General features: G+C 36.3%; 6 protein-coding genes and 1 pseudogene across 6 annotated transcripts in view; 4 read left to right on the forward strand and 3 right to left on the reverse strand.

The window, feature by feature from the left end:
- Positions 1 to 830, forward strand: part of LOC143549346 (4-coumarate--CoA ligase 2-like) — a 6238-nt gene extending 5408 nt beyond the window's left edge. The window contains exon 6 of the mRNA XM_077040254.1: positions 1 to 830. This exon is cut by the window's left edge and continues 1442 nt beyond it. The gene's annotated coding sequence lies outside the window, so the exon portion shown is untranslated.
- A 24976-nt stretch (positions 831 to 25806) lies between these two features.
- Positions 25807 to 27736, forward strand: LOC143549340 (uncharacterized). The gene is made up of 3 exons (XM_077040250.1): positions 25807 to 26037; positions 26420 to 26443; positions 27156 to 27736. Exons 1-3 carry the CDS (start codon positions 25824 to 25826, stop codon positions 27500 to 27502), a joined length of 585 nt encoding a protein of 194 aa, XP_076896365.1. The 5' UTR covers positions 25807 to 25823; the 3' UTR covers positions 27503 to 27736.
- A 264-nt stretch (positions 27737 to 28000) lies between these two features.
- On the reverse strand, positions 28001 to 33166 carry LOC143549348 (chitin elicitor receptor kinase 1-like). Its single transcript, XM_077040256.1, has 11 exons — positions 32830 to 33166; positions 31397 to 31430; positions 31119 to 31282; positions 29548 to 29750; positions 29347 to 29436; positions 29169 to 29262; positions 28922 to 29073; positions 28738 to 28829; positions 28506 to 28644; positions 28313 to 28411; positions 28001 to 28232 (listed from the first exon to the last, which is right to left on the reverse strand). Exons 1-11 carry the CDS (start codon positions 33014 to 33016, stop codon positions 28068 to 28070), a joined length of 1419 nt encoding a protein of 472 aa, XP_076896371.1. The 5' UTR covers positions 33017 to 33166; the 3' UTR covers positions 28001 to 28067.
- Positions 33167 to 36247: 3081 nt separating this feature from the next.
- LOC143549355 (uncharacterized) lies at positions 36248 to 36661 on the forward strand. The gene has a single exon (XM_077040261.1). The coding sequence runs from the start codon at positions 36248 to 36250 to the stop codon at positions 36659 to 36661; it is 414 nt and encodes a 137-aa protein (XP_076896376.1).
- Positions 36662 to 37429: 768 nt separating this feature from the next.
- Positions 37430 to 40575, reverse strand: LOC143549347 (serine/threonine protein phosphatase 2A 59 kDa regulatory subunit B' gamma isoform-like). The gene is made up of 2 exons (XM_077040255.1): positions 38990 to 40575; positions 37430 to 38054 (listed from the first exon to the last, which is right to left on the reverse strand). Exons 1-2 carry the CDS (start codon positions 40193 to 40195, stop codon positions 37704 to 37706), a joined length of 1557 nt encoding a protein of 518 aa, XP_076896370.1. The 5' UTR covers positions 40196 to 40575; the 3' UTR covers positions 37430 to 37703.
- Positions 40576 to 44048: 3473 nt separating this feature from the next.
- On the reverse strand, positions 44049 to 46831 carry LOC143549341 (chromatin remodeling protein EBS-like). Its single transcript, XM_077040251.1, has 5 exons — positions 46677 to 46831; positions 45683 to 46025; positions 45522 to 45590; positions 44461 to 44599; positions 44049 to 44380 (listed from the first exon to the last, which is right to left on the reverse strand). Exons 1-5 carry the CDS (start codon positions 46747 to 46749, stop codon positions 44354 to 44356), a joined length of 651 nt encoding a protein of 216 aa, XP_076896366.1. The 5' UTR covers positions 46750 to 46831; the 3' UTR covers positions 44049 to 44353.
- Positions 46832 to 56954: 10123 nt separating this feature from the next.
- LOC143549356 (uncharacterized) lies at positions 56955 to 57862 on the forward strand (annotated as a pseudogene).
- Positions 57863 to 72089: the final 14227 nt, after the last annotated feature.

A 72089-nucleotide genomic window follows, 5' to 3' on the forward strand; every position in this document is an offset into this window, starting at 1 on the left:
ACTTACCACTTAAGGTAAGTGTATTAACTAATTACATCGAGTATGCACACAACCCCGAAAAAATAATAAGGAAATGGGGCTAGCAACTCACTTGAATCTTGTTCATCTCGGAGCTTATGGTCACACCTTTTTCTAGATGGTCACGACTAACTGTTTAATAATTAACAATCACCACTTAAATACTCCTACACAGATCATATTTCTAGGTTAGTGAAATCCCTAACGAACGGGGGCAGTGCCCCTGGTTGCAGGGTCCTAGGGGCGACAGCCTTAGCAGGTCAGCTTGAAAAATTTTTATTTTCGTTAATAAGGCTTTATTAAAATTCATTAGAAAAATAAATTTCACTAAATCAAATCGAATTTGAGCAACCAATCGAATCGAATATTACAAACGAATCGATTCAAACATTACAAATGAATCGAATCGAGTATTACAAACGAATCGAGACGAATATTACAAACGAATCGAATCGAGCTTCTTAAATGAATTGAGTCGAATATTACAAACGGATCCAATCGTGTCGAATCTTACAAGCTAATCGAATTGAGTATTACAAACGAATCTGATGCAGTTTTAGAAGCGATCAATGGCTCGAGAGACTCATGATTAATCAAAAGACGATAAACAGATCCAAAGGTTCCAAGAACAATGTTCTTTATATTAAACTCAAACAAAAACTAATGAAAACGTTTACAATCAATCATATTTATACTAGACAGGAAAAGATAAACATGGAAACTAGATAAACATAAAATAATAAAGATAATAAAATCAGAATTTAAATTAGGAGATGTCCCTGCATCATACTCCCCATCTTCGAAAAAATTTGTCCTCGAGTTTTGCTTTCAAAACAAAAGCCACCTGGATCAAATGGAAGATCGACCCGATTCTTAGACGGTATCATCGCTATGAGCTCACTAGACAGTTCACCTTCATTGGTCGTTTCGCCGCTCTCTGGACCAACACCACCGGGGTCGAATGAATACCACCTAGGTGATTGAATTTTTGTCAGCGTCACGCTCACAAACCCATTACCCAATTTAGATTCTTTGTCACAATTTAATCTTCTAGAGCTAAATGTATTATCAATGGAAAAAACTATATGCCCAAATATTCTTCCACCATGAACGTGATCACAATAATAACTTAAATAATACTCATCCACATGAATTAATTTGCCTCTCCCCTCGTTCATGAAATCCATGCAATCTCTATTTTCGGCTCTGTAATTATTTAGAATTGACCCTTCAACTGGCATTTTTGAAATAAATGACAAGCCATGTAAAGCAATAACCGAATTATACTCAAGATTATATTTATCATTGACATGATATACCAGCTTTTGAAAGTCATCAATCAATTTCCCCTTGATTGTCGGCAATACTATTGGAACTTCTAAAACTAACTCATAATCTATAGCTAACTCATCATCGTCATAAGTCACCGCCTCACCATACTTATTCACCGCAGGACCACCATTAGCAACACTAGAGACCATTGTATCACTACCCACATCATCCAAACATGCTTCCTCATCCCTGTAGTTATCAAACACGGATGACAAATCGTAGCTAAAATCTCCACCGGAAGGATTAGCAAATAAATAGTCATATTCATTATAATCAATTACGTCTTCATTAAAGATGGGGTTGTCTTCTGACACATTTTCTGGATAAATTGGTTCTAAGAACCAGGGTGGGTGATAGTAAAATGGATGCTCCTCTCCGTCGTCACCTTCGTCCCCGACGACGGTGCTCGACTCGGTTTCCGCCAAGCGAATCTCCCGTTGTAACTCCAGATCATGGACTCGTTTTCGGAGCCGTTGGATCTCTTCAAGATCGCGGACTCGTTGTCGGAGTCGATTGATCTTCTTAAGATCCCGTGGGTCGGAAAAAACTCCACCGCTGCTTCGGTCGGCGACTCTGCGAGTAGGATGTTGATCATCTCCATGAGCACATGAATAGAAACCCCTCCTTTCGTTGATTTTGTCGGCGAATCTACGAGCAAGAAAGTATTCATCTCCTTGTCGAGCCATTTGAGAACCAATGCAGTTTTGGAGGCGATCAATGGCTCGAGAGACTCGTGATTAATCAAAAGATGATAAACATAACCAAAGGTTCCAAGAACAATGTTCTTTATATTAAACTCAAACAAAAACTAATGAAAACTTTTACAATCAATCCTATTTATACTAGACAAGAAAAGATAAACATGGAAACTAGATAAACATAAAATAATAAAAGATAATAAAAATCAGAATTTAAATTAGGAGATGTCCCTGCATCAGAATCGAGTCGAATATTACAAACTAATCGAATCGAGTTTTCTTATGAATACGATTCAAAATTGGTTTTTCATGCCTTTCTGTTTTAATAGTTTTCTTCCATCCCCTTATGCCGTTTTACCGTTAATACGAAATCTGGGTTTTAACAACTTCACATATTTGTTCCATACATGGTCCGAACGCTACCTGTTCGTCCCGAGCCATTCTAAACAACTTGTTTATAATCAAGTTCACGTTTTTCCTACACTCTAGGGTCCGATTCACTAACCTACCAAGTCTCATGGCAAATCAACCTCAAATACATAACTTTTTAAACAAACACTTACCTCTATCGGTCCGGGTTCGAGTCTAGATGTAGATACGGACGTGTTTCTTGCTTCAGGTCTAGTTCAACACGTGAATCTAGATTTTTTCTTGTTTGTTTACGGAAACTGGCTGCACATCGCCCTCATTCTTGCTCGGATCTGGATCCGAGATGAAGGAGAGTGTTTGTGTGTGTGTGTGTTTTGAGTGTGTGGATACAAGATGGTAAAATGAGGGTTTAGAGTTTTAGCGTAGTTTATGATGCTTATATAGGATAAGCCCATGGACCTTAATGCCCATAACCATCCTCTAATCCATCTTTTACAAGTCCACAACCCAACTTATTACTATTTACCCTAATTAAATAATAACACACCATTAAATAAACAAATTTCTTTTATTTATTATTATCAAAAGTAAGATATTACAAAATGTAACAACGTGAAAATTTCGAGTTCAAAGTATCAACTTTCCAAAGTCTAGGGACTAAAATTGCCAAATTCTAAACTTGAGGGTTAAAATGAAAAATCTGATTTCTTGTCCTATCGCGCTACGCGATGGACAAAAGGAGAAGCCCATCGCGTACCGCGATGGAGCTTCTGACACGTTGTGACACGTGTGCCACGCGGCACACGGTGGCACTAGGTGCTGCCACGTGTCACCACGTGGCAACACTGCTGCCACGTGTTGCCACATGGAGCGGCGCCTGCCACGTGTCAACACGTGGCAGGTCTACGCTGTGAGTCAGTAGAACTATATCGCGGTACGCGATAGTTCTGTTGAGGGACCTATCGCGTACCGCGATGGGATCCAATTTGAGGTCTATAAATAGCGACCATGGGCACTTCATTCTACACACCAAACACAGCTCTCAACCCTCTCTCTAACCTCTCACTAGAATTCCAAGTTCGTATAAGCGATTTGCCTCGATAAGCGTGCCACGATCCCTCGTTTGTGTGTAATGTTTCCTCGAAGTACGTGCCACCCTCCACCCACATACCAAGACGGTGTTTGTTGAAATGGCGATGAATCTCGATAAGTGTGTCGTCGAGTGTTGAAGTTTGGCGTTATGGTTTGATGACCAAAGAGATCAAGCGGCGTTGGAGTGCTGCTCAAGTCCCTAGGATTTCTATACGCCACTAAGGTTAGGCGTAGTAATGAATTCAATATAATTCAATATTATATTAAAGGCTTAAGCCTTAAGTCGAGGTTATGCTCGATACCTCGATAAAAGAAAAGAAAACATAACAAAGAAATGAATGAAAGAATGATTATTGAATATTATGATTACATATATATGTGTGTAAGTATATATGTATATATTCTTTGTTATGAAAATATTATTTAATGAATAAAGAGTATTCTTAAATAATAAAAGAAAATGATTACGTTTCTTAGAGAAGAAGAAACGTTGGGTTTTTATTATAAACTAAAGGTTTATAATTTACTTTTAAACTAAAGGTTTTCAAGTAAAAGAGAACTGAACTAAAGGTTCAATCGAGGATTGAGATATAAAATAAGACTAAAGGTCTTAAGCCGTATCGTGTATCCGACTAACAAATATTTATACTCGTACTATAGGTTCGAGATAAAGAAGGGAAAGACCCTTGGACGGTGAGTGAAGCCGATCCTAAAGAGACAAGGTGAATACGCCCCCAAACTTTTAAACTTGTTTTCAAATGAGTCAAACTTATTATATGAAATTGTTTACAAGGAACTATGTGTTCCTAAAACCGTTATAACTATGGGTATAAACCTAGCCCTCAGGCTGTGGTATACGTATATCTGGATCCTTATATAGGTGGTACTATGCGATGAATGGGCATGATCGCACCACCCTTGGTCGTAGGACGCTCTCCTGCAGGGAGTACGACCTTATGAGTATATTTACGGGTACTTAACTAAGTCGAACGCTGCGGTGTTTGCTGAGGTGACCTAGAGTAGAGGCTCTAGTTTATAATGTGTTATTTGACTTTGTTATTCCTAAGCCACGTTGGGCCGAGGCAGGCGTAGTCTCGAGGGGTAATAAAGTAAAAGAAGTTATTTTGCGTCAGCGTGTTCACCAGCATTCGTTGCTGACGTATTTTCTTACATTTTGCAGGTGAACAATTTTAGCGCTTGGAGTGTTGAAGCGCTATTGATATATCCGATGGCTCGGATTCATTTTCTAAACTTAATATGGTGGTTTGTAAATATTAAAACAAATGTTTTGTAACAACTTAAAGGGGTGTTTATTAATCCCGTCTTTTGTATATATAAAAGTTATGTTTTGATCCTTAAAGTTTTATAAGTCTTCCGCAAATTAACTCAACTCTGATTTATTTTACAATATTGGTACCAGCTATTGGGTCATGCTCCTAGGCCTAAGATGGGGATGTGACACAAAACAACTACCGTTTTCGATAATACCGATACTAAAACAGATATTGTTCGGTCAGAATTCGTTGGGTTTGCCACGATGTTGATACAATATTTTCACTCGTGTAGCTTTGTTCTCAACAAAACTTATGCTGAAATGCAGAGAAAAAAATAAAATACAATTGCATATTCATCCTATTTTAAAGAGTTAACGAATGCAGGTTATTAGAGAAAGCTTATGAATAAAACGTCCATCAAAAACCGTGAAATGAACTCTCTTTCATCAAAATACGAAAAAAAAATTATAAATAGGTGGTTTAGAAAATTGTTAAGTGTTTGTAGGTGAGTTTTGAAAAGTGAACACAAATAGGTAGTTCGCTTATTGAGCAAGCAGACTTCAACCAATTTTCATAACCAAGAAAATGAGATGGCACATTGGAACTCGTACATGTACTTGAGATTCCTAGTCCACACACGTGCCAAGTGGACTTGTATAATCCGCTTCTTGAACAAACAAACTTTAGCAAAATGACAAAATATAATGTTAGCAAAATGACTTGTATAATGGCAAAATTATGAAAATACCCATTTTCGTAAATGTGTTTTTACTTTACCCAAAGTTTTGAAAATATTTCCCCAATACTCACCACAAACAACTCGGAACGACTAGATTCTTAGAGTTAATGAGTATTTAACAAAACTAGAGGTGACGACTATTTAGGCTAAGAAAATAGACGGGAGTATTTTAGAACGCTAAACAAGTTCTGACGACTATTTTCGGGATGAGTTTTTTATGATTTTTTTTACCTTTCTGAATATTATTTTATTATATTTAATTTTACTCATAATTAGTTTTTTAATAACTTTTAAAATATAAAGTTTTGAAAAATTGCAAATACACCATTGAGACGTGCGTTTTTTTAATCTACGTGCCGACATAAATTATATTCAAAACCGACCGTGTAAACACAACTTCGATATAAATTTGACTGCTCGGTTTTGAATCAAATTTATTTCTACACGTAGATAAAAAAACACGTCTCAACGGTATATTTGTAATTTTATTATAGTGTAAAGCTTATAACAGGATAACTAATTTGATAAATTAAATATAATAATACAATACTTAGAAATGGGTATAAAAATTTAATAAAAAACATGTCCTGGTAATTTTCTTAGCCTAAAATAGTCATTCCGACCAGTTTTGTAAAATACTCGTTAACTCTAAGAATCTAGTCGTTGTGAAGTTGTTTGTGGTGGGTTTTTGGGGAAAAGTTTGCAAGTGAATGATCGAATGATGGGTAAAACTCGAAACACATTTATGAAAATGGGTATTTTCATAATTTCCCCCTTGTATAATCTGTTCTCAGCTTGAGATTCTCTTACATATTTTGTCATTTTGCTAGAGTTTGCTTGTTCAAGAAGCAGATTATACAAGTCGTCTTGACACGTGCGTAGACTAAGAATCTCAAGTACATGTGCAAGTTCAATGTGCCACCTCATTTTGTCGGTTATGAAAGTTGGTTGGAGTCTACTTGTTCAAGAAGCGAACTACCTATTTGTGTCCACTTTTCAAAAACCCATCTACAAACACTTAACAATTTCCTAACCCGCCTATTTATACAAAAAAAATTGTCAAAATACTTGTATACCATTCTCATTGACTAAATTACAAACACACGAATATGCAGCAAGCTATCCTAATCCTAATCATGCAACACACAATTTTATAATTTATAGATGGGAATTAAAATTTTAAAACCACAACTTAATATTCCTTAAAACCCTGTATACAAACTTTCACCCACAATATGGAACACTCTATACCTAGCTGTTGCGTTAAGCTCCAAAGCATTGGTTAAGTGCACCATTACCAATGAAATTGCATGTTTCGGTTCAAGTTCAAGCATTTGATGAACATGAACAGGCCTATAACCGTTGACCAGATGCCTGAAATGAGCTTGGTGCTTCATGGAACCGAAGTTCGTCACCTTTGACTTTGAGCCATTGGATTAAATAAGCATCTAATCCATTACTTAGCACACTGGCACAATTCATTCAAACTTGAAGACTTTGTTTTGCAGCAAGCTGATCCATATTCTCATCTATTTTAACTGTCTCTAATAACCCACCCTTGTCAATATTACCTGCTAAAGACGAAGCTTTGCGGGACCCCTGGCTCGCCAATGTGGAATCCCGAGTGGCACGTGTAATAAAGGACTCGTGGATACCTCTTTTCGGTTTTTCTACTTGAAAAATGTACAACGGGAATCGACCCATTTTCATTATAACACAATCTATTTCCAACTGTCGTTTTCAAAATCAAACGGATTAACTGATTATGCAATGAAATATTATCTTTTCCGACAGTCGTTAAACACCACTTATTGAACTTGGTCTTACTTAAGTTCAAACTCAAAAACCTCAAGCAATCAAAATACTATTGCGATTTTTTCTATCACTATAGATTGATCCATGAACGCTTACGTGGCGGTTGAATTCTCAAGTTCAAATTTCCATAAAACACTCATATAACACAATCAATTTCTTACTTCAATAACCAAAAACATAAACCCCTAATTTAATTTAATAAATTAGCGTTTCAGTATTGATAATCGAATAACCGAATTACTCAAATGTATTGAATCACATACATACAAACCCTAAACATAACCCCTAGGTTGACTAACTAAATTAAGGTATCAATACGTACCAGCTCTTTCTTTTCATACTGACCTAGCGTGATGATAAATTTGGAAGTCAAACACGTTGATTCTGAAAATACCCGTGTGATTCTTCCCCGAACTTGCAGAAAAGACGTAGATCGTAAACAAGATCAATAATTGAACCTGTTGATTCACACGAATACCAGGATCAATTCTTCCAACTATTGTTGATTCACAAAGAATACCGATAATTAGGTCATTCACACACTAACACACACTGTGATAGAGAGGCAATGATTTTTTTTAATATATTCCAAACCTGATTTCCTTACATTACAAAATCTCAAGTATTTAAAAGAAACAGAAAACCATTTGGCTTCTAATGATTAAACCAAAAGACATAAAATATTAATTATAAACTATTGTAATTCCATAACTCATGTCGTCATTATTTGGTAAACGTTTGATCTCCCCACATCACATACTGATTTGGTGTTATGCTACATTACCATTTTGTTTTTTCTTTGTAGATATTTTATTCTGATTTTACTTTTTCATGTCCATTGTTGCATAAATAGTATGTCTACATCTCGAAAACGTAGTTGTTACCTGGACTTTGCGCTTGAATCTTACTCTACTTCTTCAGTAAACGAACATTATGAATTGTCTTCACTTAGTGATATCTCCTCTTTGTTTTGTAATGTTGCCTTTAACATATCAATTTACTTGATATTGGTGACTAAACATGGCATTGCCATGAGCAACAAGTCCGGAGGCATTAAAAGTTTTAATTGTTGCACATGAAATTGGGTTAAGGTAAGTAATAATGAATCAAAATGTCATTCATTTTGGTTTTAAGGTTTCATAGATTAGAGTTTATTACTTATGTGCTGCTATGATGTGATTATTAAACTTGAGTTATATCTAATTTGTGTGTATGTGAAGTCTCAAAGGTATTCGAATAGAAACATCTGAGTCTTGGAAACCGAGCATCGCATCCTTAAAAGGGTAGCTACTAGGAAACATGAACAGTATGTCATCATTGTCTTGGTCTTCTATAACGGGTTTACTGATTTTAGTTTTAAACATTTTTTTTTGCAATAATTCAGGTGAAAATTGATTTATTAATGACCACTTCGTGACTTTTATAACGTCTAGTAAATCGATACGATGATACTCATTTTCATCATTCTACGTGCATGAATCAAAAACATTTGTTAAGATTCATAAAGGTTGAATAAAGAACCTAACTAATGGCACTACTACAAAATTGTCAATTAATACCGGTCTAAAAAATGATTTACAATGGCGTGAGGTCCAACTGTTATATATAATGCAGAGCACCGTTTTATTTTAAACAATTATACTAGCCCGCTGTAAATTAATAAGAAGGAAACTAGCGTTGTTTTTTAGACAAAACCATTAACAAGTTTTTACTTTTATTTTAAAACAGTTAACATCTTCATGTTAGATTCCGTTAATATATACATTACTTGCAACCGTCTAAAAAATTGATTTTACAATGGTGTAAGGTCCAACCGTTGAATATTGTGACATTCGTAATAAACAAGGTATATCTTATTTATTACGTAGCTAGCAAACAAGTAGTCGGTTGTTTCGTATCGAGTAAACGATTATTGAATGATACTGATTATAACCCGGATATATCGGGGAGCTATAAACAAGTGATTTATATATTATAGTGACTAAAATATTGATATTATAGCCCTAGTTTGTGCCAAACCGCTTAAACAAAAAGATTTTCGTTTAACTATACACTGTGAACTTAAACGGGATCGATAGTACCAAAACAAGTGTTGTATCATCCGTCAAGCCGAAAAAGACTTATGAAACACTTATATACGATGTTTTAAGAAACTTACAAAAATATTTTTGATTTTTAACTTTAAATGGTATGCTTTTCTTAATCTGCAAAATTAGCCGGAAAATGCTCGTTTTTGCATTGTTTACCGCACCTAAACTATTTTTTTTAGCCAAAAATCGAACTCGCGTTTGAAATAGACTCGAATTTGATAGTTTATGCACGAAAAACGAAAAAATAAAGAAAAAAAAGTCCTAGGCCCACCCCCCCCCCTTTATTTTCTTTATATTTATCAAGACACACAATTACCCATGAACCAAAATGTAAGGCCCAGATTCCCGTGCCCTACTTGGACATTAGATTTACTCATAAACACAGTTCTAAATAGTAGAGTTAATTAAAACTTTTGCGGAATAATAATAAAGGTCAAACATTCATTACAAACATTCATAACTTGTCTTTTTAAAACATAACATAAAATATAGTATCAAAACATCATGACAAATCTTCAGATGCCAGCTTCTTCAGATCCTTTAATGTGTCCCCCTCAAGCCAGCTGTCTCAGTCTATTTATCTACGTGCATACTAAAAGTCAGTTATGTTGAGTGAGTTCTAGTTAATCTGGCAGCATACAATACATTCACATACTTACATACATACATATCCGAAGATACATATTATGTACTTACCCCGTGACCTTTCTTTCATTCATACATACATGCTTCCTTTCTTTCTTTCATACTTTCATACTTTTTTGTTTTAGCTTACTTATACATACATAATTATCTCTACGTTTTAAAGAGCATTTCTCGTTATAATCTTCGCAGATATTATTAGGGTCTACAACCTTCGCATATATTATTAGGGTATTTAACCATGTAACCTTCGCAGATATTATTATGGTCTGCAACCCTGTAACCTTCACATATATTATTAGGGTCTGCAACCCAGTAATGGAATCGAATGGGAAAGAAAGTAATCGAATCGAATGGGCCAGAAAAGTAATCGAATCGAATGGGCCAAAAAGTAATCGAATCGAATGGGTAATTCGATTCGATTAGAAATGGTCATTCGATTAGAACTGTCATTCGATTAGAACTGTCATTCGATTAGAACTGAGAATTCGACTAGATTAGTTCATACTTAATTTTTCTGATAAATTTTTAGTAAAGGTTTGTTACTGAAAATAAAATTTTTCCAAGCTGACCTGGCAGCTCGACCCCAATCAGGAGCTCTGCCCCTTAGACCCTGCTAGGAGCTGCTGCCCCTAGACCCCGATGGCAGGGGCGTTGCCCCCGGACCCTCGTAGCTAGGGGTTACAATAACATAGAAGTATGATATAACTAGAGTTAGTTAATTAACACTTAAACTTATTACACAGTTAGTCGTGCACAACTAAGGAAGGGTGTTACCATTACCTCAGAGAAGAACAGGACACAAGTGAGTTTCTAGCCCCATTTCCTTGTTATGTTTTCAGGGTTGTGTGCATACTCGATGTGATTAGTTAATACACTTACCTTAAGTGGTAAGTGTATGATATGTGATTGTTTTATGAATGATGCATGAATAATATAGGAAAGTTATAGAAAAGATTAAGTGTATGTGTGAAAGTACATAAATATAAATATAAAAAAGATAATTTATGGTTGTAACGTGGTATGCCTAAATGGTTGCAGACCCTAATAATATATGCAAAGGTTAAAGGGTTGCAGACCCTAATAATATTTGCGAAGGTTACAGGGTTGCAACCCTAATAATATCTGCGCAGGTTACATGGTTGCAGACCCTAATAATATATGCGAAGCTTATAGGGCGAAATGCTCTTTAAAACGAATAGATAGTTATGTATGTAATGTACAGGCTAAAAGAATGAAAGAAAGAAAGAAAGAAAGTATGTATGCATGTATGAAAGAAAGGTAGACAGGTTTAGTATGTAATATGTATCTTTTGATGCGTATATATGTGGGTATGTGAATGTATTGCATGTTGCCTGATTAACTAGAACTCACTCAGCGTAGCTGACTTTTAGTATGCACGCAGGTGAACAGGCTAAGGCAGCTCGCTTGAATGACGACACATGACATTGGACGAAAGAGGCTAGCATCTTTAGAAGAATGTTATAGTGTTTTGATATGGCATTTTAAATTATGTTTCAAGACAAGAGTTTAGTTGGTGAGACTATTTGAATGATTTGTAATATATGGATGATGTTTTTATATTCCGTGAAAAGATTTTAATTAACTAAGATATATGCCAAAGTATGGCACCGGGACCAGGGTCTTACAGGTAGCTTGTAAATTACTTAATCATAAACATCGTAAACCCCCCCCCCCCTATATTATATATAGCATATAGATAATAGTAATATTCATTGATTGTAAGTTACTCTGCATTTGTAGAATCAATTTATTAGAAAATCTAAAATCTAAAATCACATAAATAAACATGATGATTGAAATCCTAAACATAAGTTAACATATGAAATCGTACGAACGCCAAATTCTAGTAGTATTGCACACATCAGCCCAGCGTAACGTGGCAGGTATGTCTACGGCTACCTAGTTATATTGTTCTTTAGGTTGCAATATTTCGGGATGAGATGTATCTAAGTTTAAGAGACATTTTTGAGAGCTTGGATTTAACAAGGTAGTAAAATAATGCTGAATGAAATGTCAAAGATGGTAAAGTTGAAACTCATATAGCATAGCAACTTCAACTTAGATGGAATCATCACTAGCTTATCTAAATCTATACCAGATATAATCCATCTCCTCTAAGCAAATCAAGGCACTTTCAATTTTAAATAATTACACTCTATAAAGTTTATCGAACAACACCTAATCCAAACAGGAGGGCAAAATTGTCTTTTGCTCCACTTAATCTTATAAGTTACACATTTGCCCCCATAAACTTTACTCAACTTTAAATCATTTAATTGTTACTTACACGCTTGCCCCCTTATCTTTAAGTATTTCATTTTAAACCAATTTCTCCGCACAAGTATTAAATTGCCATACTTTTTTCATACGTAAATATTTTAATAAAATATACAATAGAAACAAACATTTTATTTTCTTTAAGACACAATTATAAAGTTAGTCTCTGACGTTTTTATAAAGTAACAAACTGGGTACTAAGGTTTAAAAGTAGTGGGTATGAGTACTAGGGTTTAAATTTTGTAGCAATACTAGGTACTAACTTTAACTTCCGTTAAAAGTTAAGTGAATTTGTGTGAACTTTATGCCGTAACGCTTGGGGTTAATTGCCATTAAATTCTCACAAGATTATTTGGCATATTTGTGTTTAGTAATAATTTAGAATTGCATCTTCTAATTAGTATGGAAATTAGTGATTCACCGGTGCGTTACGCGACAAATTCGGTAGGTTAAACTCAAGTGTTGCACTTGTGAGTCGACGTGAATTCTGTCTGTATTGACTACGCTCATTACAGTACCGGAACTAAACCTAAAAAGAAATTCGTCATATTCACATACTTAAGAAAATAGCGGCGCTCGTATAGCGTATTATTTTTAAATTTACCATATTTTAAACAAAACTTATTCAGTTGATAAAACCGGACATTGTGTTACAGCAGCGAGTTGACACATATTTGATGGGCATTTGTTACGTTAGTAAATGTAAATTCAAAATATAAATCTGTTGAAGTAACATGTAAAAAGATTAGCGTAAAAAATGTTTAAAATGATTTTTTTAGATAGTTAAAATCGGGCGTTTGTAAATTCGAGCATTGTAGCCTGGGCATTGGTAAACCCGAGCGTTACGACTAGGGCCAGAATTTCGTGTATACCCGTACACGATAAGACACGAACACGAAATGTGTATACCTGTACACGACACGAAAACTTATCGTGTACCTGTAACCAAACACAAACACGAACCTGTTTGTGACACCCGGTAATTTCCCAACCCTATAAACTAAGTAATCAACCTAATAATTAGGTGATTGTGAATATTATGCGCGCTAAATTAGAATCAGCGCGGGCATTTGTTATATGCGCCCTGCGCGAGCGCGCTATGTTAGTCAGCGCGGGCATGTTATGTGCGCCCTGCGCGAGCGCGCCATGTTAAGAACCAGCGTGGGCATATGTTATATGCGCCATGCGCGAGTGTTTTGGTTTTATGTTCCCATAACTTTATATTGTTTAATGGGTTGACCGTCCCGCATGATGCTAAGGCGGGTGCATCCCAAAACGTTTATGCGCATGCGGAAAGGGAACTAACCTCCCCGCATGGCGGGAACATTGAGAGCTAGTTTGTCTGAAGCTCCAAGATGGAATTGACTTCAACATGACTGATCACTATGTTGAAATACCAAGACCACCTGGAGAATCTACAAATGAAACTCAATGTCCCTAACTGCGAGAAGGTTACGCACCTACCCGCAGCAAAGAAATGTCCTTCACGCAGAAAGCTATGCGCACAAAGCTATACGCGCAGAACACTTAGCCTAATCTCCAGATATAAGGGGATTATTCCAGCCCAAAAAGGAAACAGTTGCGTGTTTCAGAGATTTCTACTTTTTAACTGTACACTGACAAAAGCACCTGAAAAAGCATACTGTAACATGAAAAGTCAACTGTCAGCCACCCTACTCTCACCAACCACAGACCTGCATGTCCTGTCCAAATCAAATCAGAATCTTTTATCCACTCCCTAGGACCAACCACCTCCACTTTTAAATAAATCATAATAATTTTCATACTTTATCATCATTACACCTAGATATGAAAAGATTACAATCCCCTAAAGCAAGGGATTGTGTTCCCTAAATCTTGCCTATAAATATGTAACCCAAATTATCACCCAAACACACTTCAAACTTCTCTCTTAAGAACTGCAAACTTGCACTAATCATCTCCCAAGCATCCGTTGTTTTCATTTCCGATTCTGTTACTAGGTAAGCCGAGATTATAACCTTGAGATCTACTTTCCAACCCTTATATTCTCCTATTTCTTGATCTTAATATATATACTTGTTATTTAATCGTATTCTAGACCTTCAATTCCGAGGCCAACACCAAGAAAACCCGAATCTCGATTAATCCCTTAACAAGAACCACAGATGAGTCTCACAGCCCCTATTTTCACTGTTTTCACTATTTTTAAACTGTTTTCGGGGCGAGGGACACGTACTGAAATAATGTTTTATCATGGTATACTTACAAGCTATGCAAGCGATTATGTGTTTAAATTATGTTTCATGATGAGCAATGCAAACGGTTATCTATGGTTTTCGATGTTAGTGCACCAGATTCGAGTAAGTGATCACTTTACCATTGGAACTCTAAGGGTAGGGACTGCTGGTTTGATCCGCCCACTCGTAGGGGTCGCACCTCTTACACAGACGAGTGCCTAGCATGTCACGGGGCAGTACTATGGGATTGAGCCCGCTCGTAGATGTCGCTCCTCTTACGCAGACGAGCGCCTTGTTTTCCGGCATAATGTCCGCGCGTAACCCGCGGGACGGTATTATTCGCTCGTAGTGGCAGCGCCACTTACACAGACGAGCACGGTTCTCAGATTGTCCGCGCGTAACCCGCGGGACGGTATTATTCGCTCGTAGTGGCAGCGCCACTTACACAGACGAGCACGGTTCTCAGAAATGTTCGCGTGTAACCCGCGGGACGGATTTAACAAAGGAAACGTTATCAGAACTATGTTTTACTAAGCCTGTGTTTCAATGATGCTATCAGAATTATGTTTTAGAATGATTTTTATCAAGACTATGATGCAATACGATTTATCAAGTTACTAAAACTTGTGAACTCACTCAGTTTATACTGATTCAAATGTTTTACGTGTCTTTCAGGAGATAACTAGGTAGCGCATGGAGTCACACTTAGAGCACCTCACGCTGAACATCTAAAACTAGCTTTTTGGAAGATTTTAGTTCTATCCCTTCGATGCGCGCGGTTGTTCCCGCCGCGCAAGGGGATATGGCGTGGAAATCTTCAACAGTTTTTTTATACTTGGATGTTTTATGTAATTTTTAGACAATGTAATGTATTTGTATTAAACTTTTCATGCGCAATGAAAATCTTACTTTGAATGTTTGCAATGGCCCGTGCTTAATTATCAATCCCCACTCGCGCGCGCCCGTCTGTTTCCGCCGTTCAGGGCCGGGTGTGACACTGTTACTACCTGGTATACCCGATAGTACATGTAAGGCCCCGGTCCCGGTGCCCTACTTTGGCGTTGGATTTACTCATAAACACAGATCTAAATATCAGATTTAATTAAAACTTTCGCGGAAGAAATAATACTTCAAACATTCATTACAATTATTCGATACTTGTCTTAAAAACAAAACATAAATAGTTTATTTGAATCATTATGACCAGTGTTTTGAAATCGGGCCCGGCCCAGCCGGTCCGACCGGACCCGGTACCTATGCCGGTCCGGGAAAAGGCGTTTACCCGTTTTCTAAAAACCCGGGTTTTACGGGTGGCGGTTGAACCGGACCCGGTGACCCGGCGGGTGAACCGGTAAAAAGCTTTAAAAAAATCAAAAACTAATCGAAATCAACCAAAATTCTATCGATTGACCATTCGTTATCATTACCGCTCTCTACCTTTGCCCTAAGATTCCAGCCGACCAAGGGTTTTGTGTTGATAATGAGACTGTTAAAGTAGATATATTGAAGAAAAGAAGTTTTAAAAGAAGATAAACTGAAAGGAGGCAGATGGTGGTGGCTGACTGTCGTTGCTTTGTTATATGTGGTTGTGTAAAGTGTAAACAAGTGTTAATAATAAACACAGTAGGGTTGGTTAACTATAAAGAAGAACTATGGTGGTTGGCACATATTTATTCAACTTGGGCAGTTGGGCTTGAAAAGCCCAAATAATTTGTGTAGTGTAGAGCCTGATTTATATATTGATTTTTAAAATTTAAAACTCAAGTAAGTCACATATTAAAAAGTAATAAATACTATTAAATAGACAATTAACTGATGCAGTTTAAGAAAAATTATCAAAGATAAATTCTTAAATTTTATATTATTTTCAATCCATCTAAAACAATAAATAATTTTATAATTATATATATACTATATTATTTATGACGTCATCCGGGTCGATGTCCGGTCTGCCCTCCCGGGTCGGTCCGACCTTTGACCCGATAGAGCGTCCAGGTCTACGTCCGGGTCGGGTCTGAGAACATTGATTATGACAAAACTTCTTTGGATGTCAGTCCTTTCAATCATGTCATGTGTCATTCTCTCAAGCCAACTGCTTCATCCTACTCACCTGCATGCATACTAAAAGTCAGCTACGCTAAGTGAGTTCTAGTTAATACAGGTAACATACAATACATTCACATAGTTACATACATATGCATCCGAAGATACATATACGTATTTTGCTTTTTACCTTTCTTTATACTTTCATTCTTTCATATTTTCATACTTTCATTCTTTCTTTCATATATACATATATACATACATATCGTCTTATACCCTTCGCAGATATTATTAGGGTCTGTTCCATAGATTCGCTGATTTTATTAGGGTATGTTCCCTACATTCGCAGATATTATTAGCTTATGTTCCCTCCATTCGCAGATATTATTAGGGTCTGTTCCCTACATTCGCAAATATTATTAGGGCTTGTTCCATACCTTCGTTCTACCATACTTTCATACTAACATCCATACAATTTCGTACATACCTTGCTTTATCATTCATTCATACACAATTATATATATTCTAACACTTACCTCCCTTGGCGATACGTGCTATATCCGAAGATCGTTAACGTACTGACAAGCTTTCATTCATATTCACAATATAATATCTATCACATATATCATCCATGCATACACTTACCACTCAAGGTAAGTGTATTAACTAATCACAATGAGTATGCACACAGCCCCTAAAACATAACAAGGAAATGGGGCTAGTAACTCACCTGAACTCGATTGTGTTCATCGTTAATAGTTATTCATTTCTTTAGCTGTGCGCGACTAACTGTATAACAATTACACGCATCAATTAGCTATCATTACCCATATCGTATTTCTAGGTTAATTATAACCCTCAACGAACGGGGGTTCGGGGGCAGCGCCCCTGGCAGCGGGTTCTAGGGGAGGCAACCCCTAGCGGGGTCCAAGGGGCAGAGCCCCTGGCTTGGGTCGATTAACTGTATTAACACAATTTTCATTAGAATTCTTAATTTATTATTTTATTAAAATTTTTATTTTTATTAACTGTCTTAACACAATTTTCATTAGAATTCTTAATTTATTATTTTATTTGCAAACTCATAAAGTTCGAGGGCTTCTTTGTAATTAAACCATTATATTCTAAGTCCAGGTCCCTTATGGTCATTCTTTCAAAGTCTAGTTTGTTATTCAGTTCCTTAACGAACAGGGCGCATTCGTTACTTTTTGACGAATGGACCTTTATAACGAATGAACCTTTATAACGAATGAGGGTTCATTCGTCAGTTCATTCTTAACGAATTGGCATAGTGAATGAGACTAAAGAAGGAGAACTCATTCGTTAATACTCCATAACGAATGAAGTTAATTCCTCATTCTTCCTTAACGAATTGGCATAGCGAATTCGTTATTCTTCCTAGGGTTAGATCAGAGAATGTCAGAACATTCTCTGGCATTCCTTCATCCTCATACGCCGCATTTCCGGCGTCGTCATGCCAGAAAAACGTGCGGTGGCTGGAGAAGCGTATTTTACACTGTTTCTCACCGTTTTTTGTCCCGTTCGATCCAGATCTGAGCTAGGGTGACCCCTAAGCTCGTCTTTTGATCGGCTTATACCCGATTCCATCCGGATCTCGTGACTTTAACTGTTGAGGGTACCGGCTCGTCGTTTCGCGACTAGATCTAGCGGGTTTGGATCCATACAATATCATACTATCATTACCTCAGGTCAGGATCGGTTCTTCTCCTTGGTTTCGGTTAGAGTAAGAGAGAAAGAGAGAGAGAGAGAGAGAGAGCTTAAGTGTGAGTTTTTTGTGGTGTATGAAATGGGTGAAATGAAAGGATTCAATGGATAATTAAGGTATTTATATCATGGGTCATGGGCTATCATGGGTCAGGGGCTTAAGCCCATGATCTTTCTTCTTTCCTTATTAATCCAAGTCGATTACCCATTTTTATTTAACCCAACACTAGCCCAACTCATAATAACTCATATTTTATTTTATTAACCGAAACGGGAAACTGGAGGTTACAGTACACGATAATAGCTTAGACGAATTTAGTATTTATGGTCGGCTGAAGATGGAATGATGGACGGAAATTGCGGCATAGAGAGATATGGCCGGCGATGGGTGATGGCCAGCGACCGAAAGAAGGACGGTTACGGGAGTATGGCCGGCGATGGTGGGATGTAAGAATGGCCGGCGATAGTTCTAACTATGGTATGTAAGATTGGCCAGCGTAAGAATGGCCGAAGAGAGATATGGCCGACGACGGAAGAAAGGCCAACGACTGGAGGAAGGATGATGAGAGATTGAGAGGCGACGACTGTGGACTATGGTTTGTAACTTGTAAGAATGATTTGGATGAATTTATGGTTAGGGATATAATATAACTCTATATATATATATAGGGAAAGGATCAAGAGAGAACTCCTTGTTAGGGAGAGAACTAGGAACTCCTAAGTCTATAGTTATATTTGTAAATTGTCTCCCAATAATCCAACACAAACCTCCATTCCTAAGTCTATTCTGTTTGACCGTCTCGCTGGATTCCCCTGTGCAACAATCTCAACACAATCCTTCATTGATGAGAAGTTAACACCTGCAAATCGAAGATCTTGACTAATCAATGACTTTGAACCCTAATAATCGGTTATTTTATTCATTTAACATGTCAATTTCAGGTATTTATAATACGATTGTTATATTCTTTACTCATTCATGCTTTTTAATTGGTTTACATTCGTTTCAATGTTAAATCGATATGGTGTTGCTTCTTCTGAAAGTACTACAAGCAAAATTGACATTGCAATTTCAGAATTAGGTGTTTCTAGGTTCAGAATCAATTACTACCGGATGAAGAAACCTAATTTGTATGGTTGAGTACCTAATTGAGTTCATTTGGTGATACTGGTTCAATTTCTGGCAATTCTAAGCTTTTAATTGTCATCTGGTGATTTTGATCAACAAGGTAACATTTTATTATATGCTACATATATGTAATATAATGTCAAGTATTACATATGTGTAATATAACGTATGCAGTTAAAATATTTTTGCTCACATGTATTACATGTGTGCTTTCGTGTCCTGTTACAACTATTTTATTGTGATGTTGGTAATTGTTGCTATTAAGTTTCTAAATGAATGCCTAGCGAGTTAAACATATGTTATACATACACAATATATTTACGAGTGCCTCACCAGTTACAAATTTTATTGCATATAAGCAACTACCGAACATTATCATCTTTTAACAAACTGCATATATATGGTATGCACTAGGGGTGTGCAAAGTGTATAACCCGACCCAACCCGGATGAAGACCGACCTGGCCCGAGGACCGATCCAACTGAAATTACAAGACCGAAGCATGAACCGATGGGAATGATCAGGTATCGGTCTTTAAAGACTCAGTCTTTCGGTCTTTGCACATATGACTGAAACCAACAAAAAACCTTCAATAATTTGAATCAATCTTGTATGAATCAAGGCAATGATCCTTGGAGAGTATTCAATTGAAAGTATCAATCCATTACCAAGGTCTTCAGCAGGTGCAGTTACCTTCATGCAAGATTATATATTTTTATTTTTTTTAATTTGAAGTATATGTTGAATGTTCCCCCAGATTCTTCTTTTATAACTGCTTATAACAATGTGATTTCTCAATTTGGATGCTTAATTGATCAATATAGACTTAATTTATTGTTTGATTCACTGCACCCTCCAACTGTTTGATGAAATGTCTCAATGAACATCGGTTATTCAGTATTCAATGGACCCGGCCCGAAACTGATTGGGCATGATATTAAAGACCGAATTTATAAGTTGGTAAATAGGCCGGTCCGGGTTCGGGTTTTTTCGGGCCGAATCTAAATGTGCACACCCCTAGTATACACAAACATTTGCATCAGCGTTACATTACCCATTTTCCACATATATTACACATGTGCAATATAACTGAACCATCGATTTCTTAATTGGTTCAGTTATTCTTATTAGACTATTATTGGTTATTTTGGAGCCTTTAATTATTTAACAGTTTTTGTTAAGTTTGTTTATGAATTAATGTTTTCAGAAGATAAATGACCAAATGAGATTGGCTACAAGGGGAGCATATTTCGCAAAAGCATACACGGTTCAATATGGAACATGCACCTTTCCTTACAATTTCGCTTGCTGACAATATATTGCAAAGACAAAGGTTTGTACCGAGTCGAAAGTAACGTTGAATAAGAATGCTTTTAACTAATATATATGCTTTCTTCTTGATCTAAGCATAACATTATTGTGTTAATTGTATAATGCAGAAAGCGTCATTAATGTTAGATCTATAGTTGGAGTGCGAAAGGAAGGACAAATTCATGTGTGTTTCAAATGTTTTATGGAAATGGTGATGCGTGTGGTAATTCAAGTTTTTTATGTAAATCATCTTTGTAATATGGTGTAAAAAAACTTAATTAATTCCTATGTTTGTTTCATTCTCCAATTATTGGTGTAAAAATTCCTATGTTTAATTATGCAATTCTGTTTACGTGAAAGTTAGAACCTTTTTACTTGGTTATGGCACAATATTCTCAATAACCACTGATACAAACATGAAATGCGTCCAATCAAATATTACTTGTTTTAAATCAAAGTCATCTAATCCAATGCAAGGAAAGAAGATAGAACCCACACTATAGTTTATCTGTATAATTACTATAGTGCTTCCATAATGAACGCTACATACCTATTTAATTGTCTAAATCATGATACTTGCTACAACATTAACCATTAATACGCATAAAATATTGCATATATGCATTCATACAATAGTTAATCCCAACACATTAAAGTACTGTAATATTCATATGCATATTGTATTGACATTAACAATTCCAAGTACTAAGCTTCTTAAAACATCTCATTTCTTTGACATCGTATTCCAAAGCATGTACTTTTTTTCACGCCTTAAGTTTTTTGAACTCCATAGTTTTTCTAGCACCACATTTTATTTTTCTTGCTTCCTTCTTTGCTTTATGCTCTTCATCACCTAATTAACATTAAACCAACAAGTTAATTTATTTATGCAATACATTAGTACTATGCATGTAAAAAAAGGAAAGAAAGAAATACATTGCAACAAAAAAGATCAAACCTGGGTATTTGCTGTCCAGAAGCGTGTTTCATACCAATAGACCACTTTTAAATATTTTACATTGCTCGAGTTTTGTTATTTATATATACATATATAGTTGATTAATATTTGAAAGTAATTGGCCCTGAAAATGTGGGCCCTGTGCGGTGGCCCACCTTGCACACGCTCGGGCCGGCCCTACATATATGTATTATACCAAAACAAAATAATTAATGCCTTAATGTTATCACCATAATTTTTAGATACACTACATATGTGCAACATTAATAAATATATGTGGTTTCATCAATATTACTAGGCTCACACGTATTACATATACGCAATATAAATAAACATATACAATTACATTAACCTTACTACTTTCAACACTACATATACGCAGTATAACTAAAACATTCAAGAAATTATCATTTATGTACTATAAAAGTGAAACGCATCAGAATTGCATATATGTAATGCATCAGCTCTGATATACATGCTGTACATCAACACCGCATATATGTAATCGTGATAATATATACATGTATTTTGGTCATAACTTATGTAGAGCATACCATTTAAGGTTGTGTCATGTTCGTCCTCATCTTCCCGTCGAACTCGTATTCCTTGTATGTTCATGTTATCTCTTTCACTTTATGTGGCCATTTTGACCTCTTTCTATTCTTTGTGACCTGATATACATGTAATGTCATCTATACGAATTCATGTAATCGCAACAATATATGCATAATTTTCAATAACTTCTCTAGACTGGACCATCAAAACTGTTATGTTAATTAGCATTTCCTGAATCTACCTTGTTTCATTTTTTCCCTTTTTGGCCCCTTGTTTTCGTGTCTATATTGTATATGTAATGTCGTTAAAATAAACATATAATTATGTTTGCATACATATGCAATAAAAATACTGCATATGTGCATTATTAAAATGGGAGACTGTTACCATACACAAGTAAAAGTTATTAGTTCAAAGAAAACAATAACAAGACAGTAAGATAAAATTAAACGATATATTAGTTTAATTAACAATAATTCTATAATATCAACACAAAATCTGTAATTCAGCCGCTTAAAACTACAAACACGTGCAAAATAAGACGATGGAAATATAACTAACGAAAATAGAAACATAATCTCCCTAGTTTCGTTTTCTATTCCCTTTTTTAGTTATTTAACATTAACATCATAATTTTCAAATACACTACACATATGCAACACAAATACCACATGTATGCACTATAACTAAAAATATATAGTAAAACGTACATGGATACATCAACATTATAAGGTTCAAACATATTACACATAAGTAATTCAACTAAACATATACACTTATATTAACATTACTACTTTCACGCTACATATACGCACCATAACATCAATATGCTTTAAAATACATCATTTATGTCTTGTATAAATCTAACGCATAGTATTGCGTATATGTAATGCATCAAGATTGTTATTACCAAAACGTGTTCAACTAGACATTTCATCAAACAGTTGGAGGGCATACTGTTTGATGAATCTAACGCATCAGTATTGCGTATATGTAATGCATCAAGATTGTTATTACCAAAACATGTTCAACTAGACATTTCATCAAACAGTTGGAGGGCATACTGAATTAAACGATAATTATGCCTTTAATGATCAGTTGCACACCAAAATTAAAGAACCATATATGCAATATAACTAACACAAGTTCATTTACACATATGTGTCATAACTAAACGCATACAATTACATTGATATTACTACGTTCAATACTACATATGTGCATTACAACTAGAAATATGCAGTGAAATACATCATTTATGTACTATATATATATATATGTAATATTCGACTGATAATCACAATAAATGAACTGATATCATCATACGCACTATTATTGACTTTCTTATGTAATGATTACGTTATACTGTTCTCCAATTAAAGGAAAAAAAATAACAAAAACAGGGACTATCGGTGTGATTCCTGTGTAATAAGCCTAATCGAATCATAGAATGTGTGAAATTAACTATTACAATCACTTACCTGATGGAGTTCTTGGTCTACGTGCTTGATTTTGCAATTGATTTGCTTAATTGTGCAGCCAAATCAACGATCTGCAAATGAAACCCTATATTGAAAGACAGAGACGAAGGACGAGGGTGAGCAAGAATTGAGAGGAAATAGGTGATAATAGTGAGACGAATTTACCCCTCTTCATTAAAAACCCCTTTCTTTATTTTTTGTTTCCACTTCTTTTATTTTCATCCATTGATCAAGTAAAATAATGGTTTTAATGGAGTTCTCTAGTTCTCTCTATAAAATGAGTTCTCTCTAGATTCCACCCATATATATATATATATATATATATATATATATATATATATATATATGAGTGAGATCTAAATAGAACTCCTTTTAAAAAGAGAACTAGAGTACTAGTAAAAAAATATTTTTAACTATTTTAAAAAAATTTTGTGACTTTTTTTCTTTCCTCCTTCTAATAAGATGATATTGTTACAATATATATATATATATATATATATAAGGGAGAGGATCATGAGAGAACTCCATTTTATGGAGAGAACTAGAGAACTAATAATGAAATATTTTTAATTTAATTAAAAAAAATATTTTTCAATTTTTTTTTCTTTCATCCTTCTTATATGTTGTTATTCTTCACCATAAAAAAATATAAAAATAAAAAAATAACAACGAGTAATGCATATATGCAATACACCGACTTTTTTTATAATGCATATGTGCAATAGTGTGCATTTTGATATTTGAAATAGTGTTGAATAGCATATATATAGTTGTTTGTATTGTATATTTGCAATAGTGTTATATTATATACAAAAATTAAAAAAAATCGATATAGTACATATGTGCATTACTGTTGTATTACATATATGCAATAATGTATTTTGCATACAATTATTAGTGTTGTATTTGCATATATTCAATAGTGTGTATTAGATAATGTATTTGTGTTGTATTATATGCAATAAAATACTATTTTATATATAAAATACACATTAATGCACATACGCATTACATTGACGGTTTTTTTTATTTTTTTAAATTTTTTTTATTTTTTATTTTTTTAGGAACAATACCATCTTATTAGAAGGAGGAAAGGAAAAAAAATCATAAAATAATTTTTTAAAAATAATTTTTTACTAGTTCTTTAGTTCTCTCTTTAAGAGGAGTTCTCTCTAAATCCTATCCCATATATATAATAGTAATATAATTTTTTTTTTAATTTTTATATGTTTTTTGGGGTGAAGAATAACAACATTTAAGAAGGGTGAAAGAAAAAAAAATTAAAATATATTTTTTAATTAAATTAAAAATATTTCATTATTAGTTGTTTAATTCTCTCTTGATCATTTCCCTATATATATGTGTGTGTGTATATATATATATAGGTATAGTTATATCTAATTTTAAAAATAACAAGGTATTAGCAGGTATCTAATAATATGTTTAGACACGAAAATTAACAGGTAATTTCGTGTCTACCTGTTTAGTACACGAAACTTGTTAAGGCCTTACCTTTTACATGTTAAATTCATGTAGGTACGTGTCGTGTATTCATGTCTCGTGTAAAAATTGCCAGCCCCAGTTACGACGACGAGTTGGCGCAAATTCCGTTAACTTTTAACGGAAGTCAAAGTTAGTACATAACATTGTAACAAAATTAAAAACCTTAATACCCATATCTGTAACTTTTATACCTTAGCACTCAATCTTATTACTTTAGTGAAACATTAGAGACCAACTTCGTAATTATGTCTTTTTTTAACAACCAACAAAGTCGGCTTTTTGAGTACACCAATTGGCAAAGATCCACCCACGCCTTCTATTACAAACAACGCCGTTAACCTGAGTCACCAATAATTTGAAGGGAAACCCACGGCCCGAAGCTGACTCGAACTAATAACCTCCCTAAATAAAGTCACCTGTATACCAAGGGACCATTTCTACACTTTTCTCAAAATTTCATATCATCAATATCATATTGTTTTGATCTTCTTAAAGATCGATCAATAAAATTAGCATTTCGATATTAGTGATGGCACCCAGCAGGTCCGGATCTTGCAGTCGGACGGTGGCAAAGTTCGGAATCGTGTTCTTGGGGCTGTCGTTGGTAGGCTATCTGTTGGGTCCGCCTCTATACTGGCACCTTCTAGAAGGTTTAGCCGCATCTTCTTCGTCCGTAGCCGCAGCATCTTGTCCAACCTGCAACTGCAATTGCGATACCCGACCCGATATCTCATTTCCTCAAGGTGGGTTATTATTCTATTCTTTTCTTGATTTCAATTTCTTATTAAAGATTTGAGCTTTTGGGCTTCAGATTTCATGTGGGTTTTTAGTTTTTGTAAATAAATATTATTTCATTGACATTGAACCGTTTTTGCTTGAAATAAGAATTAAACAAAATAATTGCCAAGCACTAGGAATATTATTAGATTACAAATAATTTGATCAAATAAATTGCCTGACTTTGATTAAGATTCTTAAACTTGTAGTAATGGTTTCAAAACACATGTTTAAATTACCCTACCCTTCCTCTGGCTGGTTTATTTACTACATTTCTCGTATATGTGTCATCTGTTACTGTAAAACCAAAGTTGAAGCTTACTGATAATTGGTCTGTGTTTCTTGCAGGACTCGCCAACAGTTCCTTCACAGGTTAGTATTACCAGGGGTGTAAACAAAACGAGACGAGTCGGGCCCGAACTTGTCTAGGCGCGATCTTGGCTCATGAGTTGTTTTCAAGCTTAAGCTCGGCTCGGACCGGACTTGGCTCGTTTATTATTTATTAGTTAACTTATACACATTTATAATCATGTTGTATATATATTTCAGTTATAACTTTTTATATATAATATATAGATTATGTAGTTATTTTTATAATAATTCTATATATAATAATAGTTATTATAAAATACATATATAATATTAAGTGAAAATTATGTAAGTAATATACTTGTTTAGGCTTGCGAGCAAGCTTAGTGAAGCTCAGGCTCATGCTTATATATAAAACAAGCTTATTCTTAGGCTCGAGCTCGTTTAAGCTCAGCTCAATTGCAAGGATATTTTTTATATAATTTATTTATTAAAGTATAAGATAAATACTTTAATGTTATGTTTACTTGGTGTCCTTATTTTAGTCCAAATTGTTGAATTTCTTTAGATAATATTTTTTCTAGAATTTTTCTATACATCTTACCCTCCTCAGACCCTACCATAGCTTTGTTATTGGTGGGATTTACTTATTACGATGATGAATTTTTTTATACCAAAGTGTTCATCTTGTCACATTGGTTTAGTTAGTTTTTTTAAAGAATCATTAATACTTGTAGAATCTTCAGTTTAATTAGTTTTGTTCTGATTAAACCAGATTGTGCAAAACGTGATCCTGAAGTGAACGAAGACACAGAAAAAAACTTTGCAGAGCTTCTTTCAGAGGAACTGAAACTGCGTGAGACCGAAGCTATAGAAAGTCAACAGCGTGCTGACATGGCACTACTCGAGGCCAAGAAGCTGACATCACAATATCAAAAAGAGGCAGACAAATGCAACTCAGGAATGGAAACTTGTGAAGAAGCCCGTGAAAAGGCGGAAGCGGCTTTATTGTCACAAAAAGAACAAACTGCAATGTGGGAATTAAGGGCCCGCCAAAAAGGCTGGAAAGAAGCCGGTGGTAGGTCCCGCGCGCAGCCTCGTGGAGGTGTGGAGACCTTTTGATGGTCTTCAGCTCATCCAGTTGTATGAAACATTTATCTAAGTTATTTTTTGGTATCATTGCCACAAATGGAAATTTATATTTGATAGGTAGTAGTAGAGTAGTTAGAGGTGAGAAAATGGTTTTTCAGTGTTGTTCATTTTTGTCTGAATTTGTTTTTAAGTGATGTCAACTTTATATGTATGTACTATCAAAATTTTTATATGATATAGCAACCATGAATTCAAAGAAGTTGAATCATGGGAATTGTGTTTGGTATAATTTGTTTTCTCTGACTGTTTATGATTTACTGTAGCATAATAACAAATAAAAGAAAAAATAAAATAAAAAAATGAATATAAAATGAATCTTCAAGTGCATGAAAAAAATAAATAAACATACAATGCATTTCTCTTTTTTCCAATTTTCCATACATATCATGTCAAATAATCCTCAGCATAAAACAATAAATACATACAATATTCGACACGGTACCTTAATACATTACATTACATTACACTACACAATTTAAAAGAATCAAGAAAAATATACATACATAGAAAAGAAAACGATTATAATTTCCGGTCACTATCTGCCAGACATGAGGCTCACAATAGTCTGGTTTTCATAAAATGAGCCAACATCCCAATCTTCAGTTGATGATGATAGAGTCATCAACGCCACCACAATAGATCTCATACTTGGCCTTAATTGAGGATTCTCATGCGTGCACGCTTTCGCAAGTTGAGCCATCTGCAACCAAGTTTTCACAAATATTATTATGTTAACAAAAGTTACCTTATTTATTTTCATAATCATGATAAAAGATTTACCTTACGAACTGAATCGAGAGGACAGTTCTCCCCAAGTCTAGGATCAATCATTTTGAGCAGGTCATCTTTTGGATCGGGCTGACTGAGAACTTCTTCAAACTGCAAAGTATTAAAAAGATTTTACTTGTTACTATTTAGTAACCTAACAATAATAAAATTAATAATTATATAATATGTATGCAATTAAACTCACCAAGGCAACTAGACCCTTCGACTCAGCAACCGAGCCATTTGCTTTAACAATGGCCTCTTTAGCTGAAATAAGTTCATAAAGTACAACACCAAATGCATACACATCCACTTTTGGAGACACATCACCATACTGTGCATACCTGTATCCAATATTAGATAGAATATATTAGTTAGGGTCATTTTGGTAAAAAGACATGCAAGCTGATTAAATGTGATACAATAAGAAGATTTACTCTGGTGGCATATAACCAAATGTACCCACGAGACGTGTAGGCAAAGAGTTACTTCCAACTTCAGTCAGCTTTGTTAAACCGAAATCTGCAACCTATAGTAGACATGTGGCACCAGTAAATCAGAACCGCCTCACGTGGTCAGCCAATGTAGCCATATAAATGAACAAAAACAAAATATGCATACCTTTGCATGAAAGTTCTTGTCGATGAGTATATTTGCTGATTTAATATCACGATGTATATACACAGGGACAGTGTGTTCATGAATGTACTCGAGACCCCGTGCTGAATCAAGGGCGATTTGGACTCGGGTTGACCATGGTAGCGGGTCCCTTCCTGGAAATGACAATTTAAAAAAAAAACATAACTTATTTTTGTTTGGATGCATTTAGCTCATTGTAAATGAATTTTGATATTTATACTTAACTGACCTGATCCATGTAAATGTTGACTCAAGTTTCCATTTTCGATGTACTCGTAGACCAAGAAAAGGGAACCCTCGACACAATATCCAATCAAACGCACCTGCATTTGATATGTGATCAAAACATAAAGACTTCATATATGTCATGAAGACAAAAATATGGATATGCTTAAAATCATCTTTACCAGATTTAGGTGATGAACATGCGTTAAAACCTTTAGTTCGGCTAGAAATTCTCTTGATGCTTGCATATCCATCTTCTTGATTGCAGCTTTCTGAAGAAGTTTGACAGATTAGAAAAGCCACATGACAAAATGCCAGGTAGACAAAGTAACATTTTAATACGGGCTCATAAGTTCAGTTTTGAGTTGAAAGAATATAATCACCTCGCCTCTGAGTTCAGCATAGTAAACAGCACCAAAACCTCCTTGACCAATCTTATTAGCAAGACTGAAGTCATCTGTAGCTGTTGAAAGCTCTTCATATGAGAACTCAACTGATTTGTCAACTGTTATACCCGTAAGCCCAGGTGAGGCACCAGCAGGACCACCACTAGACTCTGAACCTCTAACCAACGAACCATTGCGAGCTAAGTTTGCAACACAGCACAAGTAAATTAGTCAGTAATATGAGTTTGCTGCTTTGATACTAATGAAAAGTGAAAGATAGATGGAAAAGTAGCCTTGGATTTACATCCATGTTCAAATAAAGTTGAGGCCATACATAATTATTTATATATCATCATAAAGTCATAAACTATGTATTATTACAATACTCTCTTGACAGTTTGATTTGGATGGCCTTCAGTCCATTTGACCCGTTTTCATTCTAGTTAGTTTTTTTTTTATCTGACCGGCTAGTGAAATACATTATTAAAATTGACGCATTCACCCCTACGAAGGATGAAATTGCCACAATATCTCCTAGAACTTCAATTTTCGCTTGTCCCATAATAAATGCAACAAAACATTTTTGGAATAACTACATTCAGAAAGGTACTTGATAGTGATTCAAAAATATCAACGGCATTGATTTGGGTCCACAAGATTCTTCTATAATTTTTTATTAAGGGGTATTTTAGTATTTTAAACAATTGGTTAAACCTTTCTTGTAGATTGAATACCCTTTACATTATTTTTTTTATAATTTCTTGTGCAGGGAGGATTATTCGTCTCGTTCTTGGGTATATAACAGGTCTCGTTGATTTTTCCATCTTAATCGAGGTATTCTTTTACATAAAACAACTTCGGTTACTTTTTTGTCCTGAATTTATTTCATTTGATAATTTTGTTATTTTTGTGATTAATCATAAGGTTCATTAAAGCATGGCTTTAGGCCTCATAATATGGAAGCCCAAAAAAAATTATTTAAGGATAATGGATTTGAAAATATATGAAACATAGATTTAAAATGTTATGCTATATGCCAAAACATGCTATTTAAATGACAGTAGAACATAAATTTCATGGGAATTGTAAAACTCACAGAATTGAAGGATCTAAAGAATTGTTAAACTTGAACACTAAAACCGCTCAATAGTGTTTTATTATAGATCGTAGTAGCCGCCTTGTAAAAAAATTAATTTTAAATAAATCAATTAAAACTCCAAAATATAGAACTTTCCATGTAAGAATATTGTAATTCAAAGTTACAAGGCAAAATTAGAAGCGCCACTTCGACCCATTTACTTGTGAACACGTTGATTTGGGTTGATTGATTTGTAATCCTAACCAACACATTCACTATTATTTAAAAAAATGAAAAAAAAAAACGTATTTGCAAATCAAGTAAACTCGAATCATCCCCTATTGACCTGTATTAAAAACCCGGCCTACTTCAACCCAAATATGTTTTGACACATACCCAACCAACCCGGCCCGACCCGCCCTACCTGACCCGACCGCGACCTCTTGGCAAAACAGATGACAAGCAGTAGAGAATCAAGAATCAGATATACCTTGATCGGGCATAAGTTGAACCTGTGCATTCTTTAACAACGCTGAACTCGATTCCGCCTTTTTCTTTTTATAGTATCCAAAATAATAACACCCTGCAAGTAGCAGCAACACAGCTACTATTGCTATAACTATTCCACCTATGGCCCCACCTGATAAACCTGAGCTGCAAAAGATAACAGAATTTGGAAAAAAATAAATAAATAAATAAAGTTGTTAAAATGATAATAATAGTTATCGAGTTTAGCAAATAATATACTTATCAAGGGAAAGAATATACCTGCTTTTTAAGGAAGGATAATTTCCATTTTCATCTGCGAAACAGCAAAACATCACCCGTTAACCAACTTTGTAACTAAAATTTCAAAATCTAGTTATAAATTTCTAATGTTAAGTGTAGCATGTTTATAAAATGTAACCGAGAAAGTAGAAAACAAAATGTTAGCAAACAACAATGAAATAAAGCATTGAACATCAAACATAAAAAGCAATTTGACCAATGTACAATATATATGTTGTTGACACAAGTGACAAATGAAGCTAATTTAATAAAACTATTGCCATTAGAGTTTAGACACTTACTAATGTCGGTTTCTATCATGTTTATTTTGTTGTTTTTTCATGGCTGAATACAAGAGTCGATTTTTTGTTGTTACTTGTAAGTGTACCTTTTTTCAGATAGCTTTATCCATTAAAATACTAGTCTTATCCACTTATTGCAAAATTTGGTATGTAAAACCATATCTATGTTCCTTCATCTGAGTTATGTGAGGTGTTGCTCTATGTAGAACCAAATAAGCGTTATATACAACCAAAAGATGCATGTCTTTCATCTCTTCCATATCAGCCTTCTTCATCAAGCAAACCATTCATAATCTCTTCATTCTTTTGGTCCTCTTTTACACATTAATCTCCTAAAAGGTCGGTATTTAACTATTTACTAAATTTCCTATGCAGTGCTCCTAACTTTGACATAAATATGCACAATTTCAATCAATTAACACAACACCATCATCTCTCGATCACATAATATTAAGTCAAAAACAGGAATATATATCATCAATAAACCTAACGATAGACTGTAAATAACTATGAAATATGAGAAAGCCAAAAAGGGAAACATCATCTAAAGAAGGTAAATATGTAAAAACAAGAATGATGACAAGCCGTAATATCACATCAATCTGTCAAAAAATAATAATTTAAAAACAGTTCTAAATGCTAACCTTGTCCAGGAATATACAGCAATCCACTTCCAAGGGTATTAAAAAATAATAATTTAAAACTGTAACTTAATGATAATTACTCGAGTTTAGCATAATTATTAATCTAATGTATGTTACACTTCTCACGTTAAAAACTATTTGTACCGATCCCACCCCTATAAGTCATTACCATCACAATATGATATCTCTAGATCACATAATAATCCTATGCCTTTATTTATACTAACCTTAGCTCGTTTCCTACTCCAACCCTAATTCCTCATAATATTCAAACACATAATTAATAAACTCTAACTCTTAACAATTCTCTCCTAACAATAAATTGATCATTTAATTTATTCTCTAAACAGGGATATATATTAGCAATAAAACTAAGGATAAACTACAAAAACTAAATAAAAGGTAAACATGTAAAAACAAGAATATTGACAACAAGACATCCATCTGTAAAAATTTAATAAAAAAACAAACAGTTGCAGATACTAACCTCTACCAGGAATATACACCAATCCACTAGTAAAATTAGAACCAGGATTATAACTCCGAATCAACTCCGAACTAAGATTCGCAGCCGACGCAACGGATTTCAAAGTATCCTCCGGCCGAAGCGGATAGGTCACAAACAAACCGTAATCCTTGGAAACAGAAGTATCTCCACAGGAACAATTCACCATCACATTAAGGTTACCGGAATCCGGTATACGAAATTCATCATAGCTATTAAACCTCCGAAGCCACTGCGCAGTGGTCAAATTCTTGTACGGTTGTGCAACCTTCTCATACGTATCTCCAGAAGTAAGATTATGAGTAAACACATGTCCTAAAAACTCATTGCTAATACACCCGCACGAAAACGGTATATTAATCCGGGTACCGGCCTGGATGCTATCCTGACTACGGATAGTTGGATTGTATTTGATAATATTGTTGGGTGTGGTGGCGAAGTGAGTTGAAATTTCAAGGAGTTCGTCTCCTGATTCGACGTAGTAGGAACCGAAGGCTAGATCACAGGTGCGGGTGCATCTGGATTGACAAGATTGGATGAAAAATAATATTGAGGTTAAGGCTAAGAACCACCAGCATGGTGGTTTGTTAGGGTTCATGTGAGGAGGCGTTGACCAGTTGGGAGAATTGAATGATGATGAGAAAATTATTATTGAATTATTAATTCAAGAATAATAATGTTGGAATATATGCTGCTGCCTTTTGATTGACTGATTAAACAAATGGGTTTTGATGGTAGGCGTGTGAGAATGAATAGTAAGACAGTTGACTTGAATGTTGCCGCCATTGAGTTCAACGCTTTTACTTTATTCCACATCCTTTTTCACTTCCGTCTTTTATACGCTATTTTTATTTTTATCCAACCGAACCAATATCACCTCGATAACATCAAATAGGTGCCTGTATTTAATTTTATGGTTTTTGTATGAATTTATACTCGCATATCATTTTATACTAGAAGGGTGTCCGCGTGATGCAGCGGGGTACACATTCATTTGTAATCATGTAACAAGTTTATGGATGTTCGTTGTTCGATTTGAAACCGAAAACGTTCAAACCGGTCATTGGTTTGATTTCACCAATGATTTTTTTCAATTACTTTTGGCCGGTCATTTTCAATTTTCAAAGGTTCGTTTCGGTTTTCGACAACAAAAACCGGTTACTAATGGTTTGACCCGCGGTTTAATTTAAAATCCATTAAAACTAGACAGCAAACGACCCTACGTAAAATGATATTTTTTAAATGAAAAAACTATAACAATATAATACTCAAATTAAAGATAAAAACATTCTCGTTTTTATGGTATAATTTCTTTAAAAAAATATTAGCACATGAAAAAGTTATTAATAGTTAAAAATAATGAGGGGGGTTGAGTTAAAAATGAAAATAAAATTATATAAGAGTGAAAGATCAAGGATCATAGTTGTAACTATTTTTAAAACTTACAAAAGTTAAGCAAAGTGAATGGGTCAATGTTGTAACTATTTAATAACCTCTTTTAGTTGTTGACAAGTTTGCCCTTAATCTAGATGCATTAAAGGTTGTACTATATGTTAATTGATTTATGAATCCCTTAAAATCAAGGTGTCTTAATTTGCCCTTGTTTGATGTATTATATATAGTATAGATATTTATATAAGGACGAAAAATTGACTTAAGAGGTACACAAATTTAAAGGACAAATAAACAAATGAAATCATAATGTAGCTACAACCGGTAATAGTTGCTCTCTCATCCGCCCTCACACTCCCGCAACTCCCTTTAGGGATGAGCATGGTACTCGACCGGTACCGACCGGTCCCGATCCTGAAAATCCCTAAGTCTTGGTACCGGTCCCGGTACCAAAATATTCGGTCCGGTACCGGTACCAGAGGTAAAAAATCGAAAAATACCGGTATCATACCGTACCGATCCCGAAACTTAAAACTTTAGTACCAATTCGGTACCGGTCCAGATTTTGCTCATTCCTAACTCCCTTCGGTTAGAACCATAAAACCAAAACAAAGTCAAACCATTTTTGGTTTCAATCTTCAATGCTTTGATATTGACTTAAAATAGTAATGAAAGAAAATCGGATTTGGCGTAAAATGTTAAAACCATGTAGGACCACACATAGTGGGCTCGTTTAGGAGTCCAAAACGAGCAGCACGCCACCCTGACCCCTCATTTTCGTTCTCATTGTGTAGACAACGTTTGTTTTACACGGTGATGTGCCGGAAATGGGTTCACCGAACAAAAGGAAAACACCATCAAAAATTTTAATCACTAATAAACACCATGATAATTACTATTTTAATATACTTATCGATGTAACTTTGAAAATGACATATTCAGAAGGAAAAAAAATAAAAAGGTCCAAACTGTACGTTACACATGAGTGCAAGGACCATTAGGTTAATATGCCTTATTTTATTATCAGCGTTATCCTGTTCCCAGTTAGCCGCAAAGCAAACTGGACACATATCTCTGCGTAGTAGAACAAGAGCACCATTATTGCGTAACAAGGTTTGATCAATATATTATTTCTATTTAGCTTAATTTTGAAAGAATTATAGCTTAACTGTTCAATAACTTAATTTTGAATCCTTTTGCTGTTGTATTCATACTCGAAATGTTATTCGGAGGCACCATAAATCATCCTACACCTACGTAGGATACAAAAATCATATCAGTTACATAATACTTGTCCACTTTATCAAATTAAGTAACACATGTACTTTGTCAAATTGTTGTTCTTATTGCCCCAAATTGAACATATAATTTGCTTAACCAAAGACCAAACTGAACCGAGTTCAGCAAGTGTTTAACCTAACTGAATAAGATAGTTGAAACACTGGTAATATCTTCAATATTGCTTCGAGGAAGGGAAGACGAAATGGACCGGGTTAGTTGGACATTTTAAAGGTTCTGTTTTTGACGGTTTGGTTGTTTCAACAAGTTTTTATTTTCTTTTAGTTAAAATCATTAGTTTTTATTACACCAATTTAAGTGATACATATACATAAGTTACATAACTACATGTTTTGAAAATGAGAAAAAAATATATAAATAACAAAAGTTGAAACAGTTGGTATGGCTGGTTTGGTTCGCAGGGCTGGATCCAAGCTCCAAACGAAACCAGCATGTCATACTGGAAAACCGTTAAAACCGAAACATTTGGAAAACTTTAAACCGACCAACTTGCTTCGATTTGAAACGGTTAAGTCAGTTTCAACAGTTTATGAACACCCCCACCTTCCTTGGGGTTGTATGGGGGGATATATGTTACTGTTGACCGTTAAATTGTGTAGTTCAAGTTAACATTTTTTTCCAAGATAAAAGAAAGTCAATGTTTTAAAGTTGTTTTTTTTTTCTCAAGAGCATGAACCTTTGAATCTTAAAGGTACAAACTTGAACAATCATGGCGAGTCTAATGATGGTTCCACCATTAGCATCATTCTCCAAAAGAAGCAAAACAATATGCAAAGCTTCAAATTCTACATACGGTGGCATCCGATGCGTGCAGAGACCATTGGAGGAGATATACAACATAAGGGTGGAAAAAAATGTGTCTAAAGAAAGGTTGACTGAGCTCGGGGTGTCAAAGTGGTCAACATGGAAGACGGGAAAGTGTAACGTTCCATGGGACTGGCATGTTGACCAACTTGTTTACATTGAAGAAGGTGAGGTTAGGGTCGTGCCCGAAGGCAGTGAACGACACATGAGTTTTGTGGCAGGTGATTTGGTAAGGTATCCTAAGTGGTTCGAGGCTGACCTTTGGTTTAACGGATATTATCAGGAACGGTATAGTTTTCGGGCTTATGGTGATGATTAGGTTCTGTTGTACTAGTGGTTTGTTGGTTAAAGTTAGACATACATAACGTCACTTCCTTTTTTGGGTTGTTACGAGTTTGTTGTACTATGTTTGTTGGCTAGTTTCTATGCTAGGTTAGTTTAAATGTTTTGGTTTTCTAAATTGTTGTCAGTTTTTGATCTTATAGGGGGTGTTTGGATGTGCATTTCATCTTGTTGTGGTTTAAGCTTGAGATACAACAGTTTGAAGAGTTTAGATGAGCTGGTTATGATTCTGATTTTCGGTTACTTTAACATGATTAGCATGTGAACTGTTAGACAAAAGTAGCTTTAAAAAAACTCATTGTTGAGGTAAAAGACATTTATTTAGTTATACCTAGTTTCAGGCTTTTAGCAACTTACCAAATTGTCAAATAGATCCCAAAAAGCCCATTGACTGCAGCATTAAGAAGTTTATGAATTTCAGTAATGTGAACAGAAGATTATGTATGTTGAACTTATGAGAACATTTGTAGTGGTTAAAGGGCATAGCCCCCACCTTACATACAATTGGTTGGAAGAATTTTTTGTCAGAACAGGTGAATTAAGGGGCACTTCACGTGTAACGCCTAAACCAAATTTGCCTCCAAAACAAGTTAACTTAAACCGTCAACACCTCTAACTACAATGGTTTCATAAACAAGTTTGCCATAAGTAGTTAACAGTAAGGCATAAAACAAACACCATTTCACTGAAAAATAAACAGTATAAAAGCATAATGAAAAAGCATAAAACTTTTGCATGAATAGCATTATGGGAATAGCAATCCAAATAACACCTCCTCTTATGAACTGGTTTTTATGCTACAAACAAATCCCAATGCTGATAATAATACAAACCAAAAGCAGAAACAATAATAGAGAAACAAAAAGGGTAAAACATACATTTACATCCACAAAAAGGCCCAACTTTCACCCTTCCATCATCTCCTCCAAACGAACCCGGCGCCATCAAATAACCGAACCGAACTTCATTCGAGTCAAACCCACAAGTCAAATTTCAAATGTGGTCAAGCCCACACCACGTCAGCTACTAATACCAACAGAAGCAAACTTTGAGACCAATCCAGGCTCGTTGGTCTTAACAGCTGCTACGTTTTCCAAACGCACCCAAATCGATTCACGTTTCTTGTTATTCTCCTTTTCTTTCAGTTCATCTTCTTGGTGTTTATTTAAGCATTCGTCAAAGAATGATTGATCAGCATCTGAAAATATTTTCCTCACATTTAGGGTTAGGCTTTGAACCGCTTGATTCCAATGACCATGCGTGTTCTTCTCTAACGCGGGTAAGATTATTGGCAGAATCACCTTGCGGTTTTGAATAATCAGATTCCGTATGTGATCGTTATTCCACAAGAATAAAGCCCTTTCAGCTACCTGTATAAAGCCATAATATTAAAACTATGAGGTGGCAACTTCAACCGTTCACTTAAATGGGTCATTTCGATGAATACTGAATAGTGGTCTCAAAACAGTTAAAAACAAAATAAAAAATCACTTTATTGTGATAAAGTGGTTTAATAATTGTAATTAACTCATTGACTAGTAATAAATTTTAAAAAATGTAAAAAAGTGGGTCAACCCAGCTATATAAAGGCCCGTTTAGACGCGTGACCCAATCCGCCTGGCCCATATAATAACTAATATCAACAAATATTATTCGATTCTTATTCAAAATAAAATAGTTACTTCTAAAACACACATCCAAATTATGGGTGTAAAACTCTGACACAACACGAACCTAACACAAAATTTGCAGGTTTGGTTTTAGTATAAAAGGGTAAGGGGGGTATACTTGCAAACCTGTTTAGCAAAATGAGTCATGATCGTGTCAACCTGCTAGACTCAACGGTGGACCCATCCATTTTTTTAATGTGCTTTATGTCGTAATTTAAATTGGCCAATAATTTCTACCAAAATTTTAAATTAAAAGACAAACCGACGCAAGATTTTATAACTAGAATGTAACTGTTTTATAAACATTTGTATTTTTGTTGTAAAACCATAACTTTAAAGTATAAATATGCAAAACAACAGAAAAATAAAACAAATCTGGGTTAAACAAGTCGTCTTTATGTCAACCCGCGAATAGACGTCGTCACATGTTCGGTTTCATATATCTGACAGACTTTTCAGGTTCGTGTCGGGTTGGACCCGCCAACCCACGAACACGACCCGGTTGGCACCTATAATCCAAACACTATTTCCTATTGCATATCTTATTTCAACTATTACTCGATTCTAACTAGCCATAATCACATAGCTACTTCCAAAACACACATCCAAACATATTAAATCAATTACCGTAGTACCTGAAAATGTGAGCTATTAAGACAAAGCCCAATTTGTCTAAACAAAGGCACCATGCATCTTTGAAACTCGGCACCTTGAGTAGCTTCTAGAACCTCCTCCAACTCACTTAGAAACATAACCTCTTTTGCACTATTAGTCACAGGCCAAAACTTCAACAAGCCCCTAATAACCGTATCCGCCAACTTAAAATCTTTTTCCACAAATTGTGTAATGCAATAAGACAACTGCTGATGATACATATTCAAACATTTGGGCTTATGAAGCGGGACCAAAGCCCGCATAAGAAACATCTTATGTTCTTCTTTCAAAGGCAATGCAAAACCGTTTATTATACTTCCCAATATCTCAAGCAGTTCAGCTATCCCGTTATGCTTCTCAGTTTCATATATGAAACTATAAAAGATATTATTAATCACTTTTCTGATAAACGGACGGTGCACCATGAACTTTCCGTATATTCTGTGAAGAATCGTTTTCAAATACTCACGTTCTCTTTGATCCTCTGAGTCGAATAAATCAAGTAATTTCAAAACGAACGAGTGATCAATGTACCGTTTCGCAATTTTGGCGTCAGTTTCTGGGGCTGCAATGAACCGGAGGAGAAACTCGTACACAATTTGGAGGTGGGGCCATGACAGGTCCATGCTCGGTTCTTCATCTTCCGGGTCGTAAACATCCGGAAGCTTGAATTCGTGAGTGCACGAAGGCAACGATCTGAAAAGATTTGAAGTTATCATTTCCGCGATTTCCTGCATTGTGGCCTCGTTGAATTTCGAAGGTACAGAAGCTACATAATCAACAAGTTCAAGTAAAGTCTGTCTTTTTACATCTTTTTCTTTCAAACTCTTCGACGGGTCGGTAAAATCAAACACCACACAACACATATTCAACTTCTTTATAAAAAGATTGTGTTTTTCTGCTGCGGGCACGTCACGAAAGCTCGGTAACGCCTCATAAGGAGCCTGGTTTAACCCATGAGTTGACCCGAGTTGACCGGGCTTCTTCCCAGGGTTTGACTTGGTATTCGGAGTAACACTTCCATTAACAGACTTGCTCAAACTCTTACCCGATGAATCAACTTTAGACCCGTTATTATTAACACCCGAATTCACCGGACTTGAAGCTGCATCATTCTTCCCAACGTTACTTTGGGAAGATTTAGAAGACTGCTTTCTTGGAAGCTTATTAAGTATTTGCTTAATCATATCCCCAAATCAAGAACCCTAATTTCCGAAATCAAGAACCTTTATGTATCGAAACAATCAGTCCTTCAATACCCAGATGCCAAAACCACACACATTTACAAATCTTGAAAGATTGAAACCTTTGAGTTGAGTTGAATTGCATCTGTTGATTGAAAGTGAAATTGGAGTGATGGGTTAGTTGAATTGAATATTATTATTATAGAAGGTTGGGTTGGGTTGGGTTGGGTTAATTGGATTAAGGAGAAGAGATATTTGTTGGTGGATTTGGATTTGGATTTGGATTTGGATTTGGATATAGGAAGAAGAAAAAATAGCGATTAGAAAAGAAACCCTAGAACTAGGGGAAAAGGGGTTTCTTTGTGGTATTAGAATTTGAAAAAAAAAATATACTAAAATTCAATTTTTATAACATTATCTATCACTTGGTAAACTTGTTCAAACCAAAAATTTGTCTTTACTTTTACAAAATTGCCCCAGTTTTTATTTTCTTTTTAAATTGTTTTTTTTTATGTTTACTTATTTGTCATTTATGTCCAGACTATTTGTATTTTATTTTTGTTGCTGAATTTGTTGTTAAGTTATTTTGGGGAATCAAGATTTAGAAGGTGATAAATGCATGTTCCCTCAATGTTTTCGATGCTAAGAAACCTATATGGCTTCGGTACCACAGCAACTTTCAAGGAGGGCGGGTTTGAGCCAGTGGATTATCGAGGTTAAGGAATTGGCCTCTTGCGGGTTCTAAGGGGTAAAAGCCTTGGCTGACCCCTTGTCTTAATGATGTTTTATTAATAATACATCAGATTGGTACGAGTGACTGAAAGTTGTATGAAAAAGATATTAAAATGTGACTATAACTTAGTAGGAAGTTACTAATGTTCGGTAGCAAACTAAGCATTGGTAAATGGTAACAACTTTGTTATGCGGTAGCAACTTAGTTCAAGAGGTAGCAAATTTGTCTGTTTTATAAGCAAATGGACTAACTAATCAATGAAATGCAGTATCGTTTTGTAATTTGGTAGGATTTTAGAAATTTCGTAGGAAAATGGTTACTACCAGATGGAGTTCCATATACTAATCAAACTGCGGCGGTTACACACCAAATGCCATACCTTTTCGTGAAATGTTGCGATGTTCACCTTAATCGTTATAATGCTTCAAACACTGTATAAAGGAATAATCTGGTTTGATTATCAAACATATACTTCAATTTCGTATACAAGAATATCTTTCACTTTTTGTCTTATTCGGTTATTAGTTTCATTACACATGGAATACTTTAAACTGAAGTGAACTCATTACATGGTTTAGAAAGTTACCCGAAAAAATAGGAAATACGAAATCAACAGTGTTCCATTTATATCTAGTCTTCATCTTCAAGCTTGAGTTTGACTCAGCCTTATAACTCCAGTCGATGAATTAAAATACTTTTAAACTTAGCTTGAATCAACCTAGTTATTTGTATCATAATGTTACAATAGTACCAATCGTTGTAATATTAGTGAACTTAAAACTTTTAATTATTTACTTTAACTTAGCGATTCAATTATATAACTTTACAACATTCACAAAATTTACTACCATAGTATTTATTTTTAAGATAAACTCAAACTATGACCAATCAATTGATAATACTCCATAGTCCATATTCACAGTTGGATCAATAACATTTATAACTTTTATTTTCGTTATCGGGTGCAATCTCACTTTAATGGAGAAATAACTTCATTCGCCGTTGTGGTAATTGTAAAGATTGAGATATCATTAAATTATATAAAGTCATATGTTCATTCAGAAATAGATGTAGTTCTATTTCATTGGAGTAAAATTGTATTAGGTAACAAAACTGAAAGTTAAAAATATCATTAGCTAGCTCTCTCATCCAAGTGAAGTAATTAGGGCCCAGCATCCTTAAATCATTCAATGTCATTAGCTTAACAATACATGTTATCATGAATTGGGTCATGGTCGTATATTTTGTGTTAGTAAAATTCAATTTTTCTTGTTTTACCGCTCATACCTTTACGAATCTTAAATCTAAGTTATATTAATATTTGGATTAGTCCCAGGCTCCTTACAAGTTGTTACATTTATATGATTTATCTACATTGGAGAATAGTTTATTTTAAAAATATATATATGATTTTTGAAACAATAAGAGTTTGGAAAAGATATCAAACTGTAAGGGGCAAAGGATAAGTTTTCAAAATTTTGTCAGTTTCACTTAGACGTGTTGACTAGGCAAACTAAACACATTCAGTGTGTGTTGTACTTTTGCACCCATTGTGGGTAAAATATCTGGATTTCTTGATAAACTTGTAGCAGCAAATGGATTTAATTAAGAAACCATAAAGTACTAACCACTTTCAATTGCTATATGGGATGACAACACATAAAAAATCATTTGACAAATCATATTTGGAAAACCAAAATTAACAAGAAAATTCTCAAATAATTAAAATTGCATAAATCATACTTGGAAATTAAATGAAAAGGCAAATTTGATATTAGCAAGTGATGTTTACCTTTTTTTAATGTACAACACAAAAACCATTTTTAATAAAGTTTACATATGAATATAATGGAGAAATCAATGTAATCATAACCTCAACGTGCCAATCAATTATTATTTCAGAACATGTAAGAAACAATGGATAGACGTTGGTAAGCATTTACAAGCACTACATCTATGACTGATTATAAATTTATAATGGTGATTTGCATAATCTTTCAACAATAACAATATACTGCCATTTCACCCCATATAATCATTTTTAAATTCATGCCCTGCCACGTAATACTTTCTTTTTTTGATTAAAAAAATAATAATGAAACTAAAATCTCATACACAAATACATAATGATTTATATAATTTATAAATAAAAAAAAATTAAAAGCTGTTAGTAGATCACTCCAATTTGGCATATTAATTATATTAAACTAATCTTTACATTCTTACAGGAAAAACTAAAAACTTTTACATTCTTAAAAAAACTTAAAACCTTTTTGTGAAGAATGATTTTCCAAGCAAAATAAACAATACATCAAAATTGATGTTGGACCCATGAAAGCACCACCCCATAAAGGCACCAAGTCTAGATAGGGCGTTTTGGCCAAGCCATGTGACCAAGTCAAATTCCATGAACCTAACGACCCTAAACTGCAAGGTCAAATCAAGTCAATGGGCACGTGAGCATAATGAATTAAGCAATAGACGTTTTTTTGACCACGGAGCGCCTTCAGTATGAAGTTTTTGTGTTTTTAGGAAAGAGCGCGTGTTATGTTCTTATGCAGGAGAAAGGAGACAGTAATTTTTGTAGAAAACAACTTCTAATGGATTTATGTGAGTAAATATAGATAAAAGATAGTGCTTATATTGTAGTGACTTGTGACAAAAGATTTAAGGTTTGAACAACTGCCCTCATGAACTCGTTTTTTAGCACCCTTGTTGAAGAAGCTCTAATACTTGGCCAAATGAGGGAAAAAGACTTATCTAAAATAAGAAAATCTATAATTACAAAATTAGTTTTGTATAAAAAAGCATATAACACTTGCACATAATTCTCATTGTTCTCTATTTAAAATTCCATGTATATATTCAAACCCCAATAGGCCAATACGACTACCATGATTGATAAGAAAAAGCATGCTATAAGTATTTTTAATTCGACCCATTTAACTTATCTGAAAAAAAAAAAAAAAACAGACCGACCCGTTATCAAGACATCACTTCCTCAACCAAATCCAACAACCATAAGGCAGACTCATACTTCACTTAAAAAGATATAAACACACACATATAAACATGTACGTATCTATATATACTTGTATAGATGCATACATGTCTACATGTCTGTGTGCACACACAAAGATAAAACAAATATCCAAGTAAAGGAATAGTGGCAGTTCCAATTCTAATTTCAAGCTTAATTTGTTCTTCACAAACCCACTAATTTTAACCTTTTGTTCCCTACAGATTTGACAGACAAAACTAGTCTAGGATTAAACAAGGCAAAGATTCTTTGACAGTTATATTTCACACAATAAATAACATAAAACTTATTCATTGTGCAAGCAAACTCTCTCTTCTCTGCACTATACAATTTCTCCCACAACAAGCAAACTCCACAGCTAATTTAACTCCACAAAATCATTACCTCATCATCGCTTTCTGCGCTTTGTTTCCACCTGCATCAGTCACGTACTGTCCGTTTAGATAACCAAAACACAAGTAATATAAACAAAGCAAACATCCGATTAATATAAACCTTGGCATCAGAAGATGGTGATACAGGGAATGAGTTTGACGGTCTTTTGGCATCGTCATCAGATGAGCAGTCGGAGCACAAAAACTGGTCTAATTTCTTTGCCTCGTCAATTGTCATCCCCATGCAATTCGGATGAAACCTGCATAAGTTTAAAAGGCAAGTAAAACAGAACTCGTTTAGATATGTGTACATATTTGCAGGTTATTCTACCCACAAATTGCAAAATAGTTCGGTCATGTTTAAGATAGCCTGATGACAGTCATATCACCGACTAAATAGTCCCAAAATATACGAACATGCATATATAAGCCACACATAATGATATTAATTAGTGTATTTATAGATGTGCATGCATAGATGCATCTGTTGGGAGAGGAAGAAAAAACAAACCAGGTCTATATAAATGAGGAAAACATAGAAATGTATTCCATTTAAATTGAACAAATAAAAGTAGCATTTGAGGAAATAAATAATTTATTTCCTTTGTGTAAATTCTAGAACCAGTTGAATAACATCATTATGAAGTTTTGAGTACAAGGCAGGAAACATTGTAGAGACTTAAAAGACTTAAAATAATAAAGAGAGACCTCAAACAGGAAAACATGATAATGTTGCTTTGTAAAAATTCAAGGGCGCTCAAATATGCTGACCTACTTAAGCCATAACTGACAAACTCTTGATGAGATGAAAAGTGTTTTCAATAAGATATAAAATTATGTGATTATTCTATTTATAGATGACCTTTTTAAGGGTATCCCACTGGCTAGGATATGAAACCAAGATTCACCCTTCCAGATGTGTTATTACATTTAATTATAAAAACAATTATAACATATTCTTTAATTCACAAGTAAATTAGTGATGTGTTTAGATTAAAAGTCTTCAACAATTTATAAGACTTTTCTTATTATGGGAAAAAAGTCATCACTATTAAATATTCCTACCATCTTACTTGAAACACATTTATCTTAACAAAGCTAAAACAAAACATGCTTCTTGAAACACATTTACCATCATCATGCAAATTTCAAGATATTTATTCAGTCAAAAAATATATATACCAGTCCTTGCATCCTTCACATTGCACCATCAAGTCATCGGGGTTGTATGGCATTTCACATTTGCAGTACCTTCATGTAAAAAATAACACCATTAGTTTACACAAAACTCAAATTCACACCAAAAACCACAACTTGTGAAACAAGGAACAAATAATACTCACACTGCAACACGATCAGGAGTGAATCCGCCCGTAGACGCCTTGTACTCAAACCTACAGAAGTAATCCTCAGTACCAACGTTATCAAGCTTGGTATAGTTCTTGAAAGAGTGAACTATACACTTCCCTTCAATAGTGTGAGCACTCTGCATATCATAATGATTTGAAAGAAACAGCTCCTTGACTCCATGAAACTGTCTCCTTCCACCCATGGATTCCTCGGGGCGATAGTACCACCTGACCCTAACTTTGACATTGTTCCTGTGATCAGCTTCAAGTTTCTCCACTCGAGCCACGTATGGAGGCTTATCAGAATCAGAAGGCCTCATTAACACACAGTCTCCAGCTGCCAAATAAAGTCAAAATCAGTACCTAAGCGCTAGAAAGTTCAAAACCAACATGTATGTATATATAAAAATCCTAGTTTTCGGAATCAAGAGGGCACATTAACAGACAGTCTCCAGCTGCCAAATCAGCTCAAAGTCAACACCTAAACCCTAGAAAGTTGTAAATTAACATGTACATACAAAGATCCTCTTTTGTGGAAGCTAACCAAAATCAGAAGGCTTCATTGAGAAATCAAGACTTAAATCCTAGAAAGCTCAATATCAGTACCTAATCAATCCCTATAAAGTTCAAAATCAGCATCTAAACCAAGAAAGTTGAAATTAAAATGCACATACAAAAATCCACTCTTTGGAAGCTAAAGAAAACCTCAGTAACACACATTCTGCAGCTACCAAATCAGTTCAAAATCAACACCTAAACCCTAGAAAGATTAAAAAAAAACCCCTCTTTTGTGGAGGCTTATCAGATTAACACACATTCTCCAGCTGTCAAATCAACACTAGAAAAATCCTGTTTTTATCAGAATGGCACATTACCACACAGTCTGCAGGTGGCAAATGAGCTACAGATAAACCCTAGAAAGGTCAAATAAAAGTTGTTTTAAACAATCTGTAGCATATACATTGAAGCATAAAAGAGAGACACATACGTCTTACAACTTTATTAGTGCCTTTGATAGTGTAGGAATCCAAGTCTTTCTTTCCAGGTTTCGTCTTAGCCATTACTCAAATGGATCTGAATTAGTGGAATTATTATTAAAAATAAAAAATGAGAGTGATAAGAAACCCTAGATTTTAGGTACTACTAGTGTTCGTCTGTCTGTATGAATTGAACAAGGGTTTGGTTGGGTGTGGCATGTGTATCATAAGGATGGTGGGTGCTAGTGACAGTGTTACCATTCAATTAAATTAAATTAAATTAAAGCTTGCAATATAACGGCACGCATCGATCTTCACAACATCACAGGTCTCTTTCACACTCTCCCATAATCGAGAATGCCACATGATAATAACAACACCCGTAGTGGGGCGCCACACCATCGCCACCCAACCCATGAAACCCCGTAGCGTTGGAAACACCGCTTCCGGGTGCTAGAGAGGAGGGGGCCTTCCTATATAGCGCCAGGTTCGTCTTTCTTGGTCAAACCATAACCGTTGTAAAATGGCTAGATTTTTTTTTAAAACTATTTTATTTATCATCATCCTTCATATACATCACCATTTTTTTAAAACACCTCGCCTCATTCTTTCATTTTCTATCAAAATCAAAACAAAAAAAACCTTTCACTCTCTACCCACCATGAATCCATCAACAATTCCTTGTTCGGTTTTGAACAATTTGTAACCAGCCAACGCCCGAACACCACTCAACCGAACATCACCCAAGCGAGTCAACCAATCCCACCTTCCAGGCCGGTATGAATTTCGACCATAACTTGTTGTCATACATGCAATATTTAGGGATGCCTACCAACGTACCACATGTTTTTAACCCACCAACTCATCCGAACTTCCCAACGACACTAGAGGAGACGGTGTCAGAGACACAACTCGGTTCAAGCAAATCTAAAAAAGCCGGTTCGAGCAAAGCCGGGCAAGGACGCTCACACAAAACGAAAGACATGACCGAGTCTCGTTTTTAAAAAAAAAACAACTAAACTATGGACCACCAAGGAGCATTTGACCCTTTCAAAGTCGTGGTGTGCAGTCTCAGAAGATCCCGAGTGTTGTTTAATAATTTTTTTTATTTATGTACTAAATTTTCTTAAACAAAATTTTAATGGTTACTAATACGTTTTATATTTTTTTTGTAGCCAACTATTGAACATTAGGCATTTTGTGACAAAGTTTGGAAATTTTTCTCAATGAAGTGGACAAAGGGGATGACTACCGAAAGCATGATTCTATATCGGGGAAATGATCTAATATAAACAGTAGATGCCAACTGTTTCAAGGGGCTTACAACCGGCATTATAAATCATGGGGTAGTGGTGTCGGTGATGCTGAAATTATTGTGGTGGTGTTGACTGAGTACCAAAGTGCTCGGGGTACCTTTATATATATAAATTGTTGGAATTTTCTTCGTCATCACACTAAGTGGAACGTTGTACCCCCCCGGTCGGGTCCGGAAGTAGGCGGCGAGCAAAAAAGGTCCAAAACCTCATCCTCAGTTGATCCTCAAATGTCACAGTCCGTTGCTCGAAATTTCAACTTAAAGAATGACGAAGTCGGTGATAACGAGGATGAGTATGCGGAGTCGCCTTGATCGAGCGATATAGTGGAAAAGGGAAAGGGGCGGGGTCATCGGGGGTCGGTGCTAGTGTGGAAGTTAGAGAAGAATTCACCTAAATGAACCGTTGACTTGCCGATTTACATGACCTTGGGAGTCTTCCAGGTGATGCAACAAAATTTTGATTTTAACAAGGTGGTCGCTGATATACTGAATGAGAGGCAAATGGACAAAGCGATCGACCACCTTACCGGACATGGCCGGAGGCTAGCGGAAATAAAAAGGGAAAGTTATTAAAAAATATAAGCTCGACGAATAATATTTATTTTTAGTACTAGTGATGGTTTTTTTATGTATTTGTTTTAATTATAATGTGGTTTTTCTAATTTATTTATTTAATAATATGTTATTTGCATTATTCATTCGCCATTGACCTAATTCATTCGTCATCCATTCATTCGCCATGAGAAGATAGCGAATGATCCCTCCATTCGTCTCAAAGAGAGTACGAATGGCCTTAGCCATTCGTTATGCGCTCATTCGTCTCTTAAGACTCAGATCAATCCATAATGGATGAAGCCATTCGTCTTAGAGAATAGCATATCGAATGAAGTCAACTGTCATAGCGAATGAGATAGCGAATGGTGTATAGCCAGAAGCCATTAGTCATGATGAATAGTTAACGAATAAAATAATAATTTAAGAATTCTAATGAAATTTGTGTCAAAGCAGTTAATGAAAATAAAATTTTTCCAAGCTTAACCCCAGCCAGGGGCTCTGCCCTTTGGACCCCGCCAGGGGCTGCCACCCCTAGAACCCCGCTGCTCCCGGACCCCCATCCGTTGAGGATTATAATAAACTAGAAATACGATATGAGTAGTGATAGTTAATTGATACGTGTAATTGTTATACAGTTAGCCGTGCCCAGTTAAAGAAAGGAGTTACCATTAACTCTGAGAGGAACCGAGTTCATGTGAGTTTCTAACCTTAATTCCTTGTTATGTTTCGGGGCTGTGTGCATACTCGATGTGATTAGTTAATACACTTACCCTAAGTGGTAAGTGTATGCCTTGTATGATTTATTTGATAGTGATTGAGAATATGGATGAATACTTGTCGGTACGTGAATGATCTTCGGATATTGCACGTATCGCCAGGAAAGACGAGCTTTATATTAGATGCATGAAAGATACATGAATGATTAAGAGTGTGTATGAAAGTATATAATAAAATGTATGTGCAAAGAAGTGAATGTATAGTCATATGGAAGAAGGGACCAGACCCTACCAATATCTGAGATAGAAGGGACCAGACCCTACCAATATCTGAGATAGAAGGGACCTGACCCTAATAATATCTGAGATGGTAAAGATAGTTATGAATGTAATATGAAAGTATGAAAGAATGTATGTATGAATAAATGTATGTACGAAAGGAAGGTAAACAGGTAAAGTATATAATATGCATATTCAGATGCGTATATTAAAGTAAGTGTATGTATTGTATGTTACATGTGTTAACTAGAACCCACTCAGCGTAGCTGACTTTTAGTATGCACGCAGGTGAATAGGTTGAGGCAGCTCGCTTGAATAAAGACACATGGCATTGGAATGAAGAGGCTGACATCTCAAGAAGAATGTTATGTTGTCATAATAAATTATGTTTCTATTTTGAAAGACATATTTGAATGATGTTAAGACAAGACTTGAAGGGTTATGTAATCTATGGTTAGAGTTTTATATTCCGCAAAAAGTTTTAATTAACTCTGATATTTAGAACTGTGTTTATGAGTAAATTCAACGCTAATATAGGGCACCGGGACCGGGGCCTTACATATATCTCCAATTTCTTGACAAATTCAGCAAGGTCTTAAACAATCTTCAAAACTCACAAACAAACTCCTCTTCAAATTACTCGTGGTCTCCCCCCGGCCCCTTAGCGAATGGGCTTATAACTTAACGAATGGATAGTTAGTCTAACGAATGGACCCTATTCGCTATACAATCCATAGAGAATGGGCCATTTTACATTGTAGCATAATGACTAAAGTAGCCCTAGCCTCTTCGATCAACTACGGACAACAAATCATGCACTTACAGAAAAACAATCAGCAATTTATATGCTTGTTCGCACACATCAGCGTGTGACCCATAGATGGTACATGTTTTGTAGATTTATCAAAGTTGCATGCTTAGCAGAAGTCTTCTTTTAAGTATTATTAAATTCAAAACTCGGGATAAACACTGATAATCGTACAAAAGAGTTTATCTTGATAAAACATTGTTTTACATATTTTTACAATATTCAAAATATCCGAATCATCAAATCTTCTAATGGCTATAACACCATCTTCTATCCTTAATCATGATTTCATATAAAACAATTTATAAAATACGCTAGCAACACATGCTGGTGAATATGCTGACACAAAATCATTTATGTAGTACTTTTATAAGCTACAACTCGACTCGAAACCATCAAGTGGACAACATTCGAGTACTTCGCAATATGGATGCGATTTTTTTCCTGAATACCCGTTTAGTACCTGTACCAATACCTCTGTAGCCGTACGTATTTATTGGGTACAGGTACGGGTACCAAATTTTACTGATTTTAGATATCTTTAGACTCTTAAGACTCCCGACAATCAGCAGAAGTTGTATTTACCATCCTCACCGTCATTAACCTAAACCCTTGAACCACCACAAAATACCAAATCCCTATTCACACAAAACCAACCTATATTACTTTCTGATCTATGCAACCCTTCAAAAAGGTGGAGATTTGAACTTGTTACAAGCTTATTTATCACATGTCACATTTTGGCTAAGAGTGTTCACATACATACATAACAGGTATGATCATATATAAACCGAGTGTGAGTGAACATTGTGAGAACGTGAAGTTTTGCATAAACAGAAGCTCATAAAAACAAATCGCCTTTTTTATATATATCACTACACATATTCCTATGATTCAAGGTTGGTTATTTTGTTCCCATTTTCTTGGAACTTGTTTGGGGATGTTTAAGCTATGGTCCTGACTTGCTATTTTTAGAGAATATTTATAAGTAGCTTACTTGAGGACAAGTAAGGTTCAAGTGTTGGGATGTTTGCTGTATATAAAAATATACATCTTTTTAGCATCAAATAATCTCTAAAAATTGTAACTTCTATCACATAATATAGTTCAAATAAATACTTATCATGTTAAAATGTATTTTCAGGTGAATCCAAGCCTCAATTGAAGAAACGAATGAAAAGACAAAGAAAAATCAAAGAAAACCAAAGAAATGGTTCATGAAACACACCCCCATGCTTCATGGAACACGCCCCCATGCTTTATGGAACACACCCCCATGCTTCAGAGAACACGGGGCCGTGCTCACCTTTCAGAAAAGACAAAAATCTGCAAGAAAAGACAAAATACTGGACAGCTGGACACGAGGTCGTGCTTCAGAGAACACGGGGTCATGGTCACCTTTTAGAAAAAACAAAAGAAGATATAACAGACACCCAAAAACACGGGGACGTGCCTTAGGAAGCACGCCCCCGTGGTGAGTCAGCATGTACGATCTGACAGAGCATTAAATGCGAGTGGACACCTGGACACGGGGGCATGTCTCATGGAGCACGGGGTCGTGCCTAGCTTTCTAGACAGCCTAAAAATTGAGGAGCATGTTGCATTCTTTGGTGTGCTTGAATAGATTTCTATACGAGTTTCTCTTATAAAAACACCCACTTTACATTCATATTGAAGATCTTGTGGAGAGTTTGAAGGCTTGGAGGTTATCATCACCATCATCCATCATCGTCATCATCCATCACCATTGAATAAGGAAGATTCATCCACATTTAGTTAGATTGTTCTAGTTTGATCATGTGTTTGTTATCTTTATCTCTTTTGATCATGTTAATAACGATGCTCATTATGAGCTAAAATCCATTTACCATCTAATTTCTATGAAGAAGCTTTGTTTTACTTGATGATTATACTAAATATGTGATTTAGTTTAGTAAAGTACATGGTTATTTTGCAATTATCCTTTGATGAAAAATGTTTTATCACTTTAACTCAACAAATCGAGGTTGATGACTAACAATCATTCATGGTTCACTCATGTTCTTGGAGACTAGAAATGGTAAAAAGAATACTTTGATAACTTATCCAAGATAAAACACAAATCCTTAAATTGCACTTAGAAATGATGAGATATAGCTATGATCTATTTCTCTAGTTTTGATAATTCCAAAATAATATTGTTAACACGATTGCTTAGGTTATCATGCTAGTTTAGAAATCATATGTTAAAGGAATGTATAAATATAACCTACTTAAATCAACCAAGGGGAGGTTGTGTGATGAACTATAACCACCCGAAGTTGTTAGAATTGGTATTTGAGAAATCGAAGTCAATCCTAATCTTTCTACTTTACTAAACTACTTGTCTACTTAAATTGACATTCTCGTGGTAGCATGAGATTAAGCAAGGGTTGACTTAAAAATATGCATGCTACTTTCTTTCATGTCATAGAATACGTTCACTTAGAAATGAGGGACTATTCTATCATACATTATTAAGGAAAATTTATCACATATTTATGTTATAATCATCAAGGAAGAATGGATTGGATTCTTGATATTAGATGGTAACCTTCATACAATTGAATTACTCATTTAGAATTTCTCTTCTTGTTCACCTATATATTATAAATATAAGTTATTTTATGAAAGTTTAAAAATCAACCCCAAAAGGATTATCTTACTCGATTGAACTAAAACAAAGATTTATTATTAGAAACATTTGTGTCCACGGATCGATACTTGGTTCTTACCAATACTATTCTACATATGCGATAGGTACACTTGCCTATATTATGTGTGTTTAGTCTTAGTAGAAATCACTTTTATAAATTTATAACACGATCTTGTGCGAAAGCTAAAATTCCATCCTTTATCCATTTTAAACCACCCGAGCACACAAACATCAAACATGTATTAACTTTCTTTGTTGTTTTTCAATAGAAATTGAGGAAACAATAGACAAAGAAAATGGAAAGATGACTAGCGAATACTAAACGAACGTTAACTTTCTTTGCATAACTAAATATTGTTTTAAACATTTATTTTTGGGAGACTTTGTATGTTTTGGAAGACTTTGTATGTTTTGGAATTCATTACTTAATTATGAATACATTTTATATTATAGTTTATTTCATTTTTAGTTTTAGTATATATTACAGTTTTGGTTGTGGTATTATAGATAATTATTGTCAATACTGTATGGTACCGATACCAAGTTCAGTGGAGATTTAAAAAAAAATGAATAAAGTGGTACCAAAGCGAGCACCGTACCCGAAAAATACATGTACCCTTACCCGCACCATAATATTGGATTTACTGATTTTAGGTACATGTACTTTTGGGTACATGTACGGATATGGTTACGAGTACAGTACCGATCTCATCCATACTTAGAAACTACCCATATAATAGAAAACATATTGAAGAATCGAAGATGAAATTGATGAAGATTAACGAGGAATTGATGAATTGAAGAAAAATAAGTAAACGAATCATGAAGTGAATGATGAATTGACGATGGAAGAAAATGAATATGATGAACTGATGATCAAAGATATTGAATTTGATGAATTTGTTGAATTATGATTTGAACGCAGGTAAGGGATGAAGACGATGATCGAGAGCTAAATATGCTTTGATACCATTTTGAGAGAAAAAAACTAGAGAAAACTAATGGAGATTATCAAATGCTTAACTGTTTATTTCATCAACTAACCATATATTTATATACAAACGTCTCAACAACCTAACTAACTAATATACCTAACTAACCGAGTCAACTCAGTAACAAAAACTTAAATAATCAAAACTCGTTAATAATAACAGTTTCATAATCAATCAAAGATCAAATTGAAGACATATTCACAAAGAGTTCACACTTCACCGGGTAGAAAGTAAATAGAGTTTTGCAAAGGGATGAATATGGAGATGGCAACTCTTGAGACTAGAGCTGGTAATTTAAATTAAAATGGTGCATGGGTGGTTTTGAATAATAAGAAGATCGTATTCAGAGAGCAAAGTGGATAAGTATGACTTATGTTTTGTTTATAAGTTAAGTTATTTTTTATGTTTTCATAAATATTCTTTTGTGTTTTTCTTTGATGTATTTAGTTTTTTTGATAGGGATAATAACCATATTACCATTCACATACCCAAATAGCCATCCAAAAACCGTCGGATAATGGTTCTTTCAACAGCCGACGACATATATTTGCTACCATCCGAAAAAACTTTTCGACCACTAAGATCTTGTCGGCTGCTATCTTCTTTTGTCGGACCGATGGAACTCTTTAAAGAACCGACGAAACTATTAAAGAACCGATGAAACTTGTTTGAACAAATCCCTAATTTCTATCTCTATTAGAAAACGAATTCGTGAACTAGATCATGCAAAAAAACCCTCTGACGTCAACGAAACTCATTTGTACATCCAACTTGTCTCTCAACCCTCTGTAAACTTCTCTTACTCGCTGGAACTCAAGAACTTCGATACCAACCTTCTAAGCCTTCAAACCTCATCAATTAGGTAACCTATTTACATGTTTTAGATGCATTTTTGCTATTTGAATCAAAGCCCTTTGTCAATTTGAATTCACATAGGCGTTTGATTGTTTAAGGATTTAAATCTTAGGTTCATAACAATAATCGGGGATTTGTTCTAATGTGTGTTTATAAATAAGCGTTAATCACCAATCTGGCAATCCGAGTACCGTCGGATGTCTTGTTATTCCGTCGGAAATGCTAGAAAATGTTTTTGAGTTTCATAAGTTATCTTGCTATACTTTCGGCCATCGCAAATCAGCAAAACGTGGCATGATATTATTGAACTTCGAGTTTCTTCAACCTGCAGCAAAGATTCGTCGGCTGCTATTGAAAGAACTATCTTCCAAACGGTTTTTGGATGGCTATATATTTTTGGGTATTCGTGTGGTCAAATGAATATTCCAGTCATTATCCCTTTTTTAGTAATGCAATAAAGGTTTTTTGTTTGATTTTGTAAAACCGACTGTGCTTGTGCCAACCAAGATCTAGTTGAATATTTCTCAACATGTAACATCATAAATCATCAACAAAAGTTTAGTATTATGTACATTATTTTGTTTATTATTATCTTACGCTTAAAAATGATGTATACATGGTCTTATGATGTTTTGCTAATAAATTAATTTTTATTTGCAATTTGTCATGAACCATCAATAATGATAAGGTTATGTACCTTGTTTTCCATCCTTTGTCATGTTAGCACCATCTCAGTTTTTTCTTTTATTATTCAATCTCACTACTCAACCGATGTTATAACCCTTTCTTCATTATTATCCAATTTCTCATTTTTTATTTTTTTAAATAATTAATATGTAATATTTTTAGTGTTTTTAGATCATTTATATTTAATAATTTTAATATTCTTTAAAAAACATATACATTAATATCAATGATTAAAATAAATAAATAAAAACACCATTTAGACATAGCCCACTATAGAGATATGTCTTATACCCATCCACGGAACAACCACAATTATCCGCAACCCCTATCTACCCCTGCGGATCGACTCTTAGTAAAATACCTCAAGGCTCAAGCCTGCGGACACAGTCCCACAGGGATTGCCACTCGCGGAGGAGACAAACATTACACAATTGCTAGTCCTAAAGCCTAACATAGTGCGAAGATCCTTCTGGAGATAAATAGTACATAAATGATTACGAACGTATGACGAACCTATCAGTGGACGTCAACACTATACCTCCAATCGACAGTTGTCCTTACCTCCAATTGACATGCTCATCTATGAGGAATGGGAGGTTCTACTGATGATGAAAACCTGACAAATATTCTTTACATCTCCGGCTATAAATTGAACACTTGACTAATTCGTTAAAGGATCCGATCACCCTGTCACTCTAAATATTACTCTCAATACATTTTACTTATTGACACGTCAGAGGATGGTTATGAGAAGTAGAATCCATCATTCCCCTTCTCGTAACGAGCTCAAATGTTCTGTTTTGCAGATTAGGTTGAAGTCATCCCTAAAGGATCTGCTTACACTCATCCTCCACCACCTTTGAAAGAGAGTTGAATGAGACGTGTGACCAAGGTTAGACCCTGTTACGCGTGACGCGAACATGGCCGACACGGTGTTTACCCGAGATCACGTGAGCCATGTTAGCGCAATCCCATCCCTGAGCCTCTGTGAACAATGTTGTATGATCTAAAGGGGTTGTTTGGAGCCCATCACTTGTGCCATGTAGAGAGTTGACCAATTCAGAAACTTCATTCCACAAGTTTACAAGTCTAACCAATCCAATATTTCTTTTTAGTAAATCAAATGCACTTTAATGTTGACTGATTCAGATCTAGCCTCTTAATAATTAAGAGGATATACTCAAACCCCTAAATTTGTTAACGATAATACTTGAAGTTTAAACAAAACAAAAGGAAGACAAAATCAATTTCGTGCCATACCAAATAATATGATATTATTTATTTATTATTTAACATTATTGGGCCTAGTCCAAATATACTTTGCTATCCCTGGCCTACTAAGATTAAGACCTTAAGTATCACGTATATATAACCGTGCATGTATATCGACAAACACCAAACCCTAGTCATGTTTTCCCGACGGCATCCATCGATGGAAGAAGCTAATGTCTTACCTGGAAATCTCATCCTGGAGGTTATATCAAGACTTACGTCAAAACAATCATCAACTGCAAGTGCGTGTGCAAAACGTGATCCTTACGTTATTTTGGTGAAGCTCTCGTTCGTTTCCCATAATTCAAGTGGGTTCAGTAAATGGTTTTATCTATTCTTACGTATTCAATCCTGTCGTTGAAGAATGTTTGATCGTTCCGGATGAACCACCACGGGTGAGGAATATTGAGTCGTTAGGTTATGGTTTCGGAGTTTCAATGGCAGGAGAATACAAAGTGATACGAGTTTGCGGCAGGGATATTATAACAAATCTATCTGTGGTTTACGAAGTTGCAATCGAGGTTTACACACTTGGCACAGGTCTTTTGGGACAAACCCCTTACCACAGTAGCTTAAGGGAGAAGATGTAAACTGGTGTATTCGTGAATAGTCATGTGTACTGGGATGTTAATGATGGTCAAATTTATGATTTTGATTTGAATACGGAGACATTTGAGTTACTTCCATCCCCTCGGGGACTGGGAGACAACCAAGACGTACTCTATGCATATGTTGGGAGCAGGTAGTTTAAGTCGGATTTCTTAGTGTTTGTTAGGATTAGAGGTTTCAGTGATGAAGGGCGCGTCTCGGTATAAAGAGTTAACTATCCAAGGAAATATAACCCCTATGTTTAAATTAGAAGATTGGGAACCCTTGTGTCTCATTGATGGTTCAGGATGTACTAGTATTTTGATCATCCGTATTAAGCGTGGTGTGGAAAAACCGATGGCGTGTTATTGTCTCAACACGAATAAGATTCTACTTCTATATTTGCATCCCATCTACCCAATGAGTCTGATCAGAGAGAGTTCATTCATTGTTTGAAGCTAGTGACAACCCCTTTTGGAAGTATAGATATAGTTCCGGTTGGAAGTGAGAGCACAGGTAGGAGATAGCTCATAACATTGGTTAATCATTTCTTTTTAATGCTTATAAGTATATAACCTTCAGATTTTAGATGATTACTGAAGTAATATCACTTTAATTTTCATTATTATATATCTGTATAGTTCTCTTTAAAATACGCAAAATGTACGTGTGGGTGACAACAGAACCCAACCTGGTCCATAATGACCCTAGAGATGGCAGAATGGGTCCAATGAGTTCAAGGCATAAACTTTATTCTTATACAGGTGGGCTTGACCAGAAACAACTTTGTTACTTTCGTTGAAACTTATGTTTAATAATCTTTTATTTTGTTACCGGTATTATTAACAACTATATATCATGTTGCGGTCTCCCCAAGTATATATATGACATTCTATTTTCCACTTTCATATTATGTGGGCTTGTTACATGATTTATATATTTCCACCCGTGTCATACACGGGTTAATAGCCTAGTATTTAATATTACAAGATTATTACTTCAATATTAACTCTCTTTAACATAATGATTCATGAAACTTTATGCTTACAAAATATCCTTAGGGTTACTTCCAGCTAGGGGTGTGCAAAGGACAAAACCCGAACCGAATTTGGAACAGGCGGACCCAACCTGATGACCGACATATGAGTTTCTCTGCAATATTACCGAGTCTGGATAAATCCCCTTTCTGAAGGTCTGAATTGCAGGAAACGATGAGGATATTTTTCAAATGCATCATCTAAATGATTAACAAATTAAGTAATCCACAAACAACCGGGTAAGTTTTCTTGTACTTTATTGCAATTTTCTTTATGATTGATTATCAATTTCATTGTGATTTTGAAGTATATGTTCAGTTAGGTCCATGAATCTTCATATTTAATTGATTAGTATATGATGACGGGGTAGCCCAAGGAATTAGTAAATGGCTTCCAAACATTAACGCTAAAAAGGTTAAAAGGTTAAAAGCTACGTTTCCCGCCCAAACTTATGTAAACAAGTACCCACGTGCTACAGTACAATGTCAACTCACTATTCACATCACTGTTCCCTCTGAGTAAGGGACATGCTCAGATAAAGTATTAATATTTTAATCATGGACCAACGGGTCAAAGCTTCCCGCCCATAAAGGTCAACTCTCTAAGCAAACTGGAGGGGAATTAGTTTATACACCAGATAAAAGGCTTGGTCTCTCCTTCTATATAAAGAGAACCCAACCACAAACATGAGGACATCAGATTTGGAGTTAATACATACTCCTTGATCTTCTCTTCTTTCTTGAGGAATATACACCTTGCTTATTCCTTTCTCACTTCACAAATATCATAGCTTCACCAAGAGCTTCATCCGAGAACCGATTCCAAACATCACGGTTCCGGAGCTTCAGTGAACTACAACAATCAACAATAAACTAGTGAACCTCCTTCTACGTTTTGCAAACGTAGAGGGACACCACGACCCGCGTTAGGTTAACCTGAACCCTTGAAGCCTGTTAGCTTAACCAGTCCATTCACTATCATTGGTCTTATCTTTGTTGTAGCAACAAGTTGGCGCCCACCGTGGGGCTACGCCACTTACTTTATCTTAAAGACCAGTAGTGTAGCTCCATCACCATGTCAGAAGGTGGATCTCCCGGCGAAGTCAACCAAGTGTCAAGAACACCGACACCAAGTGCCGGCCAAGAAACTCCGGCGATGACCTCTCTTTTCTCCACCCCGGGAGGGACTTCGACGGAACCTTTGTTCCTCGAACTTTCACCTTTTTGAACTCCAACCCCTTCACGATCAGGAGTTCCTTCTCCCCATGCAGGGGTCACGAATACCCCAGAACGTGTAGACTTAACGCCGGAAGGGGTATCACGTAACTTTTTGCAACTAAGGCATCTTCTTAACCAACACGTGAGCCTAGAAAAAGAGAAGGGGATAAGATTAAGGCTGGACTATGACAATCCAGAGCCTTCACTATCATTTGGAAAACCACCGTCCCCTCTAACCAGCTCACGACCGGATGCTGCTCATTTAGAAGCTGGTCCAAGTATAACCTGCCAACCCTTTAACCCGTCTCCTTATACCTATGGAAGAGCAAGCCCAACGGCTTTCCCTTTGTTCACTTCACAACCCCTTGGGCACGAGACCACTCTCGACCAAATATGGCAGTCACCAGTTTCAAGTGCTCCCCCTACAGCCACTACATGGGAGCAAGCCATGACAGTCTTGCCCTTAGCTCGGAGTGCCGCGATGAGTGCTCCCATAGGAGCAAGCCAAGCAGCAGCAACCCCTGAAAGCCTTCAAGGCTTTAACCTCATGCCTCAGATGATGGCCCAAATGATGGCGCACTTTCCTTGGACCCAGCTCATCAACCAAGCGTTGGGTACTCACCAAGGAACAACAAGTCATAACCCTGCTGTAAGTCTAGATGAAGATCTGGCAAAACCTTACAAGCCTGGTAACCTATCCTGTTTCTCTCAACAAATCGCCGATTATGACTTTCAAACGAAGATCAAGACACTGCCCCATATAAAAATGTATGATGGGACTGAAGACACCGAAGATCACCTCCAGGTCTTCACTGGGGCGGCCAGAATCGAAAAATGGTCCCACGCTGAGTGTTGTTTGATGTTCATGCAAACACTAGTCGGATCAGCCAGGATATGGTTCAATGACCTTCCTGCCCAAAGCGTTCGAAGCTTCGATGACCTGAGCAAAGGGTTCATGGCCCACTTTTCACAACAAGGAGGTATGTCAAAGATGCCACGGTCATTTTCCAGATAAAGCAGAAAGATGATGAGAGCCTTCGAGACTTCACCGAAAGGTACAAAAAAGAAGGGTTGCAATATGTGGGGGCTGACGAAAAAATGAGGGTGGCAGGCTTCATGAACACCATCACCTCCAAATACCTCACAAGGGACTTTAACAAGTGCCTACCTAAAACCCTTGAAGAAGCTCTCAAATGATCTGAAGCTCATATACGAGGCGAGGAGGCCGTTGATTTCAAAGAACAAAGAAAAAGAGCTCCTAGTTGGCGAGGCAACAGCCCCAACCGAAAGAAAGGAAACTACAATCCCTATGAAAAATATCCAAGGAGCTCATATCAACGAAGGCCTGAAGGCCGAAACCCTCCAAGCAGGGAGAAGACCGTGAACTTCACAGCCTTAACCAAAACCCCTCAGGAGATCCTTGCCACCGAAGAAGTAAAATACAACTTCCGACCTCCTCGACCTTTGCCCAAAAGCAAAAAGAACGAAAGCTCCACCAAGTTTTCTGAGTTCCATGAAGAAAAAGGTCACCACACAAACGATTGCTTTTAACTCAAGCGAAGAATTGAGGAAGCTGTCAAGTCTGGAGAATTGACTCATTTGGTAAAAGGGGTCAAAAGACAAGATGGCTGAAAGAAAAAGCAAAGAAGTAAATATGGTGAATATAGACCAAGGTGTTCCCCACAAACGACAACGCTTGGAGGCTTGGGAGCTTCAATGCGTCTGCTTCCCACCACCTCAAGGTGACTTATTCCAAACCCTCTAATGGTGGAAGCGAATGTGGGAACACTCAGAACAAACAAAACCTACATTGACACAGGGGCGGCCACAGAGATCATGTATGAAAGATTCTTCGATCGGCTGAGCAAGGAAGAGCGTTCAAGGCTTCAACCCTCCGAGTCATCTATAAAAGGTATCGCCAACGTACCCTTGAAGCCTTTAGTCCAACTAACCCTTGATGTCTGTTTCAGTGAAGGCAAGATGAAGAAAACCAAACCACTCACTTTTGTGGTTATCAACACACCTTCCAACTATGATGTGATCATAGGAAGGCCAAGGCAATGTGTGTTCAATATGGCTGTCTCTGTTGGCCAAGGTGCCGCAAAGTTTCCCACCGACAGGGGAATTGCAACCCTTCAACCTACCCAAGAGGTTTACACAGTTGAAGGGGAAAGCTCAAAAAGCAAAGACGAAGAGCAAGGCTTGATCATTAACCCCAAGTACCCCGAACAAAAGGTACGGGTCAACACAAGCCTTTCCAAGGAAACTCTCTCACACCTTGAAAAGCTGTTGATACACTATAGCGATGTCTTTGCTTGGTGCCTGGAAGACATGATAGGCATCCCTCGAAGCATTGCAGAACATGAAATGAAAATACCTCTCGATGTCAAGCCTGTTGTCCAAAAGAAACGGAGCCTGGCTCCTGAAAGAAGCTTGGCAACATGTCAATAGGTTGAAAAGCTCGTACAAGCTGGGATCCTACGTGAGGTCAAGTATCAATCTTGGGTGGCTAATCCAGTCATGGTTCGAAATCCTGACAAGTCTTGGAGGATGTGCATCGACTTCAAAGACTTGAACAAGGCTTGTCCAAAGGATTGCTATCCCTTACCCGAGATGGATCTCAAGGTTGAATCCTTAACAGGCCATCCTTTTAAGTGTTTTCTCGACGTTACAAGGGTTATCATCAAATTCTCATGAAAGTGGAAGATGAAGAAAAAACCGCTTTCTACACGGACAAGGGTATCTTTTGTTATCAAAATATGCCTTTTGGCCTACGAAATGCCGGTGCGACCTACCAACGCTTGATCGACAAAGCATTTGCTAGCCAAATTAGCAGAAACCTGGAAGCTTATGTTGATTATCTGGTAATCAAAAGCAAAACCGAGCATCAAATGCTCGATGACGTGCAAGAAACCTTCCAAAATCTGAGAAAAATCAACATGAAGCTCAATCCCGGAAAATGTTCATTCGGGTTCGAAGAAGGCAAGTTTTTGGGGCACATCGTGGGAAAACAAAGCATAAAAGCTAATCTCAACAAAGTCAGGGCTGTTCTTGAAACCAAAACCCCGCAAAGCAAAAAAGAAGTGGAAAGTCTTAATGGAAGGCTTGCAGCCTTGAAGCGTTTTACCTCCAAGCTTGCTGAGAAGTCCTTACCCTTTTTCAAAACACTAAAGGGTTGCACCAATAAGAAAGATTTCAAATGGACGGAACAAGCCGAAGAAGCCTTCAACCAAATGAAGCAACACCTGGCTTCACTTCCAGCTATTGCAGCCCCTGAAACAGGAGAACTGATCTCTGTCTATCTCTCAGTTGCTGAAAAAGCATTAAGCGCGGTTCTAACCATCGAACGAGACAAAGTTCAGGTACCCGTTTATTTCTTTAGTAAAACACTAAAACTGGCAGAGATCAAATATCCTCCTTTGGAAAAACTTGCTCTGGCCTTAATTCAAATGGCCAGAAGGCTTCGAAGGTACTTTCAAGCACACCCTATACAAGTGGTCACTGACCAACCCATCAAAAGTGTGCTTGAAAAACCAGAAAATTCAGGCCGATTGGCAAAATGAGCTGTGGAACTAGGTGAACATAACATCACCTATGTCCCAAGAAAAGCTATCAAAGCCCAAGTCTTGGCGGACTTCATTGTAGAAATTCCAAAGCAAGTCATTCCTGAAATACATACAACTGCCACTGAATCTTCTGACCCTGAAGCCTGGAAGCTTTTTACCGATGGAGCTTCCAGCATCGAAGGGTCAGGAGCTGGGCTTGTTTTAATCAACCCTTAAGGGTTAGAATTTACATATGCTCTTCGACTTGAATTTCAGACCACCAACAACGAAGCTGAATACAAAGCATTGATTGCTGGTTTGAAGATTGCCAAAGAGATGAAGATCCAAAAGCTACAAGTCTTCACAGACTCGTTGCTTGTTTCAAGTCAAGTCAATGATAGCTATGTAGCCAAAGAGACCAACATGAAAAAGTACCGTGAAAAGGCAAAAGGGTTGATGACCACGTTTCAAGAGTGCACCATCATACAAGTCCCAAGATCACAAAACAAAAGAGCCGATGCCCTGAGCAAACTAGCATCCCTCACATTTGCACATCTCACCAAGAAAGTATTGGTGGAAGTGCTGAAAACTCCTTCAATTCAAGAATTGGAGGTTCAAGATGTAATCACTGAAGAAGGTCCCAATTGGATGACTCCCATAGAAAAGTTCCTCAAAAATGGTGAGTTACCTCTGGACCAGACGGAGGCTGAAAGGGTTCGAATAAAGTCTAGACAGAACGTGTTGCAAGGAAAAACCCTTTATAAAAAGGCCTACCTTGCACCATTGCTGAGATGTGTGGGCCCTGAACAAAGTCAATATCTGATCAAAGAGGTTCACGAGGGGATATGTGGAGCTCATTTTGGGCTAAGAACGGTGGTTGCAAAATTGATGAACCTTGGATACTTCTGGCCCACAATGCACCGAGATGCAACCGAACAACTCAAGAAGTGTGAATCTTGTCAAATTTATGCACCTGTCCCAAAAAGCCCCAAGCACGATCAAGTCCCCATCTCCTCGGCTTGGCCATTCCACAAATGGGGAATGGACATCGTTGGTCCATTCCCACCGGCCAAAGGTGGGGCAAAATTTTTACTAGTAGCCGTAAACTACTTTACCAAGTGGCCTGAAGTCAAACCACTTGCAAAGATAACGGGCAAACAAGTCATTGACTTTGTGTGGGAAAACATCATTTGTCGCTATGGGTTGCCTGGAGTGTTGGTCAATGATAACGGGAAAAAATTTGCTGAGAAGCCTTTTAGCACATGGTGCAAAGAATTCAGAATCACCCAAGTGTTCAGCTCAGTTGCATACCCACAATCCACCGGCCAAGTCGAAAGAACAAACAGAACCATTGTGGAAGGAATCAAATCAAGGCTGGGAAGGCACAACAACAATTGGCTTGAAGAACTCCCAAATGTTCTATGGGCAATAAGAACAACCGAAAAAACAAGCCACAAACGAACACCTTACAGCCTAGTGTTCGGACCGGAAGCTGTAATCCCAGCAGAAGTCGGAGTGTGACTCAAAGAACACTCAACATGGATCTCGAATCAAACAACAATGAGACATGTTGAATTTGCAACTCCTCGAAGAAATTTGTGATCATGCCGCAGTACAAGAGGCTAAGTACAAACAAAAGATGGAAGCTTACTACAATGCAAGAGTGAAACGTGAACGTTTCAGGCCAGGAGATCTTGTACTCCGAAATAACGAGGCTAGCAAGAAAGAAAACCAAGGAAAACTTGGCCCAAAATGGGAAGGGCCATATACAATCCTTGAAGCTCACAAGGGTGGATCCTACAAGCTAGCCGACACAGAAGGCAAAAAGCTTCCAAGACACTGGAATGGCAAAACCCTTAAACGGTTCCATGCCTAGTCAAAGTCTTAAAATGTATTTCTAGAGATGTATAATTCCTCTTTTTGTGAACAACAACCTCTTGAATGGATGATAAAGTTTTTGTCATAACTTGTCTTTACTATCCTATAATCAGGTTGAGAACCTAGCAAGAAACTCCATGGCAAGGGCCATGTAAGGGGATGAGCTCCCAGGCCACATCGCTCAATAGGTTCAAGGGTTAAATGAACTTATATAAGGGGTGAGTTCCTATATCAATCCAACTCCATGAGACTTAGAAATTTTTTTTTTCAACTAAAACTTGTCTCATAGACAGGTCTGAACAGCCTACATCAATTCGTTCCTTAAACGTCGAAAAAGTTTACGAAACCAATATACACTAAGTAGTGATACAAAGGATAGCCAACATGTTCTCTTTATCTAATGAAGCTTTGAAGCTAAAGTGACTGCAACACTAAAACTTCTTAAGGAAAGTTAGCTAAAATCACATCAAACTAACAAGACAAACAACCATAACACAATACATAGAACATACGGTTCATAAACAAGGCCATTCCAAGGCCATAACTAACAACATTCATAATAAGCCAATTAAGGCTAAACAAGGAAATCATAAAGATTCCCATAAAAGTGTTTAAAATGGCCAACAAGGCCAACGACAACCATAAGGCAGAAACTTTAAGAGTTTCATGCCAATCCTACATTGTTCAAAGTGCATAACATTATTTAAAGGTGCTAAGAAAGCTACGAATCAAGTTTTTAAACATCAGAAACAGGATTTGAAGTACTAGCCTTACCACCCTTGGCTTTCTTGGACTTCTTCACTTCCGGGCCAACATCAACAACAGCCGAGCCTTCGAGGCTTGCCACATGAGATCCGTCGCTATTCCCAGATAAAGTTTCTTCACTATCATCAAAACGGGAGCGTTTCTTCGACAAGGACTCGAGCACCTCTTTAACAACTTTCTCATCAAGGCCGGCTGGTTTCAAACCCTGCAACACAGAAAGAGGCTTACCATAGCATGATGAAACTTCACCCACGTAAGGGTAAGTAAGCCTTTCCATTGCACGAACTGAATCTGAGAAAAGCTTGTAAGCATCACGGTTGAACAGGGGTGACTTCTCAATAGGTTGACCAGACTCGTGATGACTGAAGCCAACAACAAAGCCCAAATGCTTACCATGGGCCAACAGCTTCGTATACACATTGCCCAATACCGAGTTGAATTCATTAGAATGAAGCAAGTAAGTCACGACCTGATGAAACCGTGCTCAATCAGCCACTTGTTGTCATTAGAGGTCTGGGTGACCGAAGCCTTCAAGCCTTCCTTCTCCATCTCGAAGGCTTTCCTCTGCACCTCAAAGGCTTCCCAGTCAGCATCCAACTTAGCCCTGTCAGCCTCCATGGCTTTCTTCAACCCTGCCAGCTCAAACTCATGACCACGAGACAACTCATAAATCTTCTTAACATAGCTCTCTTCTTTTTCGAAAAACCTTCAATCTCCTTCTTCATCTCCATCATGGAAGCTTTCATTCCCTCCTTTTTCTTGGAAAAGTCTTCATACTCTTGCATCCCCTTTCTAATACGAGTCACACCCTCTGCCAAAAGGGCAGAAAGGTTACAAGAACTCAAGATCAACCTCGACAGCATGGAATCACCATCCATACCAGAAATAGTTTCATGAACACCAGGAGGAGCAAAATTGGCTAACACATCAGCACAAACTTCAGAATCCTTGAAGCTATCACCTACCTTCACATTCCACTCCGGCACATAAACTGCATTCCCATCCAACCCTTGAATCATCGGCATCACAACCTTCTTGCCAGTCGATTTCTTTTTCTTGGAAACAATCAAACCTTGCTCTTCTTCCACTTTTACGCTTGGAACTTGATCTTCGGCAACAACAACATCATCACTAACCTCAACCGGTTCATGAGAGGACGATTGGTCAGAAGACTTCAGCAAACGCCGTGTGGAACGACGAGTCGAAGCCTTAGGACCAGCAGCCTTGGTGAACCCTTTAACATTCGGAACGCCAACATACCCAGCATCTTCAAACCGACCCTCTCTTCCTCGAACCACTAATCCTCCCCAACAACAGCAGCAACATCCGTAAACCCAACATCAGAGGTATTATCACTTTTTAAGAAATCCAAAGCCGACATAACTACAAAACGCAAAGGAAACTTGTTAGCAAACATATCAACAAAATAAAGTAAATACGGGACAAACAAATGCATACCCTTATTATCCCTCATAAGCACGGAATCCCGATTAGGCTTATCCCACAATTTGCTTATTCCTAACAACACAAGAAGATGTTCGGGAAAAGGACGAAGGCGCGATGAACATTTTCTAATCGATTTCAAAAAGGCCTCATTCAACTCCGATTCGGCCGGCTCCGGTTCGTTCAGGACAGCCTCGGGTTGTCTCCAAACGGGTTTAAATGGAAGGATGGAGTCGGAAACAAAGAAAAATCGGTCCTTCCAAGAACCAAGGGTTGTAACCGTCGAAGAAACCAAACATGTGTCAACTTGTGTGTGTTCAAACGTGTACCAATCACCGTTTTTCGCTAAGCGAAAGAAACGGTGGAAACTCAACAATGAAGGGTTATAACCTAGGGCTTTACATAAAACCTCAAAATGTAAAACTCTAGCAAGCCCTAAGGGATGAATCTGACCAAACGACACGCGGTAATACTCCAATACATTCAAAACAAAGATGGAAAATGGATGCCGGAGATTTGAAAATTCAAAATGCCGGCAATAAAGGGCAATGAAGCCTGCCGGACAACGATCGAATGAAGAATCGACCGGCGGAGCAATCAGTTTATACTTTAACCTTATTCCCCATTCAATACAAAACGACTCAACCTCTTCTTGGGTCAATCGGGAAAAACTGACCGAAAGGTCTTTCTTAGCAACCATAATTTTGAAGGAAAGAAGAAAAATCAAAACTAACCTGATGAAAGGATTGAAAACTTGAAGGAGTTTGGAGAAAATTGTAAAAGCTTTAAAGAAAAAACTGAAACAAATGAACAGTTATCCCTATTGATAACAATTAATAAAAGTAGTTATTGGGAACCGCAACCGGCAGTTACCATCACATCAACTGTCTTGTCAGTATTTCAAAAAATAACCAAATCTTAAGAAAGCCTCGAAGCCTACAAGCCTCCAAGCCTGTAAGAAATAAACAAGCTGTGTGCAAAAGTCAGAAGCCCTTGAGCTTACCTCTCAAATTCCTCTGACTTGGGGGGCTGATGACGGGGGTAGCCCAGGAATTAGTAAAATGGCTTCCACACATTAACACTAAAAAGGTTAAAAGGTTAAAAGCTTCGTTTCCCGTCCAAACTTAAGTAAACAAGTACCCACGTGCTACAGTAGGATGTCAACTCACTATTCACATCACTGTTCCCTCTGAGCAAGGGACATGCTCAGATAAAGTATTAATATTTTAATCATGAACCAACGGTCCAAAGCTTCCCGCCCATAAAGGTCAACTCTCTAAGTAAACTGGAGGGGAATTAGTTTGTACACCAGATAAAAGGCTTGGTCTCTCCTTCTATATAAAGAGAACCCAGCCACAAACATGAGGACATCAGATCTGGAGCTAATACATACTCCTTGATCTTCTCTTCTTTCTTGAGAAATATACACCTTGCTTATTCCTTTCTCACTTCAAAAATACCATAGCTTCACCAAGAGCTTCATCCGAGAACCGATTCCAAACATCACGGTTCCGGAGCTTCAGTGAACTACAACAATCAACAACAAACTAGTGAACCTCCTTCTACGTTTTGCAAACGTAGAGGGACACCACGACCTGCGTTAGGTTAACCTGAACCCTTGAAGCCTGTTAGCCTAACCAGTCCATTAACTATCATTGGTCTTATCTTTGTTGTAGCAACAGTATAATATGATTGTTTTGATTTGGTGCTTAATTGATCGAGTTAATTTATCATTATATATGTTTAACCAAGAAAACAATTCAACAAAACATTAAGATACATCAAACTAATGAAACTAAAAAAAACTAATGAAAGAAATGAAAATTTAAGATCTTTTAAGATGTAATAAGCATCATGAAACAAGAAAACAATTCAACAATACCCAATCACTAATGAAATAAAAAACTAAGAAATCAAGTAACTTCTTTTCATAAGTCTGATGCCATCGGCTAATTGACCTATTGACTACCCGGGCATCTTGGGCATCTTTTAAGACGTCTTGGTTATGAACTTATTCCGTCTTTAGTCACGTCTGTACGGAAAACTGATGAACAGTATTTGCATCTCGTCCTCATCGGTAAACTTCTCAAAATGGGTCCAAACTTTAGAACTCCATTTGCTTTTAACGTATGGTGTATCCATCTAAGTAAAATAAACAATCAAAACCAGAAATATTGATGTAATATATGCTTTGATCGAATCAAAACAACTGATTGAATAAAAAACAATCTGTTATATAATAGAACTAACATGTCTGGTTATCTACTATTTAGTACTCTGCGTTTGAATATGCATTTGATAAAAAAATAAGAAAATATGAGAAATAACGGGTCGAATGAGTATTACAACTTAAGCGTTTTATTTTGCAAGAATCCAAAACACTATACGTTAATAAAATACATACATGCAACTATGCGATAACAATTTACCAATAATCTGTTAATACCATCATGTTACTCACCACAATAATCTGTTAATGAGTAGCAGCCATGTGTGAACAGTTTACATATAACCACATTCACAAATATCATCAAAGTTTTATAGTTCTAATCACCAAAATAACCAAAGCTTTGTAGTTATAATCATTAATTGCCAAAATCCAATAACAGTGAATCACAAAAACAAATTAAAATATCAATTTACTTAAACCAAATAATAGTATTTTGACTTGAGAATCCAAACAAAACATAATAACAAAAGAAAAATAGCCTTCATAGTTCATGGTTTCCATATTCATTTGCATGTCCGCAACCACTGATTATTCGACCTCGAGATTCATATGGTTCGGTTCTGATTTCTTACTAATTTCTACGAAAGGAATAACTAACGATAGCTAATAAATAGAACAACGTAAACGAATTACAATTGGGCGTGTATAATGTACGTATCGTCAAAGTGTGCCGGGCCTTCAGTATCGTTTATCTTCTTAATTGATAAACCAATCCAATCGTCGGTGCATAATAATGCCTCAACAACCGGAGGGGCAAAGAACTTCTTTACGATTCCATAACTCTTTCGCTCGTAGTAAAAGCGGACTCGGAAACAACACTAGAAACCGGGATAACCAATATATCTAATTAATAATTGATGATAAGTTAATTTAATACACACACAACAAAAATTATAAAATAAGTATACTAAGTATACGTATTTAATATTTTGAAGACGAAGTTTTTCAACCATTGTAGAATATCAAATCCGTTATAATCAGGCTCCTTCATATCCTCAACGTACTTATGAAGTTCTTTTTAGTTTTATATGAGCTAGAACCTCCAGCTGATTTAAACTTAGCATAAAAGCATAAAAGTCACTCATCTATATGCAAAACATTCAACGTTCCATGTCATTTGTGATGCTTTGAACTTGGAATTTCACTATGTTGGATTTTATGGTCGGTTCGGGTCAAGTCAACGCGGACCAAACCGAATTTGACCCGATATGAGTTACACCGAGATTAACGAACAATAAGCCCACTTAATTGTTAACTGGGCCCGACACAATAAATTAACAAGTTTGGATTCGTGGACTAGGCTTTGGGCTTAAACCCATTGGTTTAAGATGGTTTAAACCTTAAACATGATATATATATATAAATAATATGATAATATTAATAATATATACTTCTTCACCCAAAAACCCTAGACGTCACCTGCCAGCCGCCAACACCGTCGGCCGGAATTTTCGGCAACTGGATTTTCGCGCCATTCGTTCTTTCCGGCTACGAGACGTTGCATACCACCACTGCAGTCCGTAATTGACTGTTGTTGCTGCTCCCTAACTTCGTCTGTCCATCCACAGCTCCTTTTTCGGCAGTCCCGCTTTTCCGGCGAGTCCCTTTTCCGGTCACCATCACCGCGAGTAACCGCAGACCACTACCGCCGTTTGCATTGTTGCTGTCGGCGCTGTTGCCCACTCTTGTCACCAACTTGGAGCTGCTGTTCCGATAAACCGCCGCCACACTCCGTCGCCGTCCGCCGCCGGAGCTGCAGCCAGGTTTTATCTTTGTGTCCAGATCTAGCGACGTTCGTTACATCGCGGTGTCTCACCCGGTTTCGATAACCGAGGTATATCGATAAACTTATCTATGGTTGTGTTTTATTTATTATCGTGCTCGTATAGTTGTAACCGGATCCGAGTTCGGGTTTCCGGTTCGCTTTAAGTTTATGTTTTCCGCTGCGTTTTTGAATTCGATTTACTTATTAACATGATTAATAATTATTTAAACGGGTCTAATACTTAAAACGGGTTAAAATTGTTTTGACCGTTTCGTTCCGAACCACCGTTGAAACCCAACAGTGGTAGCAGAGCCGCGGTTACAACGTACGAGTCGATCCCGGTTCATTTAAACCGGATCTACATCTCAAACTTTAAATCGTTTAAAGTTTGTAGATCTAGATTAGTTTTCAGGTAATTTTAGATTTGGTCAAAATTTTGTTTATTTTATTTGAACAAGTCAAAACGACCCGAAATTTATTTATTTTTTTGAATATGTAAATCCGGCCCCGACCTATGTCTGTTTGGTTGTGTTTAGATCTTGAGTTTGTTTTTGGCCATATAGATGATTCAACTTTGTAATCGGTTATTTTTATTTTTCGGTTTTCTTTTGGCCATATTAGATGGTTCAAATTTGTAACAGGGCAATAATATGTTAGTTTATAAATTTGTAATAAAGAAAACGCGATGATAACCGAGGACGAGCTCAAGGATTTATTGGAGTTAGTGGGATTTCTGACAAGATGACGGGATGCACCTTGAAGTCCATCCTTGTGGTTGTTTTGTGTTGTGAACCCCTTGACCC

This window comes from Bidens hawaiensis, unplaced genomic scaffold (assembly GCF_021521415.1).
Source record: "Bidens hawaiensis isolate Kalapana, Puna unplaced genomic scaffold, B.hawaiensis_p1.1 tig00015545_1, whole genome shotgun sequence".
Lineage (NCBI taxonomy): Eukaryota > Viridiplantae > Streptophyta > Magnoliopsida > Asterales > Asteraceae > Bidens > Bidens hawaiensis.

Excerpts from the sequence above, each read along its gene's own strand:
- LOC143549340 (XM_077040250.1), top strand. The coding sequence starts at position 25,824 with ATGGCACCCAGCAGGTCCGGATCTTGCAGTCGGACGGTGGCAAAGTTC. Across the intron at positions 26,038-26,419 it reads CGATATCTCATTTCCTCAAG|GACTCGCCAACAGTTCCTTC; the intron begins GTGGGTTATTAT and ends TGTTTCTTGCAG. Across the intron at positions 26,444-27,155 it reads CGCCAACAGTTCCTTCACAG|ATTGTGCAAAACGTGATCCT; the intron begins GTTAGTATTACC and ends TGATTAAACCAG.
- LOC143549348 (XM_077040256.1), bottom strand. The coding sequence starts at position 33,016 with ATGGTGAATTGTTCCTGTGGAGATACTTCTGTTTCCAAGGATTACGGT. Across the intron at positions 31,431-32,829 it reads GGTGTATATTCCTGGTAGAG|ATGAAAATGGAAATTATCCT; the intron begins GTTAGTATCTGC and ends GCTGTTTCGCAG. Across the intron at positions 29,263-29,346 it reads ATGTTCATCACCTAAATCTG|GTGCGTTTGATTGGATATTG; the intron begins GTAAAGATGATT and ends TATCAAATGCAG.
- LOC143549355 (XM_077040261.1), top strand. The coding sequence starts at position 36,248 with ATGGCGAGTCTAATGATGGTTCCACCATTAGCATCATTCTCCAAAAGA.
- LOC143549347 (XM_077040255.1), bottom strand. The coding sequence starts at position 40,195 with ATGATTAAGCAAATACTTAATAAGCTTCCAAGAAAGCAGTCTTCTAAA. Across the intron at positions 38,055-38,989 it reads TTAATAGCTCACATTTTCAG|GTAGCTGAAAGGGCTTTATT; the intron begins GTACTACGGTAA and ends GGCTTTATACAG.
- LOC143549341 (XM_077040251.1), bottom strand. The coding sequence starts at position 46,749 with ATGGCTAAGACGAAACCTGGAAAGAAAGACTTGGATTCCTACACTATC. Across the intron at positions 46,026-46,676 it reads CACTAATAAAGTTGTAAGAC|CTGGAGACTGTGTGTTAATG; the intron begins GTATGTGTCTCT and ends TTTATTTGGCAG. Across the intron at positions 45,591-45,682 it reads ACTCCTGATCGTGTTGCAGT|GTACTGCAAATGTGAAATGC; the intron begins GTGAGTATTATT and ends TTTTACATGAAG.